Here is a 67,249-nt window from a genome sequence, read left to right as displayed (position 1 = left end):
CCGCGTCCTGGCCAGTTTGGCCCAGCAGTTAGAGCGTTGACCCATGGACCGAAGAGTCTCGGGTTTGAGCCCAGCCAAGGGCACATACCTCGGTTATGGTTTGTCCCCAGCCCTGGTCGGGTCTTTCAGGAGGCAACCAGTCGATGTTTCTCTCTCTCCCTCCCTCCCTCCCTCCTACTCTATCTGAAGATAAATGGAAAAATATCCTTGGATGAGGATTTAAAATAAAAACTGGCTGCCCGACCGGTGTGGCTCAGTGGTTGAGCTTTGACCCATATACCAAGAGGTTGCTGGTTCGATTCCTGGTCAGGGCACATGCCCAGGTTGTGGGCCCAATCCCTGGTGGGGGGTCATGCAGGAGGCAGCCAATTGATGTTCTTTCTCATCAATGTTTCTATCTCTCCCTCTCTCTCTAAAATCAATAAAGGAAAAAAAAAACCTGGCTGCTAGCCAAGAGGCGGAGACCAGTTTTACAATTTAAGCAGCACTGATGGTGGTTGGGGGATTTTATTTAAAATTTTAGTACTGTATTAGCTTTTTATTTATTTATTTATTTTAATCCTCATCCAAGGACATTTTTGTATTTATCTTCAGATACAGCGGGAGGGAGAGAGGGAGGAAGAGAGAGAGAGAAACATCAAGGCGAGAAAGACATCGACTGGTTGCCACCCATACAACCCCAACCGGGGCTGGGGACAAACTGCACCCAAGGTATGTGCCATTAGCGGGAACCGAACCCAGGACTCTCTGGTCCTCAGGCTGACGCTCTAACTGCTGAGCCAAACTAGCCAGGGTTGTACAGTGATACCTCGGTTCTCGAACATAATTCGTTCCAGGAGGACGGTCGAGAACCAAATTGTTCGAGAACCGAAGCAATGAAACCCAATAGGAAATAATGGAAACTGGATTAATTCGTTCCAAGCCCCAGAAAATGCCTATTTACTGGCCTAATTTGTATATAATATGTAGAAAAACATAAGTCTCAACAAGAAATAAAAGTGTACAGTATGTCTAAGGGTTAAATTCAGTGTAAAGCGTGACTCTCTCCACAAAGCGTGACTCTCTCCACAAAGTGTGACTCTCTCTGCACTTACACTGATGACGCAAGCAAGGCGCACTGGGCCGAATGAACGCCATTCGGCTCAACTCGGCTCATCTCGGAAGTTCGAGTTCCAAATATTTGTTCGGATTCCAAGACAAAAGTTTCTCGAATCTCCTGGTCGAATACCAATTTGGTCGAAATCCAAGGCGTTCGAGAACCGAGGTATCACTGTATTCGCTTTTTAAAAAATGACTTCTCAGGATTCCTTTGCCTGTTTTGGTTGAATTAACCTGAGTTGTTCCTTCTTAGTTCACCAGCTGCTTAAAGAAAGTCTTCTATTTTAAAAAAGATGAGTAACTAGAATGTATTTATAAACTTTTCCTCTTCTTTCCCCTATTTATCCTTTAACTGATTCTTCTACTCTGAGCACACAGCTCTGTCTCTGCTGATGCAGGACCCAGCTGTGAATCCCAGCTCCTCCACTTCTAGCTCTGTCACCTTGGACAGATTACTTAACCTTTTTGAGCCTCAGTTTCCTCATAGGTCAAATGGAACTAGTAATAGCACCTTCCTGGTATGATTTTGGCCACATGTCTTCTCCTCTGTGAGTATTCCTTTATGTAGGAAAAATAGATGACAGCAGAATAGAGTGTCTGGCTCCTGACAGATTTTATTACCATAACCAAACTAATACTTGCACGGCTTACACAAACCACTGCTAACAAAGACATCAATGTGCAATTTATATTCTGAAAATGTAGGACAGGTGACATTCTCCCTTTCTGCAGGAGACCTCACCTAGTCTGGATTACAGAGAAGGTCTTCCCTAAGGAAGAGTTTTAGAGCTGAGAAGTCAGGTGAATCTCACCATCCAGTACATTAGCAAATGCTGCCAACTGTACTTCTGATCACGTACCCTAAATCCCTTCACCTCCACTATTACTGCTATAGATCAGGTCACCACTGTCCCTTGCCTGGGCCACCACAGCAGCTTCCTTACTGGCTTCCTGTTTTCATTCTCACCCCCATAGCCTTTTCTCCAACAGCAGCCAGAGGGATCCTTTCATAATGGATCATTTCACTCTGGCTCAAATCCCTCCATGCTCAGCTATCACACAGAAAATGAAATCTTGATTCCTTACCAAACTCTGTATGACCCTTTCAGATCTTCCCCTGGCTACCTCTCTGCCCTCCCTCCTCAACTTGTTTCACTTGTTGCTTTGTCTGTCAGGAATGTTCATCCTCATTTACCTGCATGGCTTATTTGTTCACTTTAGTGCTGTGCCCAGGTATCAGCTCTCCAGAGGGGGCTTCTTTAGGCACTTCTCTTCTTTCACAATTCCTTTACCCTGCTTTGTTTATTTTCATAGCATTTTCAACTTCTGACATTATTGCTTTTAGTTATTTAATTGTTCAGTTATTTTTCTGTTCTCCCCATTAAAATGCAAGCTCCTTGAGAATAGGAACTTAATTTTATTTAGTGCCAGTGCCTGGCACATAGTAGGTGCTCAATAAGTATTTGTTGAATGAATTAAAACATGAATGAATGAACCAAATAAGAAAAGGGGTAGGGCACTGGCCGGTTTTCTCAGTGGTTAGAGCATCGGCCCGCGGACCAGAGTCCCAGGTTCAGTTCCTGCTAAGGGCACATACTTCAGTTGCAGTTTGTCCCCAGCCCCGGTTGGGGTTGTGCAGGTGGCAACTACTCGTGTCTCTCTCATGTCAATGTTTCTCTCTCTCTCTCTCTCTCTCTACCTCCTTCTCTTCCTCCTACTCTATCTGAAGATAAATGCAAAAATGTCCTCAGGTGAGGATTTAAAAAAAAAAAAAAAAGAAGACTAGGGGTAGAGAATGGATGTTCCAGATAGAGGGGACTGCCTGCGCAGAGGGCCTGTGACCACTGGGGGTTTTCAGAACTGAAAGAAGGCCCGTGGGGCTGGGGTACAGACAGGGAGAGGTAGTGTTAAAGAGAAAAACCACAGGCCCAAAATTGTGTCACTTGTCTAAGGCCAATGATACCAAACTTAGATTTAATACCTGATGTAACTGTAGTTTCAAACTCTCAAAAAAAATGTAATCTTAATCAACCAGTCTGGAACTTTCTGATCAATACCATTAAGGTAATATGTCACCTGTACCCCCTCCATTCTCCATTGAAAGAGACAACCTGCATGATAAAAACCCTTGCCACATCCTCCCTCCACCCCCCAACAAAGATTTCTTCGTCTTACAATAATATTTTATTTTGTTAATAGTTCCCTTACCTATCCTCCTTCCTGTGAAAGTCTTCCATTTTGTACAACTACCTGGAGTTGCTAGATGGGATGCTGCCCCATTCATGAATCACATAATAAAGCCAATTAGATCTTCAAATTTACTTAATTGAATTTTGTTTTTAACCATAGTAATGAAGAAATGAGGCAGAGAGTTAAGCATGAACCAGATTATAGAGGACCTTGTAAGCTATGTTACAAGATTTTGGCCTGTGTTCTAATGGCAATGAGATCCGCCATTAAAAGGTTTCAAGTGCATTGAGAACTGTGTTTTTATAAGATCCCTCTGACGACTGGGTGGTAAATTGATGATAATGGGGCAATAAGGGAGGTGTGGGACCAGTGAAGTGACTGTGGAAGTCATCTAGGCAGAAATGACAGTGGTTTACATTTGGATTCTGGTTGAAGAAGATGGACAAACATAATATGGATGTAAAATTAACAGGCACTATTTTTTACCCTTATGATCCAAGAAGGCTAGCTAACTAGATCTGAAAAGACACATACTCAAACTTAGGACTTCGTCATTGGCACAGAATTGGGCCGACCAAGGCATTCTTTTTTTTCTCCACATATATATATTCAACAAACTCTGATGGAGCTTTTTCCATACACTAGGCCTGAACAAAAAACTGCAGCAGATACAAAATGATTAAGGTGCAGCAGGCCACCCCACAGAAGTAACATTCTGATAAAAATAATACCATTTTGCCTTCCTGTGTTCCCTGCGTTGCCAGTACTTGCTCTCCGTCCTTTGTCCTAGTCTACTTCATATTATGTATATCTTTTTACCTCCGCTGTTTACCCCAAGGCCCAGCCAAAATTAGGTGCTCAATGCAACTTTGAATGAACATGAATTTTTCTCTTTTACTATTATGCTGGTAGTCATAAGGGAACCAGTTTTCCAAACTGAAGTTTCTGTCAAAGTTTACTGAGCTCATATCAAAATTATTTCAACTGCCCAAGCCAAATAGAGAATAACATGCCTATCTAACTCACAAGGTTATTATGAGAATTTTAAAAAATTTTGGGAGTGCACCAAGAGGTCACCAGTTCAATTCCCTGTCAGGGCACATGCAAAAGTTGTGGGCCAAATCCCCAGTGGGGGGCATGTAGGAGGCGGCCAGCCGATGTTCTCGCTCATTGATGTTTCTATCTTTCTCTCCCTCTCCCTTCCTCTCTCTCTAAAGTCAATAAAGAAAAAAATAATAAAAATAAAAAATTTTAAGGGGATTTGCAAATGTGAAAGGTGGTTTGGATGATAAGCTCTACATTTGCTCCGCCCTCTTTACAGTCATGCACCGCAACGCATATATGGAGGTGGTCCCATTAGATTATAATGGAATTGAAAATTTTTTATCTCCTAATGATGTCATAATGTCATAGCACGACACATTACATAAATACCATTGTGTTACAGTCACCTGCAGAATTCAGTACAATAACATGCTGTATAGGTTTGTAGCATGTACTGTAGGGGAACAGGATTTGTCACCCCAAATATGTCTATTTGTCATAAGAAACAGCAGACATGGCCCTGGCCGGTTTGGCTCAGCAGTTAGAGCATTGGCCTGCGGTCCAGAGAGACCCAGGTTCGGTTCCCACTAAGGGCATGTACCTTGGTTGCAGTTTGTCCCCGGCCCTGGTTGGGTCGTGCGGATGGCAACCACTCAATGTGTCCCTTTCACATCATTGTTTCTCTCTCTCTCTCTCTTCCTCTCTCTGCCTCCCACTCTATCTGAACAACAACAACAACAAAATGAAAAAATGTCCTTGGGTGAGGATAAAAAAAAAAAGAAATAGCAGACATGCGAGAAACTCCGAAAACCAAGTAGCAGTTACTCTTTGTAAAAGACATTTACATCAAAGGGAAATCTTACACTTAGAAGAGTATTTCCCTTGCTATACCAGGAGTTATCTGGAGAAACTCTTATCATGCTGAAGGCAAGACTTAAATCTGCATAACAACCTTACCCTTTTTTACTGTGCTTTTCCTGGTAACCTCCTGTAACTGACTTCTCCCATCCCCAACATCTTTTCAGCCAAAGATGATATTTGAGGTGGTGGCTTCAGCCATTTTGGTGAGTTACTCAACTTTCATGGGTCTCCCAACTATTCTGGAGTTATATATATTATTAAACTTTTGACTTTTTATGTTAATAATCTGTCTTTTATTACAGGGATGTCTCAGTCAAGAACCCAGAAAGGTAAAGGGAAAATTATTTTTTCTCTCTTACAGATCGATAGGCTATACCATATGGCGTAGGTATATAGTAGACTATACCGTCTAGGTTTGTGTAAGTGCACTCTATGGTGTTCACACAAGGAAATTCCCTAACAATGCATTTCTCAGAATGTAGCCTTGAAACTGGACAATGAATGAGTCCAGGCTGCCTGTCACTACTTGAGCCAACTAAGCAGAGACAAGATTGAATCATATATGAGTGTTTATTCCAGTATTGCCAGCAGTATGGGAGAGCAGTGGGTCATCCCATAAAATCTCTGCTCCTCCTCACTTGCCAGCTGTTTTTAGAGGGTAGAGAAACAATGGCTACATGAGAAAGGGCAGTTAGGCAAAAAGGAAAAAAAATAGGTAAAATCATTACAGGCAATCGGGTAGGAATGTAGGCTGGGGGTTGCAGTCATGGATCCAGTGTTCTGATAATTGGGATGTTAATCTTTCTGTGATGTCAGGTAGTCCCCCTTGTTCCCAGATTAGGAGAATGGACAGCATTCCTGAGGTAACCTCCTAGCCACGTCAGAATGGGCTTTTCTTTAATCAGAACAAAGCAATCATGATTAACATTGTAAAGGATGATTAATATTTCTTATAACTATGGCTAGTATCCCACTATGATTAGTTCTCTATTATTTTATTATTTTATTATTCTCTCCCACCCCTTTCATTCTCATCATTAAGCAGGATATGGTTGTACTAGTGTTGGCTTTATTTCATGTTTATTCAACAAATATTTATTGAGCATTGATCTTGTGCTAGTGTTAGCGGCAAAATGGCACCAAAATGTTACTGGCAATGGGACCTCAGTTCAGCAACCTCAGTACCTGAGTTCTGGCTAAGAAACAATTCAGAGCCAAGACTCAAATATAAGCAAAAGTTTATTTAGAAAGTCACAGAGGTAGAAAAAGTGAACCAGCTGGGCTTCATGGGCTCAAGGAACAAGTTACAGGGGCAAAAAAAGGGGCCCATAGAACTTAGGAAAAAGAAAAAAAAGGGGGAAGGGGAAAGAGAAAGGCTCTGGCATGCTCCAGAGAGAGCAAACACTGGGGGAGGAATGGTGTGGGGAGAGGTGGGCATGCTCAAGGGAGGGGGAAGTGGGGGAAGCTGAGGGAGAAATGAGGGAGAACGAGCTGAGTCCTTTATCTTAAGGGGTTTTATTGGTTTCCCAAAGGCAGGGATTTTAGGGGAGGTCTAGGGAGGATCTCAATAGAATATTCATCAACTTTCCAGGGGTGTCCTCTCTCGAAATGGTCTCCACTAATTAATCAATGCCATGGCAAGGGGTCATTAGTCATCACAGCTGGTCCTGATGTCAGTCTTAGCATCACCCTGCCTGGCTTTGCTGTTTTTCTGGGCCTGGAGCTGAAATACCTGAGGCCTAGATGTTATCTCTAGGACTTAATGCTCTAGGGAGACATATGAGACTATTCTCCATTCCCCTCGTTCCTCCTCTAAGGGGGATCTACCGAATGACTGTCGACATGCCAGCCGAGGAAAGGTCAGGGGAGGGTCTGAACTGCATGACCAGATATGATAGGGGAGGAAATATCACCCTTGATGGCCAGGTCCCACCCCAGTTTTGCCCATTGCTAGGCACCAGGGGTTTTCCACCCTGGTGACTTTCAGCACCTGGCCCATCATTCCTACTCTGGTCATGCCTGTCTAACTGCCTGTTACACTAGGAGCTGGAGATGCAAGGATCAACAAGATTGAGTCCCTGCCTTCGTAGAACTTACATTCTAATGTGTACTGAAGCACTGTGGGTCAAGGTTGTTAACACACACACACACACAAACAACATTCATCTGAGTAAATATGAAGATCTAATTGGCTTTATGAAATTATTCACTGGGCATCACCCCATGTAGCAACTAAAAGGGTGCTCCTAGGGAGTTGTATGAAATGCAGCTATTAACAAAAGAACTGAAAGGATTGTTTTTAGACCAGGACATCTTTTAGAGAGGAGGGAATGGAAGGGTTTTATCCTGCAGATTGCTTCTTCATTCTTGGGCGAGGGAAGGGATGGAGAGGGCCCACTTGAGAGATTTACCTTTTTGGTGCTTCACTAGACAATTCCAGACTTGATTAAGATTACATTTCGGGGGGGGGGGGGGGGGGTGTTGAAACCGCAGTTAAATTAGGTATTAAATCTAGGTTTGAGCCCAACCAGTGTGGCTCAGTGGCTGAGCATCAACCCATGCACCAAGAGGTCACTGGTTCGATTCCCCATCAGGGCACATGCCCAGGTTGTGGGCCCGATCCCATTGTGGGGCATGCAGGAGGTGGCCAATCAATGTTCTCTCATCAATGTTTCTATCTCTCCCTCTTTTTTCCTCTCTCTCTAAAATCAATAAAAAATATTTGTAAACAAAATTTAGGTTTGATGTCATGGCTTTTACACTGAGTGATGCCATTTTGGGCCTGTGGTTTTCTCTTTAAAAGGGTCAAAAGAGCCCTGGCCGATTTGGCGCAGTGGTTAGAGCATCGGCCTGCGGTCCAGAGAGACCCGGGTTCGCTTCCCACTAAGGGCATATACCTCGGTTGCAGTTTGTCCCCAGCCCTGGTTGGGTCGTGCGGGTGGCGACCACTCGATGTGTCCCTTTCACATCGATGTTTCTCCGTCTCTCTTCCTCCCACTCTCTCTGAACAGAAAATGGAAAAATGTCCTCAGGTGAGGATAAAAAAAAAAAAAAAGTCAAAAGAACCCTGGCCAGTTTGGCTCAGTGGTTACAGCATCAGCTCGTGGACCAATGAGTCACAGGTTCAATTAGGGTCAAGGGCACATACCTCAGTTGCGATTCGTCCCTGGCCCTGGTTGGGGTCATGTCAGAGGCAGCCACTCAATGTGTTCCTTTCATATCGATGTTTCTCTCCTCCTCTCTCTCCCTCCACTCTATCTGAATAAAAGTGGAAAAAATGTCCTCGGGTGAGGATTTAAAAAAAAAAAGTCCAAAGAATTGGAAAGTCACTACCTACCCAGTCCCATCACTGCATAGAGGAGCCAGAGGAGCCAGCAGCATTTCCCCTTCCCATGCTTTTTTGCTCCTCACTGCCAAGCTCCTTATTGCCCTTGACCCCCACACAGCAGACCTTTCCCCTCCAGGGGCATATTATCTAAGTAATGTTTAAAAGATTGGACCCTGCCTGCCAGTGTGGGTCAATTTGTTGAGCATCATCCCATGTACCAAGAGGTTGCTGGTTCCATTCTGTCAGGGCACATGCCTGGGTTGTGGGCTTGATCCCTCCAGTAGGGGCAGGGAGCAGGAGGCAGCCGGTCTCTCTCTCTCCCTCTCCCTCTCTCTAAAATCAATAAAAACAAAACAAAATTTAAATAGAAGATTGGACCCTCTCTGCAAGTAATGGCAGCAGCTTTTCTTTCAATTCCCAATGTCCCCTTATTGTCTAATATAGTCTCTGGGTGTATGGCTAATAGATCCAGTTTCTACCCTCTTGCATTGTAAGAGTAGCAGAGGCCCTGGAAACCCTGGTATTTTGTTAGTTTTGTTTTTTGTTAATCCTCACTGAGGATATTTTTCACTGATTTTTAGATTGAGTGGAAGGGAGGGAGGGAGATAAAGAAACGCATAGATCCATTGCCTCCCTCAGGACCCCAACCAGGGTGGAGGATTGAACCTGCAACCCCGGTACATGCTCTTGAGCAGGAATCGAACACAGACCCTTTGGTCCTCTGGCTGACGCTGTAACCGCTGAGCCAAACTGGCCAGGGCAACCCTGGTATTTCTGATTTTCTTGCAGACGCTAAAAAGTCCAGTGTCCCAGATCTCTAGGAGGGACTTATAGCTCATCTTAGGGTGGAGGGTGGGATGGGTAGGGTTAGACTGGTCCCTAAAATTACGTGACCCATGCCCAGTTCTCCACAGGAAGAGCACCTAGAAAGAGGAACATGAGGGCGGGAGTGACTACGCAGTCCCGGGACAGTGTGGTTAACAGTGGGACCCACCTGAGCGCAGGCTTTACCGACCCCACCCACCCGCTTACTGAGCGTGGACGGAGGGGCGGGACTCCACTCGGTCGGAGAGGGGCGGGCTTGGCGTCGGCAACGTGAGGTGATTGGTTCTGCGTAGGGGAGGGGGCCCGCTTCCGCTGAACACCGGAAGTGGCCCTCCAGCTCTGCCAGTGGGCCATGGAGTTGGTGGCACAGTAACGTCTGAGGTTTGAGGATTGCGGGGCCGGCGGCCATGGAGGCCGTGCTAAACGAGCTGGTGTCTGTGGACGACCTGCTGGTGAGGCCTGGCCCTGAGGGGGCAGAGAAGAAATTTGGGCGGTCGGGTCCTGAGGAGAATCGGATAGGGGCCAAAAACCCTTTTCTCATCAGTTTTGCTTAGAGACGCTGAACTACTGCTCCCGGCAGCCTTTGCAGCGTCCGGCTCCTGCTGAGAGGTTCCACTTTGCTCCAGAGGCTAATGGGAGTTGTAGTTAACTGCGCCACCACGCCTCAAACTCAAGGCCTGGAGTCTGGCGTGGAAACATTGACGGGTCCTGGGTGCGTGCAACAGTTAGGAGGCCAGCGTTCTAACCTGTTTTGAGTGCTCCCTCAATGGCGGGGGACTGTTGCGACCACCATAAAGTTTCATGTATTACTATTCGGCACATTGCTAAGTGCATTACAGGCGATAGATATCTCAATCTTTGAGCTATAAGAGGTAGTCACTATCTTATTCCCGTTTTACAAATAAGAAAAAGTTCAGACGAGGCAAGGTGGGGCGGGATGGTGGAAGCAGTCTCCGCCGAGGGACTGCGTGGGCTGTTGAGCAGTTCTGACTGGTGTTGAACCACAGCATGTTTACTGTTCAGCCACTTGGGGTCAGTTGCTCCGGGAGCGGTGCCTGGAACTGCCACCAGGTGGCATCTCCACTCAGTACCACAAGAGGGAGGGAGCCGGATTGGGGGGAGGGGGGGAGGAGGGGAAGACTGTCCAAGGAGACATCCCACCGACAAGAAACGGAAAGCCTGGGTCCCAGAGGTGGAAGTAGAACCTGTGGAGCCAGATATCAAGACCCGCGAGGGAAATGTGGCAGCGACTGGGGCAGATGGATTGTAAGTGGGAAATGGACACCTGGGTCCTGATAGAGAATGGTTTGTCCCCTTCGTTTCTAAATGACTCCTCTCCTCTCCTATGGCAGAAGTTTGAAAAGAAATTTCAGTCCGAGAAGGCAGCAGGTTCGGTGTCCAAGAGCACGCAGTTTGAGTATGCCTGGTGCTTGGTGCGAAGCAAATACAACGATGACATCCGTAAAGGCATTGCACTGCTGGAGGGTGAGGTGCCAGGCTACTCTACTCTCCCCTTCACAGCTGCAATCAGGGTCTGCCCTTCTCTACTGCCATTGGTCATTCCCTCCCTCCATCTCAAGTGCTGGGATCCTTTTTCAACATGGGACCCTATAGTACAGTCACCTCACAGTTATAGTAAACTCACTATTACAAAGGGCTATATACATTAGCCTTGCTTCTCCCGGTGTACTTTGCGCTAATTACTACCTCATCATTGTTTTGCCAAACAGTCAGGCCATGTCAGTTTCCACAGGACTTTGGTGATCTGGTAGTCTAACCATAAAGAAAGTGACTTGTCTGAAGTCCCACAGCTATTAATGGCTGGATTAGGACTAGAGGCTCCTGTCTGATGTGTAAGTCCTGTGCTCTTTGCCCCCCACCATGTTGCTTATTCAGCAGCTGTTGTTGAAAACCTTTTGTGAGGATGGCGTAGAAGACAGTCCCAAAAACCTGTGAGCAGATTCTTTATTGGAATTCTATTTCCCATTGTTTTGGGATGGGTCACCATTTGTTGGAGACCATAATATTTTACCTTTAAATTTCTCTGTCTTGGTCAAATAATTGTATATAAGCAAATAGTCAGTGTACTAGCAAAGGATGCTTATTGTAAATCTTTAAAAATAAGAATCTTTCTTAATGCTAATATTCTCACCCTACATTTGTCTCATTTGCCAATTCAGATTTTTTTCAGGTTTCCTCTACAGCAGGACACGGCTGTAGAAGAAGTGGTCTCTAATGGTTGCCAGTCTAGTTGAAGAGATAAGGACAGACACTTGGGAAGATTTATAAACACCCACACAAATACTTAGCAACAAATTCTAGTGCATAGAGTACAGTTGAGCACATAAACTTCTAGGAAGTCACTGAAGTAAGAGTCAGGTGGGGTTATTGAGGAAAGGCTAATTGAAGGTGGGTTTTCAGCTGATTTTTTTTAAAGGGGTGGAGTGGGGGGTACAGACTTATTTTTAACACTTATTTGGGCAACTAGAAACTGTAGTTGAAACATAGCAGATGTCAAAACTGAGTAGAGATGCCTCTTGGCTTTTCCAGTGCCTTGATTTCCTCTCTGTTCACTTGGATGAACCAGGGTTGACTGCAGTATTGGTACCAGTGTGTTGATCACCAGGGTGTTTGGGCAGCCTGGGTTCATGCTGCTCAGAGCTCTGAGTAGGAAGCCAAGTGTGACTTGAGCTGAAACAGAGGCTCAGGAGAGTGACTTTCTCCCAGGATTTTATAGGTATTCAGAAAATGGAAGGGGGGTCTCTGGGACACAAGTACTAGTAAAAGAAAGGAGCAATTTTCACCTTTTCCTCTCTCTGCCCCAGAGCTACTGCCCAAAGGGAGCAAAGAGGAGCAGCGGGATTATGTCTTCTACCTGGCTGTGGGGAACTACCGGCTCAAGGTAAGGCAGAGAGCTCCCTCTCCGCTCCATCCTACTTGGATGGGCCACAGCACCCTCTCCTTTCTCTCCTCCAGGGTAGAGCCTAAAGAGGGCAGTGGGCAGGGGATGGTATCGGGTACAGAGGTACAAGATGTTAGCAAGTCAGGATGCTGAGGGAAGGTGAGAGACAGGATCAGGGTGCCGAGGGTGTGGGGAAAAGGTGACGTCAGGATTGGGGTGCAGCCCCGGGCCTTGGGTTGTTATCTCCCCTAGCTTATCATCCCCACACAGTTGGGGTTGTTTGTGGACTCTACTCCATTGGGTGGAGCTGGAATGAGGGAGGGGGTGGTGGAGGTAGAGGGAGGAGCCCCCAGGGCAAGTGAAGGGAAGGCCCCTCTGATGGGCAGGAGAGCTGGAATACTGAAGGGGCTGTGTGTGTGTTTTCCGAGTGTAGGAATATGAAAAGGCCCTAAAGTATGTGCGAGGGCTGCTGCAGACAGAGCCCCAGAACAACCAGGCCAAGGAACTGGAACGGCTCATTGACAAGGCCATGAAGAAAGGTGAATGCCTTCCCCTCTGTCTTCCTCCACTCTCCATTCTCCTGTCTCCCAGGCCCCCATCATTCCTAGGTCCTTCTCAACTATTAGTTTAGTCCTCTTCCTCTTACCCTACCCCATACCTGCACCCTCTAGTCTCTCTTTAAATGATCCTTCTCCCAGCAGTTCCTCCTCAAATCCCTAGAAGCCTTTTTTGTCCAACCCTTGGACTCCCAAACCTTATGCATCGAGGTGGAGAAGTACATCTGTTGAGGAGCAGTGGGCAGGAAGAAGATAGTAGCCAGGGTCCTGGTGGGCTGGAACTCAAGTCCTAACAATCTCCCTTTTCTTCCCCCTAGATGGATTGGTGGGCATGGCCATTGTTGGAGGCATGGCCCTTGGTGTGGCAGGACTGGCTGGACTCATCGGATTTGCTGTATCCAAGTCCAAATCTTGAATAAGACTGCACCTCTGCCTCTGCCCAGGGATACGTGGGAGCCCATGGAGGACACCAGACAGGGGCCTGTCTATCTTCGCTGTCCCTTCTCCTGTACCCCGTCACTATCCTCTGTGACCTCAACCACCTCTCCCCTAAGATCTGTGCTCTAGCCCCAAATCATGTGCTTTAGGATGAGTGTAAATAAAATCAGGCTTTGACTTAGGGACCTCTGTGTCTGTGTTGAGGAAAGGGCAGGTTCCCTTGAGCCCAGAAGTGGGGGTAACACATGGTCCTTTCCTGCTCTGTGTTCTTCTGTTACCTCCATGCATGGGGTTCTCTGTTGTCTGCAGAGCTGCCCAGATCCCACGCCCTTCCTCTCCCCACCCCACCAAAAGCCATGTGGCCTTCACACAGCCCTAGGATCCTGGGATATAGCAACAGGCGGTGGGAAGGGCAGAGCTGAAGGGACAGTCTTGGATTTATGTCTCCTGTCTCCTCTGACCCACTAAGCTGCCTCTCAGCACGTGGAGTTTTCCACACTAGGGGGCCCCCCCACTCAGTTTCCTCCAAAACCTCCGCCCTTCCCCTCCCTTTGTCTTCCTGCTTCCTCCCCTTCCTCCTACCCTAGCCTTCTTAGGAGAGGGGGTGCTGCTGGGGTGGGGGGAGGAAACGCATTTGGCATGGAGTTGGCAGGTTAGGAACCCAGGACACCCTGGTTCTAGCCTGCGAGATGGAAGGTGGGGACCCAGTCCCCACCCAGGCTGCTTTGCCTCACACCCACCTTGTGCCAGGCTCAGCTTGGGCCTGTCTTGCTTCACTGCATACCTCTCATTCCACAGCCAAGCCAGCCCAACTCGGGGATTGGGGAGGAGGCCCCTGAGGGGAGCACAGAGGAGCCTGACACGGGCAGGAAGGGAATGGGGGTTTACATTGCTGTTCAGTGATGTACTGTGTGATTGCCTGGATGTATGATCAGCCCCTTGGAGACTAAGCCAAAGCCACACTTGCCGGAAGAAAACCAGGGCTGTCCTGCTATGACCTTGGAGCAGGAAATGAGACCTATGCCAAGACAGGTGCTCAGCTTTGGCTTGGGGTGGGAACCCAGAGGTTCCTAATCCATCATAATTAACAGAGTTGGTGACAGTTCTCATAACAATGAGCTTAGATTAGCCATGGGATCACCTGGGCCTGAGATTTATCCCCAGGGACCCTTGGCAGCAAGATCAAGTTTGTTGCTGAGGGTCAGAGATCAACCCACCAAAGGGGAAAAATCAAGTTCAGGAAGTTGAAGTTTGCAGGAAAGCAACCCCTGATGTCTCCACTCTGGGTCTGAGGCACCGACACCCAGGGTTGTCAAGGAGAGTCAACAACTATCGAGTAATTGATGTGTGTGGGGAGCTTTGATTTTTTTTTTCCTTTGGTTAATCCTCACCTGAGGATAGGATATTTTTTCATTGATTTTTAGATAGTGTGGGAGGGAGGGAGAGACACACATGATTGGTGCCTCCTGCACGACCCTGACTGGGGCTGGGGATGGAAACTGCAACCCAGGCATGTGTCCTTGACCATGAATCGAACCCAAGACCCTTCAATCCATGGTGACACTCTAGGCGCTGAGCCAAACCGGTCAGGGCAGAGGTCACATTTCTTATAACCTATGAGGTAAGTAGTAGTAAGACTAGTTCACAGAGGCAGAAATAAACTCATGGGGCTCAAATTTTATGCCTGCGTTGCTTTGGTAAATGATGGGGTCTTGTTTGAATCTAGGTTGGTTGGACTCCGGAGCTGTCCGTTTCCCCCACAGACCCTGTTCCCTTCTACAACCTTAATCTTCCTAGAGGACTCAATGCCTCAACCCCTAGGTTTTTGAGTTTCCTGAATTGTTCTCACGAACAGCAAGAGGTAGTGGCTTTGCTCCCTTGTTCCTTTGCCATTGAAGGCTGCAGTGGCCTGTCTGTGGTCATTCTGTCTCTGTCTCTTCTTTCCCTCTTATTCCACTCTCTGGCCCCTGATGAAAGCTGAGTCAGAGACACGCTTCCCCTTGGCTCCCAATGCCTCCCATGGGGGCCCCTCCTTGGCTGCATCCGTTAGTCACTCCCTGGTAAGTCCCCCCCCACACCCTAGTGGGGCGGGGAGCCCAGGGCAGCCCAGAGGCTGTGGACTTTTGGCCCGTTTCGTTTATTCCCTACATCTCATCAACATCTGCCGCACTTCTCTTGGCTCATTCCTCTGACTGCTGACCTGCAGGGAAGCAGAAACCCAGAAAGAGGGAGGGAAGGCAGAAACCTGGAGACAGACCTGAGGCCGAGGCTGCAGCTGTTCTTCCGCCCTTCCCCACCCTCCTCCTTCCCACCCTGCCTTAACACCTCTCTTTAGCCAAAGCCCCCCAAAGTTCCCTGGGGCTCAGCCCTTCTCCCTCTGGGGCCCCAGGTGCCCCTTAGGGCCTGCGTCCCACCATGTCAGTGGCTGTGGAGACCTTTGGCTTCTTCATGGCAGCCCTGGGGCTGCTGATGCTGGGTGTGACCCTGCCACACAGCTACTGGAGAGTGTCCACTGTGCACGGGAATGTCATCACCACCAACACCATCTTCGAGAACCTCTGGTACAGCTGCGCAACCGACTCCTTGGGAGTCTACAACTGCTGGGAGTTCCCGTCCATGCTGGCCCTCTCCGGTACAGGGTGAAGGTGAAGGGAGCAGAGGGAGGTGGGAGGTTGGAGAGAGCTCCGGGGAGTCCAGATGCTGCCTGTGATCTGGTCTTGGGTGCCAAACAGATACAGGAGGCCCGATGAAGTTCAGAGACCAACTCCTGCTGCAGGGAATGCTGGGGGTAGGCCCCTGTCTAGCACTGCAGTGGTGACCTGGTCACGCGTGGCCCCCTGCCCTCATGTGCCACTCTGTCTCAGTGGTTAAAGTGCAGGCACCAGGGTTAGACTGCCATGCCAGCGCCTGCTGTGTCCTAGCTCTGCGCCTTGGGCAGGTGGTAAAATGAGCTTAATTGACCCATCTGTAAAATCAGGATCATAATAGCACCAATTCATAGGGTAGTCGTGGGAAACTTATGAAATAAAATGTGTAAAATGTTAACATGATGTTAACATCTATATGCATGCAAACAATTTTAGCATTTTAGTGTTGGGTTGGGCATGCTGGAGTTTGTAGAGTGAAGAGGAGGCCTCATCTTGGATTCTCTGGAGTTGTGACAATTTCAGTAGCCTCATCAGATTTCCACTGGGACACGCTGCTGTGGCAAATTTTAAAGGGCTGCTTTAAAGAGTTTGAGTATCGCCCTGGCTGGTTTGGCTCAGCGGTTAGAGCCTCGACCTGCCGTCCGGAGAGACCCGGGTTTGGTTCCCGCTAAGGGCGCGTACCTCGGTTGCAGTTTGTCCCCGGCCCTGGTTGGTTGTGCAGGTGGCAGCCACTCGATGTGTCCCTTTCATGTCGATGTTTCTCTCTCTCTCTTCTTCCCACTCTACCTGAACAAAAAAGTGGAGAAATGTCCTCGGGTGAGGATAAAAAAAAAGAGTTTGAGTATCTAATGTAAGCAGGTGAGGATGTGGGCATGTGTGTTCAGAGTTCTTTGGGGGAGTGTATTTTTTTAGTTCTTGGCAAGCTGGAGCCTATAGCCCTTTGGGCCCAGAAAGATTCTCATCTTCCCACTTCCTGCTCACCCTATGAGTATAGCTCCCCCCCCCACTCTATTTCCTAGGGAAGGCTCCCTTCAGTTGGCCCCTTGCCAGCTGAAGGAGACCAGGAACCCTCTGTGGTGCCACTACCTTGGCCTCATGGTGTCTTCCTGGAGCATCTCACTCATGTAGGTCCCCTTCTGCAGGTGCCGGAGGTAGGGGAAGGAGCAGAGGCCAACACGGGGTTTAGAGCAGGGCTACACAAAATCTCCCAAAAATTTCAAAGATGCTCTGAGCAGTTAGGGGGTCCAGATGGGTCTCGTGTCCCCACTATTCCCAGAATCTCCGGAGGCAGCTGCAGAGGCTTCATGCTTTCATCCCTCTCTCTAGGACTTACAAGGCAAGTGCCCCCCCCCCAAAAAAAAAACCTTTAAAATAGTTGAGTACAAACTGGCCCAGAATGCTGGGTGGCCAGAAGGGACATGGGAGGCAGCCAGGGCACAGCCCTGGCCATCCTTACCTCTTACACTCAACCACATGGTGAGTAAGGGCCTTTGCTGTGAGCCTGTCCCACTTGGAACTGCTGCTCTTGACCTGAGAAAGGACCATAAGTGCACAGGAAAGATGAAGGACCAAGGGCAGGCTTGGGGCAAGGGCGCAGCTGCCCAGTGTTGAGGGGCATCTTGGTTCCGGGTGTGGTGCTGGGTACTTCGCATACACCATTTTAAGGCTGTTTACCATAGTTCTGCTGTTGGGGCATTAGTAACCTCATTTTAAAGAACCTGGAAAACTGCAGGGATAAGGGTTAACCTGCCCCCAGTCACACAGATGGTGGGGAGGTTGGAATCTCGACTGAGTGTTTCTGAGTCCAGAGCTGGCTGACTTCCAAAGCTGGTTCTGGTCCTGAGAGGGGCCCTGACAGTCATTTAGTCACCTCCCAACTGTGCACCCCTAGTCTCAGCTATTCGGCCCATGGTCTCACAGGCCCTTTGATAATCTACCCTTTGTCTACCAGAGCTGGTTGGCTCCAGGTGGAGATGGTAGATGGATGGGTGGGGATAGGATATGGGGTAGGTGAAGAGGGCGCAAACTCCAGAGGGAATGGCTAAATAAGAAAGTGCTCCCAGAGAACTTTGTTCCTCCTCCCTACCTCCCAGCTCCAAGCCACTAAACATCCTCTTGGCAGGGACCCAGCCTTTCCCCTTCAGCACTGATGGCACTGCCCCACCTGGGAAAGGAGTGCAAGGTCCTTGGGTGCTAGGCAACTATCCAAGTCAGAGAAGGGGGAAGGGGAGCCAGAAAGGAAGCCAGCCATTTCCTTCAGCTTTGAGAAAGGGGGAACTGAGGCTCTGAAAGCATGTGTGCAAGACTGACTTGGATTGGTCCTGGCCCAGGTATCCCACCTCCCAGATTAGAAACCGCCCTGGACCCAGTGACCCACAGGCCACTGCTGCCCCCTACTGGTGACTTCAGGAAGAAGTTCAAGTCAGGATTGTCTGGCACCGTGCTAAGCACTAAGTGGGACCTGGAGAAAGGCAGATGTGGGGAAGGAGCTGGGGGTGCCCAGCGGGCATAGTAGAGGTTGGTGGTGATCTAACAGAGCAGTGGTTCTTAACTAGGTGATTTTGCCCCCCAGGGGTCATTTGACAGTCTATGCATTTTAAGTGTCCCCTTTGGGGAGACTACTGACACCTAGTGGTGGAGGCCAAGGATGCTGCTGAACATCCTACAATGCACAGGATGGCCTCCCAGAACAAAGCATTATCCCGCCAAAGTGTCAGTAGCACCCGGGAGAAGCCCTATAGCAGAGGTATAGGCAAAGTGCACCGGCGCAGGTGGCAGGGCAGGAGAGTCTGAGACTCCCTGGGATTGAGGTGAGCTCCTGGGAAGGAGGGAGGGGAAGAAGAAGAGTTGAGGACTTCTAGGGACTAAGGCCAGAGCAGGGGCTGTAAGGGGCTGGTTATTATTGAGGGGAGAGGAGATAAAGGGGTAAAGGGTTGGCTCAGGGACCCATGGCTGCAACACACCTCCCCAGGGTACATCCAGGCCTGCCGGGCACTCATGATCACCGCCATCCTCCTGGGCTTCCTGGGCCTCTTGCTGGGCATGGTGGGACTGCGCTGCACAAACATTGGGAGCATGGTGCTCTCCAGAAAAGTCAAGCTGGCGGCCACTGCTGGGGCCCTATACATACTGGCTGGTAATTGAGGGAAGGTGATGGGTGGGCCCTATGCTGTGGTGGGAGGTTGGGGGTGGCCCTCAGGGTTTTCTGTCTTCTCCAGTTCCCACTCCTTCCCTTTTGCATTGACACCTGCCCTCCCAGGCTAAGCTCTTCCCTCTCTTCCTGCTCACTTCAATTTCACCCATACTCACCAAATCCCTTGGCTACAAATCAGTCCATTAGCAATGTTTCTAGAGCCCCCACAAGGGCAGGCATAAGAGAGGTGTGGGAGAGATGCTGAAGGTGAGAGTGAGTGTCTGCCCTCCTGAGCATACAGCCTGGGGGGGGGGGGGGAGATCACAGTCAGGGTATGCATGCACACACACACACACACACACACAGAACACAGAAACAACACTGTATGACTGGCCATCCCTTTTCAGTTTATAAAACATACCTATACAGCCCTGGCTGGTTTGGCTCAGCGGTTAGTGTTGGCCTGCAGTCCAGAGAGACCCAGGTTCGGTTCCCACTGAGTGCATGTACCTCGGTTGCAGTTTGTCTCCAGCCCTGGTTGAGTTGTGCAGGAGGCAGCCAATTGATGTGTCCTTTTCACTTCGATGTTTCTCTCTCTCTCTCTCTCTCTCTCTCTCTCTCTCTCTTCTCTCTCCCTCCCACTCTATCTGAACAAAAAAATGTAAATATGTCCTCAGGTGAGGATAAAAAAAAAATTCTAAACCATACCTACACATATCACCTCATAAGCTGGTGAGGTAGGGAGGGTCTCATCCTAGTCTTCAGATGTGGAAATAGACTCAGAAAGATCAGGTGACTAACTAGAGGACAAGGCCCCAGCGAGTGGCAAGGCTGGTCCTGTTGTCCAGGGATCTCACTGGCTTCAGGCCTTCACTTCACCTGAGTGGCAAAGGCATGTCACAGGCTCTGAGGGCTTTGGGAGGCCAAAGGACACAGGTGTCAGGACAGACAGGGCTAGTTGGAAAAGACTACTAGGGCAGCTGGGCTTTCTAGAATGGACGGGCAGTCCAAGCGAGGAAACTAAATGATCAAGGCACTAGAGGGCAGGGATGAACAAGGCAGGTCAGGGATAGAGGAGACAAGAGCTGGCTGAGGAGCAGAGTGTGGCTGGGTCCTGGGTTCTGGCTGGATGGAGAAGTTTTCAGTTGACTCTAGGAAACAAAAGGGTCATGAGCTAGGGAGGGGGAAGAAAGGAAGGGAATAAAATTTGCTCTTGGACTTGATGCCCCACATCCTGCTCTCTGGGCTGCTCCTGCCTGGCCCTCCCCCTAGCTTCCTAGGGGCCTAGGGCTCCAGTGCAGTTCTCTCCCTGCCCCAGGTTGCTGCGGGATGGTGGCCATCACCTGGTATGCCGCCAACATCACCCGGGACTTCTTTGACCCCTTGTATCCCGGAACCAAGTGAGTGTGGGAGCCCCACCCTTGGGGTAGAACTTGACCATGTCCCTGAGCTAGCACTGCCCCGCGTTGTATTTGTCCCCAGGTATGAGCTGGGCCCTGCGCTCTACCTGGGCTGGAGTGCCTCTCTGCTGACCATTCTGGGTGGTGTCTGCCTCTGCTCCAACTGCTGCTGTGCTCCCAACAAGGACCCTGCCACCAGGTAAGGAGGGTGAGCTGCGTGGGGTTGGGGGGCAGTGAGGGCGGCACCTGCTTCTGATCCAGGACCTCGCCCCTTCCCTCCTTCGCCAGCACCCGGCTCCCCTACAAGGCCTCCACAGTGCGGTCCGCTGGCCTCTCTGCCCACCTCCAGCCAGCAGCCTCGGATGAAAAGGGCGACATCAGCTTTGGCAAATACGGGAAAAACGCTTACGTGTAGGAGGCCTGACTTGTGGATCCTATTCCCTTCTCGCTGCCCCCAGTGAAAAGAGGTCCCTGGATGGAACCCCAGGCAGCAGCAGGCCCTCCTTGGGGTTACCACCTCAGGGACCAGCCTCGCCCCAGGGCCAGGCCACACCCTGGGCTCCACCTTGGGGCTGGAAGCCACACCCAGCTCAGGCCCCACCTCTTCAGAGTTCCACCCTGGCCACGTTTCCCCCGGCCAAGAACCCACCTCCTATGGACTCACTTCAGACTCCTGAGACTGAACCCAACCCCTCTTTATCCTCTGAGTGGGGTCTGAGCAGTCAGGTGGGTGGGGGCATCCCCAAGTACTTGCATTCTATATAAATACATGCATAAATAAATTTGTATAGTAAACTGTTTCAGGGCTGAGAGTGTCATGAAACAGCTGGCCAAGCACGAGATGCCTGGGGCAGCATCCAGTCATCTCAGTTCTTGGACACTAGACTGTCACCTGTCCCCCTCTCCATCACCTTTGAACTATCTTATCCAGCAAAATAGAGGGAAGGTTGCAAGTGATTTTAAGACTGTTACATTCATAATTATTGATAAGGGTCATCAAGGAGCAGATCTGGAGACTCAGCTCTAGGAAACTGCCCAGCATGAGATAACAAGCCACTCGTTTTACTCAAACTTTTGTCACAGCTGTACAAGGATACAGGTGGTCTAGGACAGTTTCTTCTTCTTCTTTTTTTTTTATCCTCACCCGAGGACATTTTTACATTTTTTATTCAGATAGAGTGGGAGGGAGAAAGAAACATCGATGTGAAAAGGACACATCGAGTGGCCGCCTCTCGCACAACCCGACCAGGGCCGGGGACAAACTGCAACCAAGGTACACGCCCTTAGTGGGAACCGAACCTGGGTCTCTCTGGACCACAGGCCAATGCTCTAACCGCTGAGCCAAACCGGCCAGGGCTAGGACAGTTTCTTTACCTGGACCTGAGAGTGGGTATCAGAAACTGACCAGCCCTTTGAAATTGTGTCAAATCAAGGGTCTGGTGCAGATACATTTTTCTGGGGAAGGTTCAATAACTTCCAGAAAAGACTCGGAAGGTCTGTTCACGGAGGCTTGCGTATCAGTGGCATGTGTACGACTCCCTGGTATCCAGCTCAGACACAGCACTGGGTCATGAGTAGACTTGGCACAAGGCACTGAGCAGCTCTGTACCCACTGAAGACTAGAAAATGAGGCCACAAAAAAGAAGCCTGGCATCTAGTGGAAGGAGGTGGTAGGGCCTTATCCTGGTACCTTCCCCTGACTATGGTGACCAGTCACTTGGGGGTAGCTTGGTTTCTGATATCAGCCCTTTCCCTTTTCATCCCATCTGCTCACCAGTACTCTCTCCTGGGATGTAGACCCATCTACCTTCTAACTGGGCCCTCTCTCCAGAGCTTCAGAAGTACATGCACCCCATGTTTTCACAGGCTGGGCAAATTCTTTATTTCCTGTCATTCCTATTACCATCATCGCCAACCTCTCAGTCACACAGATTGACAATCTCAGTCATCTCTGGCTTCTCCCTCTACTTCCCCTCCCCCCAGTTAACTGCCAAATCCTATCAGTTCTCTCCCTCCAGTGTTTTTACATCCACGGACTTCTCTCCCTCCACTGCCTGGTTCTGGGTCAGGCCCTTATCCTCTCTTGCACAGACTAGTCACAGGGTTTTCCTAATTGAGGTACTTGTCCATATTCCTCTACTGGAGCATCAATTATTGTCCTGCCCTGGAAGCTCCCTGGTGACTCAGAAAAATAAGAAAAGACAATTAAGACCTTGACACACTGCCTGACCCTACCCCATCTTTCTAACCCCGCTTCTTACTATTCCTCTATAGAACCATGCTCTCCCAGCAAGCTGGACTGCTCCACTGGCCCTGGACGCACATTTGCATCGGGGCCTCCCATTAGGCTCCACCCAGAAACACTGGTGCATTTTGAGTTGTTCCCCTATATAGAAGCTTCCATGTCCAAGGAGTCTGCAAAGATCTGTATATCCTACCCCCTTCATACTCTGCTTTTGGACAGTTTGTGGATATCCCATGGCCAAGCCAGTCCCCTAGCTAAGTCCAAAGCCCATATGGAAAGGACTGCGCAGAGTGCAGACACCAGGGAGTGTTTCATAGAGGCCCTTCGTGTAACAATCTACCATGACAAGTACCAGGCCACCTGACTTGATTGTTAGCAAACCAATAACAGGTTTCTCTCTCTGGATGAGACACATATCTTAAAATAGGTCTTACAGCCCTGGCCGGTTTTGCTTAGTGGTTAGAGAGTCAGCCCATGGATTAAAGAGTTGCGGGTTCAATTCCGGTCAAGGGCACGTACCTTGGTTGTGGTTCATCGTGTGGGAGGCAACCAGTCGATGTGTCACTCTCACATCAATGTTTCTCTTTCTGTCTCCCACCCTCCCTCTCTCCCACTCTGAGATAAATAGAGAAATATCCTTGGGTGAGGATTTAAAAAAAAAGTCTTACAATTCTAAAAGGCCACAAAAATGCCACAGGGATGCCTGTGTACCACACAGTGAATGACAGAAGCCAATTACAACTCCTGATGCTGCCACCAGGCACCTCCAACCTAAATTCTCCCTCTGCCCCACTCTACTGCTTCTACCTACTTACCCACACTCCATCCTGCCTCTTCTCATCTCCTCCCCCTTTCAGGAAAACTAGCCTTAGCCAGGTCTCACATTTGGGTATTTAAATAAGTGCCTAATATGATCATCAGGTAAGTTTTGATTTCTTTGTCCATCAGTCATGGTCACATGGCTCTAAAGGGCTATTGACACACCCTTAACATGGTCTTCTTTTCTAGAAGTTAGAGCACAAAGACATGACCCCTGCCCTGAAAAAACTCACAAGATAGGAGCAAAGAAATATAAACAACTGGTTTCCATATAATGGGCAAGATGCTAGGGCTACTCCAAAGAATCCTCCAGTTTTAAGGGAACTGGCTGTAAAAACCTCCACAACAAACTGCTTTAGGTCTTCCTAGTTGTGTCCTCCTGACCTACAGAATCTGTGGAAATAATAGAAGGTTTACGCATTGAGTCGTGGGATGGTTTGTTATGCAATAGCAACAGGGACTTCAGGAACCCAGTTTGCTGGCCTAGGTTTATTGTCTCTCTCAGGAAAGGAAACTTTCCTGGGTTCTAACTTTTATTTTTTCCTCTCCACCAAGAAGTACACTCAAGAAAGAAACTAGAAGAAAAGACAATTTCTTTGTGTAAACCTTTTATTATACACATGGATTCTGGAGGGCAGGAGTTTAGACATGGCAGAGCAGAGATGGCTTGTCTGTTCCATGATGTTGAGGACACAGCTAGGAAGACTCAAAAGGCTGAGGCTGACTTGGTACCTTAGGGCTGAAACCATCAGGAAGCATCTTCACTCCTGTGATGGAAGCCTGGGCTGGACCTGTAACCAGGAGTACCTGCTCATGGCTCTCCATGTAGCTTGGGCTTCCCCAGAGCACGGCAGCTCCAGGACAGTTAGAAGCCTTACATGGTGGCTGAAGGTTCCAAAATAAGTGCCTTAACCTACATGATCCTATTAAGCAATATCACCCTGATAAATTTAATTTTTTTTAAAGTAAAAAAAAAAGAAAAAAAGCAAGTATCCTAGGGACAAGGCAGAAGCTGCACTGCCTTCTACCTCCTAGCCTTGAATCCCATGTGGTTTCACTTCTGCCACTCTCTACTGGTTGAATCAGTCATAAGCCTACACAGATCCCAGAGGAAGGGGACAAAGACCCCACCTTCAACAGAAGAATAGTCAAAATTTTGCAGGCATCTTTTAAAATGACTACTATTAGGACTGTCTGTAAACCCTGTTCTCACCACCATTCAACACAACCCTGTCACCAACACCACTTGCCCAACTGCAAGTCTCCAGAGAAAGGGCAAGCAGTTCCTCAGGAAGACACCAGAAACATTTGGGCCAGCCCCAAGTAAGTCCCCCAAAATGGGAAGAAGAGCCTAAAACGGTACTGAAAATTGCCCAGATTTTGCTGGATATCATTAGTATCTTAATGATGTCTTATGTTCAACAAATACTTCCTAAGCAGCTGGTTGGCTATGTTTCAACTGGATATGGGGCAACTAGGACAGCAACTCCAAGGAGCTTAGGTGCTTATAAGAAGAAGCCACTTAGAAGAGGTGTGAGCATAAGAAGCTGCAGTTCCACACAAGAGTTACAGCATCCAGGGCCACACCAAGAATAGGAGCCATGAGTTTCTCCATGCTTCCCAGAAACTTCTGGATTTTCTTTGCTAATAATTTCACATACCACAGCCCCGATAACAAGAGCTTCCTCAGTATAACTGTTCCCTCAGACTGCCATTCCTGGGGCCTTGGTGTATTCAAAAGACACTCAGAACTAGAGAAACAGAAAGCAAAAACAAATGAACTTAGTCAATAACCAAAAAAGTGACATAAAGAAGCAGCCAAGAAATGCAGACATGGGAGTGGTAGGAGAACAAGACAAAATCTTTCATGGTCAGAGGTCTGTAGGGGCAGAGAGTGGGAGTGATGACTGACAGGTAGGAGAAAAAGACACAGAGTACTGAGTAGGAGAAACAGGTGACCCATCACCCTCATCTCCAAAACACCATGTGACCAAAAGGCAGGTGCCTCCTCACATTGAGACATCTCATTACAACAGTACCCTGAAGGCTGGCCCACTTCCCTGCCACATCCTGGGAGTAAGGCTGGTCTTCCCTGGAGGATAAGACATGAGGTTTGTTGGGTGAGTGAACAGTTTCTCCCTTGGTCCAGGGGAGCATCTTTCCTTTTGGTGATATCTTCTCCGAGGCCAGGGTGAGGCACAGAGGGCCTTCCTCTTCAGGTGTTCCCAGGCTCATACAGTCCACTTCAGGCACCTACAGGTAGAGGAAGCCCAGGATGAAGGGAGGGTCTGGAGGCTGTGGGGTGTAGGAGGAAGACTGTGTGGACCTGGGGCATATTCCAAGCTAACCTGGTCTCCTGGTGGGTGCCTAGACAGCGTACAGTGCAGTACCGGGCACCACAGCTGACACAGGTGTATGGGGAGGGGAAGCCGCATACAGCACAGAAGGGGCGCTGGGGCCGGGATGGGGGTCCTGCACAAGCCGTCAGGTAGTTGGGGCCCTCAGCCACACTCAGGTTCTGCAGATACAAGACGGTAGGCTCCACAACTCGTCCACCCACCCACATAGCAAACAGTCCACCCACCCACATAGCAAACACCCACCAAGGGCTCAGCCCTTCTCTGTGGGCTCAGCCCTTCTCTGTGGGTTCCTCCCTGCCAGCTCCTCTCTCACCTGCTCCTCCAGCAAGGCCTGAAAGTTTTTTCGAAAGCGAAGTTTAAAATGATCACCTCGAGTTTTCTTCTTTTTCTTTCCTAGAGTTCAAGAACAGTAAGTTACCTGGCACATTCCAAATAAGACACCATTTTTCTCCATCCCATCATTCCCAATGCCCTTATGTCCATTCTCTGCCCGCATACTCACCTGGGCTCTAAGTAGGCCTCTGTCTACCATCCTTTTCCCTTCTCCCAACTTCTCCAATCCCAGCCTCTTCATTTCTACACTCCCTAAATCTAAGACTTTAGAGCTGGAAATTCAGAACTCATCTACTCCATCTTCTTCTTTTTTTTTTTTTTGTTAATCCTCACCTGAGGATATTTTTTCCATTGATTTTTTTTTTTTTTTTTTTTTTAGAGAGAGTGGAAGGAGGAAGGGAGGGGAAGAGAGAGAGAAAGAGAGAATAACATTGATGTGAGAAAGACACATTAATTGGTTGCCTCCTGCATGCACCCCAACTGGGGCCAGGGATTCAACCTTCGGCCTTGTCTCCCCAACCCCACCCGCCTCACCAGTGTCTGCATCATCATCAAATTGAGGCAGCCTTTTGCCAAGCTGGGGGAGTCCTGCATGGGGGTCATCCTGGAAGTTGTCATTCTCCAAGGCCTCAAGCTGCCTGTTGATGCGGCGCTGCCGGGCAGCCCTGTCCAGCACCCGCCGCTGTCCAGGGTCCTGGGAGCGAACTAGATAAGACAGAGCCAGAAGGGTTATGGGAAGGGGGCGCAGAGAAGAGAGCAGCTGAGGTGACCCTGGCTCTGGGAAGTGTGTGGATGATGTCCATGGGGTGTGGAGCCACAGTTCTCTGATCTCATCCTAGTCACCGAGCTCTCAGCCCCTATATCTTCTACCAATACAGTAGTTCCACCTTATCCATGGTTTCACTTTCTGCAGTTTCAATTACCTGCAGTCAAACATGGTCAGGAAATATTAAATGAAAACGGAAATAAGCAATTCACAAGTTTTAAATTGTGCACTGTTTTGAGCAGGTGTGGTTGTAAGAAGCTCTAGTACCACCCAAGAGTTACACCATCCACAGCCACAAGAATAGGAGCCTGTGATGAAATCTCATGCCAACCCACTCCGTCCTGCCTGGGATGTGAATCATCCCTTAGTCCAAGTATCCAGGCAGTATACAGTACCTGCCCGTTAACCACTAGATAGCCATCTCAGTTATCAGATCAACTGTCGTGGTATTACAGTGCTTGTATTCAAGTAACCATTATTTTACTTAATAATGGCCCCAGCCCTGGCCGGTTTGGCTCAGCGGTTAGAGCGTCAGCCTGCGGTCCAGAGAGACCTGGGTTCAGTTCCCACTAAGGGCATGTACCTCAGTTGCAGTTTGTCCCCAGCCCTGATTGGTCTTGAGGGTGGCAGCCACTCGATGTGTCCCTTTCACGTCGATGTTTCTCTCTCTCTCTCTCCCTCCCACTCTATCTGAACAAAAAATGAAAAAATGTACTCAGGTGAGGATAAAAAAATAATAATAATGGCCCCAAAACACAAGACTAGTGATGCCAAAGATATGCCAAAGAGCAGCTGTACAATATATGTACGTATGGGAAAAAAATATATGTATAGAGTTCAGTACTATCTGTGATTTCAGGCTCCAGTGGAGATCCTGAAACTTTTTCCCCATGCATAAGGGGGGACTGTATATCAGCCACTCTGGTTTGCTTCCTTCCTAGCTAACTAAGACAGCCATTTCAGTCACTCATGCATGTTTTCTGTCCCTTTGGCCCCAGCCTCTCCTCCCAGTGCCAGATGATCCAACCAATGAAATGCTGACAGAAATCACACAACCATGCTGACGAGACAACTGCACACTCAGAGCTTCCAGGCTCCACTGGGACCTAATGCACTTGGCCTTCATGCTCAGCAATTTCATTTCCTACCTCAGAGGAAATGACACATAGAGACATTCATCTTTTAGCCCACCCTCAATCATAATTGCTTGGGTGCCCTCCTCATCAAGTCTCACTGCTAAAACCAGTCCTTCCACCTCCAGCTGAGACCTTCTCTCCTTCTTGCATCTTCAAATCTCCTCTTCAGCTGGTATTTTTCCTTCAATGAAAAACCCTACTAAACTCTCTCATGTCCACCAAACCTCACAGCTGCTCTTCTCTAACAGAGTGGCTCTCTCATCCACAAGCAAATGACTCCAAAAGGGATTCTCTCAATCCAGAACCTTCTCTTGAGCTCCAAAACTGACTATTCAACTGGCTGCAAAAAAATTACCTGCTGACCCCATTGACACTGCAACTCAAAATAAAAAATATTCCCACCCAAGTCTGCTTCTCCTGTAGATGCTCTTTAAGTGAATGGAACCATCTACATAGACATCCAAACCAAAAACCTAAGAGTTATTTTAAACCTCTCTTTATTACCATATCAGCCGTTCACCAGGTTCTGATAATTCTACACAAAATCCCTTTATTCATTAAACAAATATTTATTGACTGCCTGTAACCATTATAGCATCAATGCCAGTGGCTAACACTTACTGGGATTACTTTGAGTCAGGTACCAAATTAAGCTCTGCATAAATGGAATCCTTTAACCCTTACAACAACCCTATGGGACAGGTATTATTATCATCCCCAGCTTACTTAACTTTGCATAGTAAGTGGCTGGGTCAGAATTCAAACGCCAAACTGCCCAGCATAAAAAAAACCACATGTTCTTTTTTTTTTTTTTTATCCTCACCCGAGGACATTTTTCCATTTTTCGTTCAGGTAGAGTGGGAGGGAGAGAGAGGAAGAGAGACAGAGAGAAACATCGATGTGAAAGGGACACATCGAGTGGCTGCCACCCGCACAACCGACCAGGGCCGGGGACAAACTGCAACCGAGGTACATGCCCTTAGCGGGAACCGAACCCGGGTCTCTCCGGACCACAGGCCGACGCTCTAACCGCTGAGCCAAACCGGCCAGGGCTGTTCTTGATCACTGCACTATACTGCCTTCCTTCCAAGTGCCAGGTTGTACCTTAGGCTCTTGGAATACAACCAGAGCCCACAGTCTAGCAGGGAATACAAATCATAAAACAAGAATGATAAAGCATAGTATGTGCTAGTATTAGGGAAGTACAAGTACAAAGTGCTACAGAGCACATGACAGAAACACCTGGCCTGGCCTTGGGGTAGTCAGAAGATTTTCAGGAGGAAAAGTAAGTTCAGTTTGAGGCCTGACTGATGAATAGAAGTTAACCTGGTTGGGGAGAGGGAAGGGTGTCTCAGGCTTTGATACCAACATGAGAGAAGGTGTGGATGAAGACTGTGGTGCCTTCAATAAATTAAAAGTTCTATATGGCTGGTATATAAAATGTGTTTAAGAATCTTTAAGTATCTACAGGAATTTGGATTTGGGGATTTTATGTTGAGGGTGACAGAAATCCAGTGAGGGGTTTTAAGAAAGGAGTGCAATGACTGGATTTACTACTAATCAACTGGAGGTGTTCTGCTGCTCATGTCTTTTTATCTGGAGTACTTAATTGCTTTCTAACTGGCCTTCAAGCCTCTAGAACCTGTGCTATACAACAAAGCAGCCAATAACATGTGGTCATTTACAGTTAGATGTAGGTTAAAATGAAGTAAAATTTAAAATTCAGTTCCTCGATTGCACTAGCCACATTTCAAGTGCTCAACAGCCACATGGAGCTAATGGCTGCCATGATGAACAGCCATTAAGAACATTCCCATCAGCCCAGAAAATTCTACTCGACAGCACTGCTCTAGTCTCTCCAATCCATCCTCTGCAATAAAGCTAGGGCTGCCTTTCTAAAAGATGAATTTGTTTCAGTCACTCCCCTGACTGAAAAGCCCTTGATGGCGGCTCTCCACTGCCCTCAGAGTTCAAATTCTTCGGCAGTGTATATAATGCTTTTCCCTAGCCCTCTAGTTTCTTTTACTACTTCTCTGCAAGCCCCAAACAGTGAACTCGGTTTCCTAAGCGATTTGCTTTTTTCTTGCTTTCTTGCCTTTACAAATGCGGCTTCTTCTGCCGGGAATAAGTCCCCGCGCACCTGCACACAGCGAAACCTAGACTTGCAAACATCCTCCTCCCTTCCAAGCCTTCATGGTTCCTTCCTTTCCAGAAGCTGGATTGGGTGCCACTCCTCCATGCGCCAGGCGCTGTGCATCCCTCTGCCATAGCACGTATGAAACACGACGATAGGCCTGCATGTCTGTCCCTCTCCCAAAAAGCCAGTTCTAGGAAGATAAAGATCTTTTTTCCTTTCTCCATCCCCAGCGCCCGTCTTGGAGCAGGCGTCAATAAAACGTGAATGGATGGTTTGGGCGCTGCCCCGATACCAGGATCCAAGGGCCCGAGAAGGGATTTGAGACTAATAACTGAGTGAGAAAACCTTAATCCAGGTTCTGATTGGAGACAAGGAAGGGAGCCAACCCCCGGGGTCTCACATACCCGAAGTTTTCTTCTCCACCATTTCCACAACACAGCTGACGAAAGAGGCTATTGCGCACGCGTGCTAAACCAACTGCTTTTGTAAGTGCACCGTCACTTCCGGCGACGAGTGCTTCTGCGCGTGCGCAAAACTACGCTTTGCCGCTTTGTTCCCTTGGAAACGAGCAAGCTTTCTGCCATCTTTCTTAGGGGCAAAAGTACTTCTGGCCTCAGTGCAGTTTTGTATTTTATGGAAGCCCTGAAATGGATCATTTTGAAGATGTGGTGCCAGTGGTCTTTCGAGAAACGTCATTTTCCTTTGGTCCTTCTTTAGATGCCATTATCACAAAGACAGCCCCTGCAGCTTCTTCAAGGGCAGTAGAGATGACAAGCGGGAATCCCAAAGACTGTGAGCAGGTTTCAGTGGGCAACACGAGAGGTCCCGTATGACCCTCCGCCGACACTTCAACCCCTAGCTCCCCCAGGGTTTCAGACTCCGCGGTCTTCTCCCTCCCTTCCGCCCGCTCCTCCACTCGTCCGGGCTCCATGCTCCCCCACAACCTCGCTCTCCATTCTTCCGTCCCGCCACTGGGGCAGGGCTGTAGCAAAGCTCCGCCTCCCCGTTTCGTCGGACCCGTGAGGGGTCACTTCCCCTCTCCGGGTTTCAGTTTTCTCCGGTGTCCGGTGAGCAGTGGGCTGGGCTGTCTCTGACCCAAGTCCTCAGCTCGCGATCGGCGGCTCTAGCCCCCGCCCCTCTTCCGCCTCGCGGCCCAGCGGCCCCTCCGCTCGCTCCGCGCAGCCCACGCGCCTGCCCCCCGGGACAATCCTCGCCTTGTCTGGGACTCCGACATCTAGAGTTTTCTGTAGCCTCCGGCTACGCCTTTTTTCCAGGGCGGAGCCCCAGCCCAGCTCCTCCTCGCGGTGGGCCGCACAGAAGCCCGGTCGCCTTCCAGAGCCCCCGGCTCGGTAGTTGGGATCCTGGCGCGTAGTCGGCGCCCGGTGCGAGCCTGTGTGCGGTCTTGGCCAGCTCCCCTCGATGGCCTCCTGGGGCCCGGGACTTCAGCTTCTGCTGCTACTGCTGCCGCTGCCGCCGCTGCCTCCTTTGGCCTCGGCCTCCGACCGTCCCCGGGGCGGTAACCCTGTCAACCCAGGTGAAACCCCCAAGGAGAGCCGAGTGAGCTCCAGGCTGACAAGACTGCCCGCCGGGGCTTGGGGGAAAGGGTGGGGCCTCTCATTCGCCCAGCGTGCTCCTTGGGACAGAACCGCTCACTCCCGACTCTGAACTAAAGTTTCCAGCCTCCCGTGCTAACTGACCCGGAATTCCAGGGTGTCACTCCCATACCGTTCTCACTGGGGTCGGAAGTTTCTTTGGGCGAAGATTTTAAGAGGGAATTGGGGGTGGGGGGAGGAGTAAGGGACAATAGCAGAGTTTGAAGGAAGGGAAGGGGGCCTGAGGTGAGTGGAGCACGTTGGGCAGTAAGCTGGGTGAGTGGGTCTCGAATCCTAATTCCCGACTGGTGACAGAGAAGTTGCTGGTGATCACCGTGGCCACAGCCGAGACAGAGGGATACTGGCGTTTCCTGCGATCCGCGGAGTTCTTTAACTACACAGTGCGGGTAGGAGAGGAATGCCCTTGTGGACGGTAGGAGTGGGGGGCAGTGATTTCCAACTGGAGGAGTGGGCTGAGGGCTGGATGCCTGGGGCCCCACGGTGAGCCTGGCCAGCTGAATCCCTCCCTCGCATGACGGCTCTACCCCCATAGACCCTGGGCCTAGGAGAGGAGTGGCGAGGGGGTGATGTGGCCCGAACAGTTGGTGGAGGACAGAAGGTCAGGTGGCTGAAGAAGGAAATGGAGAAATATGCAGACCAGAAGGATATGGTCATCATGTTTGTGGACAGGTAAAGGGGCTGGAGATGGGGAGGAAAGGGTGGGGCAAACAAAAGGAAGAAGGTGTGGATACTAAGGTTCCTAGTGGCTGTCCTGTTCATCCTCCCCTTCCTTGCCAGCTATGATGTGATTTTGGCTGGCAGCCCCTCAGAACTGCTGAAGAAGTTCGTCCAGAGTGGCAGCCGCCTGCTGTTCTCTGCGGAGAGCTTCTGCTGGCCTGAGTGGGGGCTGGCAGAACAGTACCCTGAGGTGGGCACGGGGAAGCGCTTCCTCAACTCTGGTGGTGAGTGGCAGAGTGCCAGAGGCAGAGGGACCAAGAGTGGTGGGATATGGAGTGTTACAGGTGCCTGGGGGCCAGAGGGAGTGAAGACAGGTTCATGGGCCCAGGGAGTCTTGAACTCAGCACCTCTCCTACCCCCACAGGATTCATTGGCTTTGCTCCCACCATCCACCAAATTGTCCGCCAGTGGAAGTACAAGGATGATGATGATGATCAGCTGTTCTACACTCGACTCTACCTGGACCCAGGACTGAGGGTAGGGAGGGACAGAGGAGGTATGACCTCCTGCAGCTCTATGGGGGTGGCAGGCCTTAGGCTGACTGGAGGGAAGGGGTAAAGAGGCTTTAGGGAAGATGTAAAGAGAAAAGAGTGAGAAATGATGTCCTACTCCTTCTTGCATTAACTGCACCATCTTATCCCATCCAGGAGAAACTCAGCCTTAATCTGGATCATAAATCCCGGATCTTTCAGAACCTCAATGGGGCTTTAGGTGAGGAAAAAGGCAGTCAGAAGGGGAGATGAGAGAGGCTACTGGGGGTCCTGAATTAGGGAGGGGCTCCTGGTGGAACTGGGATTGTCTTCAACTTACCTTATGTTAACTTCATCAAACGCCTGAATGGCTGATAAAGTTGCATGGTGCTAACAGTAGTAAAAGCGGTGGCGGTCATACCTAACTTCTATGGAACGTACTATGTACCAAGGCCCTGGGCCAGGGGCTTTACTTCTGTAATTTCATTAACACAACAATCCTACAAAGGAGGGCTAGGGTCCGTGGTTATCTACCTGTTACAGATGAGGAAACTGCTTCTCTGGGGGGCTGGTGACTTGCCCAGGTCACACTGGTAGTAAGTGGAGGAGATCCCCAAAGTGGCATCAGAGTAGCTGGATTCCCCCATATTTAGAAGCACCTGCTGTTTGGCAGCTTCAAGAGAAAGGGAGTCTAAATCCTGGCCTTTCTTCCCCAGATGAGGTGGTTTTAAAGTTTGATCAGAATCGTGTGCGTATACGGAATGTGGCCTATGACACGCTTCCTGTTGTGGTGCATGGGAACGGTCCCACTAAGGTGCCCCAATGGCTCATACCCTTAGCCCCAGACTCTGCCCCAGTCCTTCCTGAACTCAAGCCTGGTCCAAGCTCCTGCCCCATACCTGGCCCCTTCCCCAGCCCCTTACCCCTGTCCCAGGCGTGGCCCCACAACCTCTGTCCCTGCCCCAGACCTAGTCCCAGTCCCTGGTCGCCTCCAACCCTTCTGAGTACTTGGTCCTTCCCAGCCCCAGCAACAGAGGTGCTAGGTGAGGTTCTAAGTGTCCACTACTCCCTTCCTTGTTCCTGTCTGTCTACCTGACCTCCCTCATCTCTGATCCTGGGCTCCTCTGCCTCAGCCTCTCTCCCTGTCTCTCCCAAAAGCTCCAGCTGAATTACCTGGGAAACTATGTCCCCAATGGCTGGACTCCTGGAGGAGGCTGTGGGTTCTGTGACCGGGACCGGAGGACACTCCCGGGGGGGCAGGTGAGGAGGGTAGGGCAGAGCACACTGAAACAGGGTGTGCAGGGAGAACATGCTGGGCAGCACTGAGGGGGCAGAGTTCCTGGGAACCCCCAAACCTTGTCAGGTTATAGAGGACAGACCAGGTGGGAGTACCAAGCTGTCCTCTGAGCCCTGTCATGTATCTTCCAGCCACCCCCCCGGGTGCTTCTGGCTGTGTTTGTGGAACAACCAACCCCGTTCCTGCCCCGCTTCCTGCAGCGGCTGATGCTCTTGGACTATCCCCCCGACAGGATCACCCTCTTCCTGCATAACAACGTGAGACATCCTGGCAGCCTCTCTATGTGGGCCCTTCCAAGGGACCTGCCCAGATCAGAACTCCCGATCCCCACTCCCAGATTGCTTCCTATACCCTGCTCATTCACCCACTTTCCCATCCCATCCCCCAGGTACTATCTTTCTGCCCTCTCAGCACCTCCCCCACTTCCTTCCCTCTCCAGGAGGTATACCATGAGCCCCACATTGCAGACTCCTGGCCCCAGCTCCAGGACCACTTCTCAGCTGTGAAGCTTGTGGGGCCAGAGGAGGCCCTGACCCCAGGCGAGGCCAGGGACATGGCCATGTGAGTGAGACCTGGGCAGGGAGGACTGGGGAGGTACAGGGGGTGGAGGTAGGGAGACTGCCATCCACTGCACCACCCTTCCTTCTCCATCCACCGTCCAGCTTCTCTGTGCCCTTCACAGTGCTGCCCGGTCACCATATGTCCTGTCCCTCCCTTGCCCTTATCTCATAGACTGAACAACGCGGTGGTCGAGAGTGAGGGGGAGTTTCACCCACTCGGCAGTCCTCTCCTCCCCCCACCTGCTTCCGTTTCAGCTCCTCTGTCCTCTGTCACCTCCAGGGACAGGTGTCGGCAGGACCCTGAGTGTGAATTCTACTTCAGTCTGGACGCTGATGCCGTCATCACAAACCAGCAGGCCCTGCGCATCCTCATTGAAGAGAACAGGTTGCTTGCCTGGCTCAGCCAGAAGACCCCCAAGTAGTCCCCTGGGAACCCCTAGCTCCTTCCCTGGGCATGGAGCTTGTCTCTGCCCAGTCCTCACATCCACCTGTTCATAGGAAGGTCATAGCACCCATGCTGTCCCGCCACGGGAAGCTGTGGTCCAACTTCTGGGGAGCACTGAGCCCTGACGAATACTATGCACGCTCCGAGGACTACGTGGAGTTGGTGCAGCGGAAGCGAGTGTGAGTCCTGCCAGGGCTGCAGCCCCTCTCCTCCCACCTGGGCCTGAACAGATGCCTGCACCCTCTCCCAAGGCCTCGGTCTCAGGGATCTGGCAGAACTGTGGGGCAAAAACTGACTGGAGCGGGACACTAGTGGGTTGTGACCAGCAGTACTTGACAGGAAGTGAGAGGCCTCCAGGCTCTGAGAGTGGGGTGCCCTGAGGGAAGGGGCTTTTAGGCTGAACTGGGCAGAATTTTAGGGGCCATCCACCTAACTGACCCTAGTGTGTGTACTTCCAGGGGCGTGTGGAATGTGCCCTACATTTCTCAGGCATATGTGATCCGGGGGGAGACCCTAAGGGCAGAGCTGCCCCAGAGAGAGGTGTTCTCCGGCAGCGACACTGACCCAGACATGGCCTTCTGTAAGAGCCTGCGGGAGAAGGTGAGCAGGGCAATAGGATCAGTGCTGGGGTCCTGGGAGGCAGCCAGCTACCTTGTGTCTCTCCTTCTCACACCCTTTCCCCACTCCAGGGTATCTTCCTCCATCTCAGCAATCAATATGAATTTGGCCGCCTCCTGGCTACTTCCCGGTATGACACAGACCACCTGCACCCTGACCTCTGGCAGATCTTTGACAACCCCTTGGTGAGTGAGGGGCCCCTCACCAGAGTGTAATGCCCTTCACTATAGGAAGATGCACGTGGGCGGGCATGCACACCCTTGCAGGACCTGCCACTGCCCAGGGAGGGGCCGTCCAGGTGCTGGGTCTTCCTGGGAGGGACCTGATGAAGAGGATACACATAAAGGTGTGCTTCCCTGCTTCCTCCCCAGGACTGGAAGGAGCAGTATATTCACGAGAACTACAGCCGGGCCCTGGAAGGGGAGGGACTCGTAGAACAGGTGAGCCCCACTCAGCATCCCTGACTGCCCTGATAGCCATCACCCCTTGGGTCCACCGTCTGGATTAGTGGTTTCCAAACTGACTTCCCCCAGGCGCCCTAGGGTTTTCTGCCCAGGCAAGATGAAGGCAAAGGCCGATCAGATAGGCTTTCAGCTCCCCACCCCTGCATTAGTCAGTGAGCCTCTCTTGTCTGTTGGTCATATTGGTGTTATAGGCAAAATTACATTTTTGTAGAGAAGTTTGAAAAGCACTGTTCTGGATTCTGGGGCTCCAGGACTCTCCTGCCACTGCGCTGTGCTCTCAGTGCTGCTCCCATTGCCTCTGGCCCAGCCTCTGTGGCCCAAGCCCTTCATGTGGCCCATCTGCATGCTCAGATCCCCACTCTCCTCGCTTCTCTCATGTCCTGCCTTCCCTTTCTTCTCCCTGCCTTTTCCCTCCTTCGTTGGCTGCCTGTCACCTCTCCCCACCCCATCCCTGAGTGTCATCCAGCCCTGCTCTTACCCTGCCCTGTTCTCAGCCATGCCCAGATGTGTACTGGTTCCCTCTGCTGTCAGACCAAATGTGTGATGAGCTGGTGGAGGAAATGGAGCACTATGGTCAGTGGTCAGGAGGCCGGCATGAGGTGAGAGGGGCTCGGGCAGGGGAGGAGGGAGGACCCTTCCAGGAGGAGGAAGTTGCTGGGTCTAATGAAGGGAAATAGTATCAGAAGAGTGGGAACAGAGAGGGGTCCCCAAGGGGACAGGGTCCACAAGGGTCACAAGTGCATTTATTTGTATATTCACTTATGTATTAAAGTTCTTAGTGGGCAGGTCCTCGATGCAGCCACTGACCGGTGGGCAGGCACACTGAGGAGCTGTGCAGACTCTGTCCTCACCTGCGGCTGTCAGCAGCAGCAGTCCGGGTTCTGTAGGAGCCACAGGAGGGACCCTTGGCCCAGACTTGAAGGGACCAAGGGACCTCACAGAAGAGGTGCCATCTTAGCTAAGACTTAAAGGGACAATAAGAGTGAGTCAAGCTAGCCCTGGCCTGTTTGGCTCAGCTGTAGAGCATCGGCCTGAGGACCAGTGAGTCACAGGTTCAATTCTGGCCTCGGTTGCGGTTTGTCCCTGGCCCTGGTCAGGGTCATGTGGGAAGCAACCAGTTGATGTGTCCCTTTCACATTGATGTTTCTCTCTCTCACCCTTTCTCTCCCTCTCTCTCGCTCCCACTCTATCTGAAGATAAATAGAAAAATGTCCTCTAGTGAGGATTAAAAAAAAAAAAAAAAAGAGTGAGTCAAGCTAAGAAGTGGTTGAGGCTGTTCTGGATGAGGAGACACAGGCTTTAGGGCCTGGGAGCAAGAGGAGACGGGAGGCTGGCACTGCTCTGTCAGCGGCTCAGTGCCCACTGTCCACAGGACTCAAGACTGGCTGGGGGCTACGAGAACGTGCCCACCGTGGACATCCACATGAAGCAGGTGGGCTATGAGGACCAGTGGTTGCAGCTGCTGAGGACATACGTGGGGCCCATGACCGAGAGCCTGTTCCCAGGCTACCATACCAAGGTGGGCCACTGCTCCTGCCACCCCTGCTCCCTCAACCTTCCCACACCCCTGACCCAATTGGAAGTTTTGACACAGCACCTTTTTAGCCCCTGAAGCATTTGGGGCTCCATGAAAAGAGCTATAGGAGGGCAGCCCTGGGGGGAGGCTGTTTGACCCCTGCGGCCACTCTTATGACAGGAGCTGTTGCTTCCTTAGAAGAGCCCCTGGACCTGAGGGTCACCCCTTGGGCCTTTTTCTCACGTCCCCACAGACCCGGGCAGTGATGAACTTTGTAGTCCGCTACCGCCCAGATGAACAGCCCTCTCTGCGGCCACATCACGATTCATCCACCTTCACTCTCAATGTTGCTCTTAACCATAAGGACCTAGATTATGAGGTGAGTCCCTAGTGTCTTCCCACTTCAGGGCACCGCCAGGGTCCCTGTGTGTGTGCGCGCATGCGTACACACACACACACACACACTCTCTCTCTCTCTCTCTCCCACCGGAACCCTGTGTCCACTCCCTCATAACCCTGAATGCAGCCCTGTCGCCCTCCCTGCCTACCGCCTGCCCTCTGCACATTTCAGTTACTTTGCTGGTATCCGCTCCTGGATTACTTCCAGGCTAGCTACCTCTGCCTGTGTCTCCTTGTCTGCTGGCACCCCAAACCCTGCATTCCCCCTCCCTTATCCCTTTGGTCTGCCTCTCATGTCCTTGTATCCATCTGTCCCCAGCCTGTGTCTGCTCACTCTCCCCTTCTGTCCCCTTCCCAGGGAGGTGGCTGCCGCTTCTTGCGCTATGACTGTGTGATCTCAGCCCCACGGAAGGGCTGGGGGCTCCTACACCCTGGCCGTCTCACCCACTACCATGAAGGGCTGCCTACCACGAGGGGCACTCGCTACATCATGGTGTCCTTTGTCGACCCCTGACACTCAACCACTCCGCCAAACCTCTCCTGCCATCGTGCCTTCTTGTGCCCCAATCCTTGGAGGAAGGGGTCTGTCTAGCTCCTCGCTTACTGAGTGTATGTTTGGTGTGTCTGGGACTGGATGTCTCACCTCCGCCCCACCCAACACAGAGCCCTCTCAAGAAGCTCCTGGAGCCCCCTCGTTCCTCCCCTCAGCCCCCAAGGTTCATGGGGAGAGAGCTTCTGGGGGTTCCCCATGTGATAAATTATTTTTTCTTAGCCTCACTCCCAATAAAGGAGAATTTGTAATTCTCGAGTCCATTTATTGTCTTTTATCTACCTATTGACCTCGTACTCCTCCTGCCACCCAGAGCAGAGAGAGACCAGACTTACTCCAAAGAAAAAGAACAAAGAGGCCCGGCCGGTATGGCACAGTGGATTGAGCGTCATCCCATGGACTGAGAGGTCCCAGTTCGATTCCCGGTCAGGGCACATGCCTAGGTTGCAGGCTCAGTCCCCAGTGAGGCGTGTGCAGGAGGCAGCCAACTGATATTTCTCTCCCACATTGATGTTTCTCTCTTTCTCTCCCTTCCTCTCTCAAAAATAAATAAAATAAAAAAGAACAGAGAAAAGGAAAAGGCAGAAGCAGAATGTGTGGGAACCTGGAAGCGTCCCTGGATCCCTGCCCTTTATTGCCTGAGCTGGAGAAGTGCCTTAGACGGGCCAAACCAAAAGCACTTCACTGTCACGTTCAGTTGAAAGCCACCCACCACCCAGCCTCTGCACTCTTCTCCCTAAAGGCATCTTTCATCACTTGATGGCATCTCCTTTGCATGAAGGGTGGATGGCATATCCCTGCGCTGGGCTCCAGGGAGAGTGCTCAGAGAAGGCGGGCTCCACGGAGGCGTGTGTCCTATGAGGGAAGGCAGGCAGGGGCCCCACTGCCACTGCCGGGACCTAAGCTTTTACTTGGGGGTTATCAGGAAAGGGAAAGCCCCGTTGGGTCATTCCAGGGAAAGCTTCCTGGAAGAGGAATATGAAGCAGCCTTGAAAAAGAGACCTCCTGAGAGCAAGTCTTGCTTCCAGCCTCTAGGGGGCCAACTAGACCTCTTCACCCAGGAACCCTTGAGGACAGCCAGCCACGCCCCTTCAATGTGGTCTTTCCCAGCACCAGCCTACCTTCCTGAATTTATCTCCCAACTGTTCCCTTGCAGAAGAAGCCTTTTTAAAACTAAACAGGGCCCTGGCCAGTTTGGCTCAGAGGTTAGAGCATTGGCCTGTGGTCCCGAGAGACCCGGGTTCAGTTCCCCTGCAGGGCGCGTACCTGGTTGGGTTGTGTGGGTGGCAGCCACTCGATGTGTCCCTTTCACGTTGATGTTTATTTCTCTCTTCCTCTTTCTCCCTCCCACTCTATCTGAACAAAAAATGGAAAAATGTCCTCAGGTGAGAATAAAAACCAAACAGACCCTGGCCAGTGTGCTAGGTAGTTAGAACGTTGGCCCACACACTGAAGGTTGATGGATCAATTCCAGCTCAAGGGCATGTGCGTGGGTTGCAGGTTCCATCCTTGGCCCCCCTGGGGCGGGTGTGAGGCAACCAATTGATGTGTCTCTCTCACATGGATGTTTTTCTCTTCCTCCTCCCTCCTTCCACTTTTTCTAATAAATCAATGGAAAAAATATCTTTACGTGAGGATTAACAAAAACAAAAACAGGCCTGTTTACCTGTCCCAGGAAATTTCCTGCCTCCTACACCTCACTTGCTGTCCACACTTTATTCTTGCCTCCTGCTCAGATTCCTAGGAAAACTTCCCTATGAAGCCTTCCTGCCTGGAGGTTGGGGCAAGTCACCTGAATGGATGGGTCACCTTACCATGTGGACTGAGCATTTCTCTGACCAGACTTTTTTTTAATCTTCATCTGAGGATATTTTTATATTTTTATCTTCAGACAGAGTGGGAGAAAGAGAGAGAGAGAGAAGTGATAGAGACACATCGACTGGTTGCCACCCTCACAACCCCAACTGGGGCCAGGGACAAACCACACCAAGGTACGTGCCCTTGGCTGGAATCAAACCCGGGACTCTTTGGTCTATAGGCCGATGCTCTAACCACTGGGCTGGGGCTCTGACCAGACTTTTAAGTTCATCTCACCCTGGTCCCCACTTCCTTCATCACATGCCCTGTGGATGGAAGTGGGCTGAGTAGGGACAGAAGAAAATACCTCCTGATAAGGTCCCTGGACAAGAAAGCCTGCACAAGAGTGGGGCAGAAAGGGTGTGCCAGCCTGAGCTGTTGGTCCTGGGCAACGGAAGCTGTCTCCTATAGTGGGTCTATGCATTTATAAAGCATCTCCCATCTGCCAGGCACCCATCAAAAGGGTTGCAGTGATGAGTAAATTACCTGCCTCTTGTTGCTTTAGCAGGGACCTTAATAAAAAAATGACTGTAATGGAGGGAAAATAGTTTATGCTAGGAGAGCATGTGACAGAGGCACTTGATAGGATGTGTGCCAGACTTTCCTAAGGAAGTGACATTCCCTATGCCAATGCATTCTGAACTTAACAAGGCCTGACCTCAAGAGAAACTATTTCACCAGAGTCTAACATATTGGAGTTTTATGAGAGCTTGACAAACCTGAAGAAAGGGAAATGTACAACTCGGCCCCCCCAGCCATCCTGTCTCGCCTGGAAGAGACTGAGAAGCATGGATGAGTTCACAGTCCAGGGATACATGTTCACTAAAAGACAGAGACTTTAGTCATAGGACTAGAGAATGCTTCCCTTTCCCCACACCTTATCGCCACATGGCTGAAGGCCTATTAACCATAGTTCCTTTTACCCAGTACATCATGCCTGGCTTTCAAACAAAAAACAAACAAACAAACAAAAAATGACAAGGCATACTAAAAGACAAAAAGCACAGTTTGAAGAGACAGAGCAAACATCATAACCAGACTCAGATATAGTAGTGATGTTGGCATTAGCACACCTGGAATAGAAAAATAAATAAAATAAGTGACCTTCCCTGACTTGGATAATGTACCAGCTCCCACAGGCCTCTGGTCACTGTTGGGTAAGGCCACAGTGACAGTGAGGACTGGCCCCAGCCCACTTGGAGGATGTGCCCACTGCTCAGTGGGCCCTCTCTTGAGGGGCTCCCTGTCCTTAGCTTTTCCCACAAGGCCTTTACCTCTGGAGTGGCTCCGAAGAGAGTCCTAGGCTGACTAAGGGGGTTCAAGTTGTTCTCACTCACGTAGGGAGTCCTGCTATTTGTGGCACACACAACTCTGGCAACCCCCCACTTTTCCAGACCTCTGCCAGCAGGCTCTTCACAGAGGTGGGAGGTTCTGACAAGCACAAAGTCCAAACACCTTCTTCACCCCACCCCCCATCCCTGCTCATTTCCAAGAGCTCAGGTAGTGGTTAACCCTTCCTTGCCTGGGCTCATCAGAGCCTAGTGTGTGAGCCAGCAAAGGAATCGAAAAAGGGGTGGAACCAGGGCCAGGGGTCAGGGCCAATGGATTGAGCTAAAAAGGAATGTGCTTAAGTGTCCATGGTGACCCCTGTGCAACTCCCCTGTACAGAATGCCGGCCTCTTCCAGCCGCTTCCGCAGGTGTCTCCAAGTGTTTGCTGTCCTACAATGGGTCTTCTCCTTCTTGGGACTAGGTGAGTCCCTGAAGCTCTGTACCTAACTTCTTCGCACACACATGGGGCTCTGCTTCCCCATTACCACAAGAGAGGGAGATGGGGCAAGGATCTCTGGGGTCCTTGAAGGAGAAAAGGAATTAGGTGGGGCAGGGAAGGGGGGAAAGGGGGAGACCTGGAACTTAAATGCCTGGATCCTGAGACCACCTTCCCCATCCTCCAGCCCAGGTGTGCCTGGCCTTGCTGATCTTTACACTCCTAGGCCAGGCCTGGATACTAGCTGTCCTCTACTTGGTCTGGCTCTATGGAGATAGGGACACTCCGCAGACAGGAGGTCGCCGATCTGCCTGGGTCCGAAACTGGGCCATCTGGAGACATTTCCGGAACTACTTCCCCATCTCGGTGAGGGTCCCCAGGAACCACCTGCTGGGTTGGGGACAGGGATACAGAAAATACCTTTCCTATGCCACTCCCAAAAGTCCAAACTCACTGCCAGGGTGGGGTGTGCACCCTCTGCCCCGCAGCTGGTTAAAACCGCACAGTTGGATCCCTCCCAGAACTATCTCTTCGGCTTCCACCCTCATGGCATCCTGGTCATCGGGGCTTTCAGCAACTTTTGCACAGAGGCCACCGGCTTCTCCCGCATCTTCCCTGGCCTCTGCCCACACCTGCTCATGCTGCCATGTTGGTTTCACCTTCCTCTCTTCCGGGACTACATCATGTGTAGTGGTGAGGAGTGGGGAGCCGGACCTCAGGAGCCCTCTCCCTGCTGTCACCTCTTACCTACGTCCCTCCCCTTTGGGGGGTCCTGGTCCCAGCTCTGCCTTCCCTGCGCCCTCTTCCTTCCCCTCTCCGCTAGAAGACCCAGGCAGCAGCCCGCCACCCCCCCTCCCCCCAGCCTTTACTGTTCCCCCAGGTTTGGTGTCTTCTACCAAGGCCAGCGCCGCCCACCTGTTGTCCCGGCCTGGGGGTGGCCAGGTGGCGGTCCTAGCCGTGGGAGGGCCCCTGGAAGCGCTGGAGGCAAAGCCCGGAGCGCTGAGCCTGCGGATCCGGAATCAGAAAGGATTTGTCAAGTTGGCACTGGAACACGGGTGAGGAAACCGCGCCCGGGCAGCCCTGTGCAGGCGGAGCTCAGCGCGCCCCCAGGCCTGGGGTCAGGCGAGTCTCTGCTTCCCCTAGGGCCTCTCTGGTGCCTGTCTTCTCTTTTGGGGAGAACGAGGTCTTCCAGCAATACCCGAACCCACCCGGCTCATGGGTTCGGAGGGCTCAAGAAGCGCTGCAGGGGCTGCTGAGTGTGTCCCTGCCGCTGTTCCACGGCCGCCTAGGCCTCCCCCTGCCCTTCCGCACGCCCATCTACACCGTAGGTGAGCCAGGGCCCGCCCACTCCTCGGGAGCTCGGACCCCTGCATTCTCCCCAGGCGGCGGTGACTGTCTGTGGTCGGGGCCTGAAATCCTGACTGCCTGCTGTGTGTCGGCCATGCTGGCCTCACCCCTTAGGCTGGCCTTTGACAACCGCCTGGGCCACGACCTCTGTTCTGGACGATCACAGCGGGCGGGAGGGAAGGAGACAGGGAGTCCCAGCCACCACTCTCTCGCTTCCGGTTCTGCCCACAGTAGGGGCCCCGATCCCGGTGCAGCGGAGCCCGCGGCCCAGCCGGGCGCAGGTGGACACGCTGCACGCGCTCTACTTGGAGCGGCTCACGATGCTGTTCGAAGAGCACAAGGAGCGCTACGGGGTCCCGGCGGATCGGCACCTGGTCCTCACTTAGGCCCACTGGGTGACTGTGGATGGGGGGTTGAAATTAAAGGTGGGAACAAACCCGCGGTGTTTGTGTGTTTGTACATCGAGGGGAGGTGTGTGCGCGGCTACTCAGCAAAGATCCACCCCCTAGTCCCTCCCTCAGGGCCTGGCAGAGGTAGTGGCCTAGACGCTCCTGGAGACCTACAAATAGATCCCGGGCACGGTTCAGGGGCCTGCTCCGCAGCAGTCGAGATTAGACAGTCCCAGTCGGGTTTCGGGGCTCCGCCAGCTGCTAGGGACCGGTCCTCCGGCTCTCCAGGGTCTTCTCAGTCACCTAGCACATTAGTTGCCTCACCTCCCTCGCACCTCCTCCCAGACCCACTCTGCAGCCAACTCAGACCAGAGGACTCAGGAAACTCAAAGCTCAGTCTGGGAACAGCCTGTAGAGGTCAGAATCCAAGGATCTCTTCGTCTACAACACCCCTGCACCATGAAAACCCTGAAGAAGCAGTGGCTGGAAGCAGTGAGTGCCTACCAATACGTGCTCCTGTTATTTCTCATCGGTGAGAGAAGTGGGAGAGGCATGGGTTCCTGGGTCTGCAAGGGGAGAAGGGACTGGGGGAAAGGGGGGAGGCTGGAGCACAACTTACCTGGATGCTCAAGGGCAAAAAGAGGGGGAGAGGACTGATGTGGGGCTGGGAGATATCTGGAGGATATGATCCGGGTGGAGGAGAGCAACCACTGGATGAAGTGACTGAATTTCAAAAGCGAATTCATTTTTCTTTCTCATTTTTCATACAGGCCCTTTTGTTCCCCTTCCTGTCCTCTTCCTCCTCTTCACACCCTTCTGCCTATTCTCTGTTCTCTACTTGGCATGGCTCTTCCTAGATAGGAACACACCCAACCAAGGTAAGTGCTGGAAGAGGGCCCATGCAGGGAGAGATGGCAGCTGGGTGCCTCCAGGGCTTCTTCCACTCACATGTTTCTACCCCTAGGTGGAAGGCGGTCTGAGTGGATGAGGAACTGGACCATTTGGAAACACTTCAGGGATTATTTTCCTATCAAGGTGACAAGTTATTCTCCAGAGAGACTCTCTGCCTCCTTCCTCTCCTCCACCTCCCCCATCTATTCACTTCTCCCCATGCTGGAGGCTGAGCCCCAGCTGCCTAAGCTAAGGCAATGGGGCAGGGGGTGGAGTGGTGTTCAAGAGTGGGCCCCCTGTATCATTGATCCCATACTAAGACCTTGAACTCTGAAGTCTGTTGGAGTGGAGGGCAACCCTTTTCAGTTGGTGTCCTGACTTCTGTTCTTTCTTCCCCTCATCCTGTCCAATACCCCAAAGCTAGTGAAAACAGTAGACCTGCCCCCTGACCGGAACTATGTGTTCGGCGTTCATCCACATGGGATCCTGAGCTTCGGAGCCTTCTGTAATTTCACCACAGAGAGCAACAACTTCTCCCAGCAGTTCCCTGGGCTTCGGCCCACAACAGCCACACTGGCTGGACTCTTCCGCCTCCCAGTCTATCGAGACTACCTCATGGGCTTTGGTGAGCCTCCAGCTGAGTGGGAGGAGGTGTTCTCTGGCCAAGGTGACCTCCTCCCACCTAGCTCAGGGACCTGGCCAGGCTCACAGTGGGCATCAGTGAATAGCTTTGGAGCAAGTGTCCTGTGGTGTCCTTGCTGGAACAGATATTGTAGGGCACAGAGATATAGGCATGGTGGGTAGGGGGATTTGGAAGGAATGGGATATGGGGACCACCCTTTAGATACTAAAGAGTAGAACGAGGGGCTGGGGAACCAAGGAGGGGGTGGTGACTGCTTTCCACCTTCTCATGCCTGCAGGATTATGTTCTGTGGACCGCCAGAGCCTGGACTTTATTCTGTCACAGCCCCAGCGTGGGCAGGCCATGGTCATCGTAATTGGGGGTGCACACGAAGCCCTGTTTTCGATTCCAGGAGAGCATCACCTCATTCTCCAGAATCGCAAAGGCTTTGTGCGCTTGGCGCTGAGGCATGGGTGAGTGGGGTGCTGGTACCCTGTCCAAGGCTGCTCTTAATTTTTTTTAATCCTCACCTGAGAATATTTTTCTATTTATTATCAGATAGAGTGGGAGGAAGGGGAGAGAGAGGAGAGAGAGAAACATCAATGTGAGAGAAATACATCGACTGGTTGCCTCCCACACAACCCAACCAGGGCTGAGGATAAACTACAACCAAGGTTCATGCCCTTGACCAGAATCTAACCCACAACTCATTGGTCCATGGGCTGACGCTCTAACTGCTGAGCCAAACTGGCCAGGGCCAAGACTGCTCTTAATGGTCAGAATTTTACAGTGCACCTGCAGGTCCACACTCTCCATCTCTACACACCCAGGTCCCCAATTGGTGGTTCTGTGTGTTCCTAGAATCCACTGGGCCCCAAACCTAGAAGGTGCTCATGTCAGTGCTTGAGTGTTTACTCTGCGCCAAGCACTATGTCTACTTTCCAGGCTTTCTCCCACTCCAAGAGAGTCAGAGTCATAACGCAAATAGCAGGTTTCAAAGCCTTCTCTGACACTATCTCAAAGGCAAGACCATAGGCATGTTTCTTTACCTGTGGAAAAGTTAATACCTGCCCTACAATGATGTAGTTGTAAAGACTAGATGAGGGCCCTGGCCAGTTTGGCTCAGCGGTTGAGCGTTGGCCTGAGGACCAGAGAGTCCTGGGTTCGGTTCCTGCTAGGGTCATGTACCACAAAAAAAAAAAACAAGACTAGATGAGGAAATGTATATATGAAGGTTCAGTACACAATCGTTTCTCAAGAAATATAAACCCCTTCTTCCAGATTTTTCTTTATAGCCATTGTCTTTTGCTTTAAAGGCCTTAGGAAGTGGAATTAGGAGGTGTAGGGAGGGTTATGCTGTTCTCTGGGGCTCCCATCTTGGGGTATTCCAAGAGCCACTGACCTGACCACCCCTCTTCTCTATTGTCTCCTTCCAAGGGCCTCCCTGGTGCCTGTGTACTCCTTTGGGGAGAATGATGTCTACAAATGTAAGACTTTTGCCACAGTCTCCTGGCAGCATCGGTGCCAGATCATCTTCAAGAATGTCATGGGCTTTTCTCCTTGCATCTTCTGGGGCCGCAGTCTCTTATGGGCCAACTCCTGGGGCCTGCTGCCCTTCCCTGTGCCCATCACCACTGTGGGTGAGTCCTCATCTCCAGGGAAGAGAGCTTCCATCAGCTGTGTGGGCAGCAAAGGCCTCTTGCCTCACCTGTTTCTTCTCTACCTGCAGTGGGCCGCCCCATCGAGGTGCCCCAGTGCCTCCATCCCACTGAGGAGGAAGTTGACCATTACCATAGGCTCTACATAAAGGCTCTGGAGCAACTGTTTGAGGAGCACAAGGAAAGCTATGGTGTCCCTGCTTCTACTCACCTCATCATCAAATAGCCCTGGCCTTGCCCTGCCCCCAGCCCCTGAGCTCCTAATTCAGTGCTCTGAGACACACACACTCCCACCTACAGCCATGTCCAGTCCTCCAATAAAAGCTAGTTCTCTCCCACCACTACTTTGTAGAATTGGATGTCTGCAGAGCTGACTCTCTGGCTCTGGGAATTAGCATGCCCAGGCATAATCAGCCCCCATTCTAACGTGTTACAGAGCTGCTGCCTTAGATTGGATATCAGGACTCTAAATTCTCCTTCCAGTGAGAGTTAATTCTGTTGCATGACCTTGCATAAGTCTCTTACCTTTTCTGGGTCCCTTCTCTGTAAATGAAGGTATCTGCTTAGCTAAGAGCTGTAGGACATTTGGACTGAGTTGTGGGGGGCACAGGAAGTTTAGGCTTTGAAGGGTAGGCAGGATTCAGGTGAGTGGAGAAGGTAGTATGGCTAGTGGGATACTTTGAGCAAAAGCTGAGCTTGGTCAAGGGTACCTGACAGTATGGAGAGTGGAAGGATCCCCCAGTGGTAGAAAAGACAGTTAAGTACATAGCTTGCTTCTCTGTATCTCCTCCTCATTCTTGAAGTTTCCTTGGGGCTGGGAGATCAGGTGAAGCAGGGATTTGTTCTACCAACATTCAGCCCTACTGCAAAGTCCAGCATAGGTCACCATTTACTCATTTGCTTAAAAGGATAGGACTATTGTGAAGATTAAAGAATTTAGATTTAGCCCTGGCTGGTTTGGCTCAGTGGTTAGAGCATTGGCCTGCGGTCCCGAGAGACCCAGGTTCAGTTCCCGCTAAGGGCATGTACCTTGGTTGCAGTTTGTCCCCCGCCCTGGTTGGGTCATGCAGGTGGCAGCCACTCGATGTATCCTTTTCACATCGATGTTTCTCTCTCTCTCTCTCTCTCTCTCTCTCTCTCTCTCTCTCTCTCTCTCTTCCTTTTTCTCCCTCCCACTCTATCTGGAAAAAAAAAAAAAAGGAAAAATGTCCTTGGGTAAGGATTAAAAAAAAAAAAAGAATTTAGATTTAGGGGCTTAAAACAGAGATTGGCAAAACATGAGCCAATGAGAGTTTGCTATCATCATCATCATCATTATCATTATTATGGGCATGGCATCAGTCAAATGAGAGGGTCAGGTTAAAAAGCTTAAGGGTCCTTATGTAGTCATAGCATCCTCTGACTTTTGTCAGTCCTAATTGTTGACTGGCTTTGTGTCTGTATCTAGGATTTAAACAAGAATAACTTGCTGGAATGTAATTGGAATGCAACTATATTTGTCTCCTACTTCCCCATAAAATGTATTCAGTGGAGAGATTTTCTCTTGTCCCTGGATGAAAATCTGAGCACTCCCAATACTTACCTGGGTCATTCTCAGGTGATAAGTTCTATATTCACTTTAAGTTGGTTCATAGAAATATTAAGTTCATAATCAACACTTGTATCTTCATCTAGGGGTAGGAATTTACTCCTCTCCAGCAATGGCTGGTTGCAAGTGGGCTGCCTGCTTACCCAGAAGTGATAGTTGGGGAAGGTGGAGTAGAGAGGAATAGGGGTGACCTCTTTCTTTCCCCTCCCTTTCAAGCTACTGTTCCTGATCTTCATGGGGTTGAAGTATGGGGCAGAAGAGGGAAAAGGGGGCCCAAAAGTTCTTGACTGCACTATTGTAAGATAACAATGTGTTCCCTGGGCCTCAGATCTCCAAAGTCTTTCCCTCCTGGGTATTCTCATGGATTCTTCAGAGTTTTCCTTTTAAGACCCTTCTGGCAGCTTCTGTACTTTCTCTACCTTATCATCTATCTCTGATTTTCTGCCCATGCACTCAACATAGTGTTCTCTGTAGGAGTTCCTTCACTCTTCTAGTTTGGGGGGGGGGGGGTATGAAAAAAAACATCTCGAGTCTTGAGCATATTTGGCCCCTATACCCTTGGAGTGCAATACAGCCTCAATGCAGGCACTTGTTTGTCCTTCTATCCTGAATGGAAGGTTCAGTCAGTGACAATCTGGCCACTGGGTTTCTCCAGTGGGCACATTCCCCAAACGCTGGGACATCCCAAGCAATTTGTGTGTTGAAACCTTTTGTCACTGATTTTGAAGTAATCCTCACCATCTAGGGGCAGGGCTCAAAGCAATCTAAAAATCCTCCCCCAGAGGGGAGAGGAGAGGTAGGACTGGGTGAAAGAAGGTAAAGGGATTATCCAAAGAATAAATATGCATAACACATAGACAAAGACAACAGTGTGGAATGAGGGGGGTGGGGGCTGGGTGAAGAGGGGCAAAAGGGAGAAAATGAGGACATCTGTAACAGCATCAACAAAATAAAAAAAGAAAAACAATCAAAACAAATAAAGAAAAACATAAAAGACCTCCCCAACTCCACCCTCTTCATCTCCAAATTGATTCTTGTCATGGGTAAGGGGCTCAAGAGTCACTTCTCAATCATTTGTTTGAAAAAATGTGGCATGTGGTCTGGTCTGGCCCCTTTTGGAATGGAAGGCCTATTGTATCTTCATGCCTCAGCCCAAACTTCAGTGGTAGCATCCTGTGTGTTTTTCTCTGGGTTCTTCCCCTGAGGGGCAAACACACCAATTGGCCACTGAGAGCTGGGGGTGTGGAGATTAGATCACTCTGGGCCTTCTACCAAGAAACCCCCTCCTCTTCTGCTTCCCTGTGAGTAGTGGGTGCCTCTCTCCAGGGTGGTGGGCTTGGGCTGAGTGGTAGGTAAGGAATGGGACCTTTGTGTGGGACTTGGGAGCAGGGAAGAGGGGACTTCATTCCCCATAAGGCCAATGTCTGAAATTCAAGACCAATGAAATCATGGTGGGGTGAACAAATTGGCCTGAGGCTGGAAAGGAATTGGAGCAGCCACGAAGCCCAATTAAGAAATGAGGTTGAGCCCTGGCCAGTTTGGCTCAGCGGTTAGAGCGTCGGCCTGTGGTCCGGAGAGACCCGGGTTCGGTTCCCGCTAAGGGCACGTGCTTCGGTTGCAGTTTGTCCCCGGCCCTGGTTGGTCGTGCGGGTGGCAGCCACTCGATGTGTCCCTTCACGTCGATGTTTCTCTCTCTCTCTTCCTCTCTCTCCCTCCCACTCTATCTGTACAAAAAATGGAAAAATATCCTCAGGTGAGGATAAAAAAAAAGAAAAAGAAATGAGGTTGAGCCCTGGCCAGTTTGGCTCAGCGGTTGAGCATCAGCCTGTGGACCAGAGAGTCCCAGGTTCAGTTCCCACTAGAGGCATGTACCACAAAAAAAAAAAAAAAAATGAGGTTGAGTCCAGCTGGTGTGGCTCAGTGGTTGAGCATCAACCCATGTACCAAGAGGTCGCCGGTTCAATTCCCAGTCAGAACGCATGCCCAGGTTGTGGGCTCGATCCCCAGTGGGGGGCATGCAGGAGGTGGCCAATCGATGTTCTCTCTCATCAATGTTTCTATCTCTCTCTCCCTCTCCCTTCCTTTCTCTCTCAAATCAATAAAAAGAAAAGAAAAGAAAAGAAAAGAAAAGAAAAGAAAAGAAAAGAAAAGAAAAGAAAAGAAAAGAAAAGAAAAGAAGTGAGGTTGATGCCCAGTTGGTGTGGCTTAGTGAGTCCTTTGCCTCAGATATATATATATATGAAATGAAGTTGGTCCAAGAGCCAGAGATATGATCTAAAGGACAAAATGCTCTCAGTACCTGTGAAACTAGTAGGGCAAAGTTCTCAGGAAAGGTGCCAGGTCTGATCTTAGAGGAAGAATTGGGAAGGGACATTATCCCCCATGTGGAAACATGGGTTGGGGAAGAGACCACAACATGAACCAGAAAGATACAGGAAAATCAAGATCAGTTTTTTGTCTCTGGGAAATGACTTGGCATCCATATGTGATTGTTGGGGACAGAAAGCAACAAATAGAATGTGTTGTTACTGCTCAGGGTTATGGAAAGATTTGCAGACCCTGGACAATGACAGGTGTGCCCTTCCATTAATATCCCTCCAGGGTCTATTGGGTGAAATGAGTGCTACTTCCCTGTTCATCATGCCAGCTTGGCATCCTTCCTGTCCACTGCAACAGGCCACAGGCAGCCTTTCCCTATCACCATCCACCTCCTGAGTGTGCTGTCCTCTCCAGGAAGCCAGCCCAGACTGGAAGAAAGTTCTAGGGTTCAGAAGTCCCTGCCATCACTCCCACTCTTTCCTGAGCCTCCCCAGGTCACCTCTGCTGTCATGCTCAGATCCTAGCCTCACTGAGGCAAAGGTCCTCTGGTCCCCATTTTCCTCCTGTCACCTGGCTTTCCAGCCTTCTCTTATCAAGTATTGTCTTGGGTGGGACTTGGTCTAAGAGGCTGGAGCCTCATATGGAGAAAAGTAGAGAGTCCAGGTGCCTGGTCCATGTCACACAACTCCCACCAATCTGTGCAGACCCCAGACCACAATATCCAGGCAATGGGTACAGCCTGCTAGACTGAGATACCAGGTGAGACACACAGAAGGGCCTTTTGCACATCAATCAATTATTTCCCAGCAGCTTCTGCCATATGGATTCTAACTAAATCTCATATTGGAACTAAATCCCCCAAACTCAACTGTCAATTTGGCCTTTGGGCTGAGCTTGGCTGATGGTGGCAGACCAAGATCCTGAGCAATGCTGGAGCCCCTAGTAGGAATCAGGACTCAAAACAGGATGAGCTCGATCTCAGGCCCCAGAAGCTGGAGGCCTGTCCCTTCCAGTTCCTGTCTCCAAGTCCTAGGTCCTGACTGAGAAATGTGCCCCAGAGCTGCCCTGGTGCTGTGACGATGGAATTTACTGGGAACAGAAATAGGACAGAGTTAGAAGGCACATATTTCAAGGGGAGGCCTGACACAAAACCTATGTTTGAAGACCCAAAGTGGTCCATGGCCATCTTAGCACCTAAGGGGAGCAGCAGGGAGAAGGGTCCACTGAATGGTCAGAGGGGAAAGGGCACCCATCTCTGAGTCCTGCAGACCTAGCTTTGAATTTCAGCTACGAACCTTGACCTTTGCCCACTCATTTAACCTTTTCAAGCTTCAGTTTCCCCTAGTATCATGAGTCTACCTACTTCAGAGATGTGGGTGTTGTTTTTTTGTGTGTGTTTTTTTTTTAACTTTTTTATTGAAATACAACACAGACAAGTGCACAAACCATAAGACACAGCTTGAATTTTCACCAAGTGAATACACACAGTGTTACTTTGGGAAGTGAATAAGATGCACACAAGCTCATGGGACAGCTGCACTTTGTGTTAAAGTTGAGGAAAACTGTTATCCACTGGCTTCTCACCACCCTCTACCCTGAATTTCTCTGCTGGGTGGGTGCACACTCATCCACAATGCAGCTGAGAGGAAAGATTTGGAAGCCTTGTTGGAGAAAGAGGAGAAAGGCCAGCACTGCAGAGGGTTGGGGTAGGGAAGAGCCCTCAGACTGGTAGAGGAGTTGACCCAGCAGGCCAAAGGAGGGTGAGGCAGGTTAGGCATCATTGCAACTGTTTTGGAAGCTCCAGTGAAATTCCTGCTAGGGCCAGACTTGGGCCCTGTGTCATCTCTAGTCACCTGCCACTTCTGCAGACCCTAATGTGCTTTGGGTCTCTGGCCATAACCTCTCAGAGGTGGGTTCCTCTCCAGTCCTTCTGCTGGTGGTTCCTCCCCCTGTGGGTCCTCCCTTCTCATTCCTCTGGCTCTGAAAAGTCTTCCTATCTCATCTGTGTATCCAATGAACTCTGTATCCTGAAATGCCTGCTGCCACCAGAGGTAATTATTGCCCAGTTACATGCTGGAGATACTAGAATCACCTTTGCCTCCTTCCTCTCTCCTCACCTTTCTGAACCCCACTCAGACTTCCTGACCTCTTCTACTTTTCTTCTAAGCTATTTTTAGCTTCTTCCCTCCCATAGCTCCATGGACTTCCTCTGGGACTACTCTTCAGAGATCAGAGGTCTTGCCTCTCATCTTCTATCTAACGCCTTCTCATGCTGTCAAGATGCTCTTCCTTAAAACAGTTTTCATCATGTCCTTCTTCCTATTCAATGTCACTGGATCCTCATTAGAAGGTGTAAACTCAACACAGCATTTGAGGTATCCCACAACCAGAGCCTAGCCAGTTTCCCATCCTTCCTTAACTTGATTCTCCTTCCTAACTGGAGTTCTCCCACCATCCTTGAAACTCCTATTATCAAGTCACAGTTCCATGCCAGTATTTAGCACTTAATAAATGTAGACCTTGTTAGACTTACTTGACTTCTCTAAGCTTTAGTCACCTACACCATGAGCTTTATTTTATTTATTTTTTACTTTTGGTACGTGCTCCTGGCGGAAGCCAAACCTGGGACTCTCTGGTCTGCAGGCTGATGCTCCAACTGCTGAGCCAAACTGGCCAGGGCTACACCATGAGCTTTATATGAGATGTGTATGTAAAATATTTAGCACAGTGCCTGGCAGTGTGCTCAATAAATGCTAGCTACTTTCACTACTTTCACTATGTCATCCACCTCTTTCACAAAATCTTTTTCTAACCATGACCACATCACAAGAATTGTACTATGTGATCACATTATGTGAACTATCACATTATGCAAATCATTGTTTTGCTACATCAACAAATAGCTTGCTCATTATCTGCTATCTCATATTATTAAATGCCAATGTTAAGGGCAAAAAGTGTATCTTGTTCATTGTTGCATTTTGACTGTGTCTTGGTGATCATAATGCCTGGTGCGTGGTGAGTGCTGAACAAATGAAGTGAATCCAATATATCTAGTGTAAAGGGAATCAGCCACATAGTTTGCAGGTTGTGCCCTGTATCAGATACCCAGCTGTGGGTGTTTTACACCAACGACACAGACCAGACTCAGACTCCGAACTGGGTTCAAATTAAGAGAGCTTTATTAGCCGCGCGGCGACTGTCCCAACCTATGCAGAGGAGAGAGCAGCCCCGAGCTCAGGGGGAGGGTTGCTTATATAGTTGTCTTAGCCCCTGTTAAGGAATTTGGGCTAAGGGTATGCAAGCAAGCACATACAGAAGCAGATATTTGCAGTTAGCTGTTATGCCTGAGGGATCAATCAGTTTTGGTGTACACAAGGCAATGGTTATCTATACAATGCAGTGATTATCTATTAGCAGCTAGTTCTTGCCATTCCCTTAAAATCCAGGGGGTAAGATCATGTGTTTGTCCTTTACATGGGTGGGAATGAATGGGGTTTTTTTTTTCACAGAGCTGGAAGTGGGGCTGCAGCCATCATGGGAAGAAAGAGTGCTAAATAAGCCCTGGCCGGTTTGGCTCAGCGGTTGGAGCGCGGGCCTGTGGACTACAGAGTCCGGGGTTCAATTCCCGCTAAGGACACGTACCTTGGTTGCAGTTTGTCCCCAGCCCCAGTTGGGGTCGAGTGGTAACCACTCGATGTGTCTCTCTCACATGGATGTTTTTTTCTCTCTCTCTTCCTTCCTCTCTCCCTCCCACTCTATCTGAAGATAAATGCAAAAATGTCCTCGAGTGAGGATTAAAAAAAAAAGTACCACTGACTTGGAGACTTTATCTTCTTTATCTAATCATGTATTGATAAGATTTGGCTTGTTTCCTTATCTTGGCTATTGTAAATAATGTTGTGGTAAACACAGGGGTGCATATATCTTTTGGAATTAGTGTTTTGGATTTTTTTTATATATGTACCCAGGAATCAAATTGCTAGGTCATCAGGTAGTTCAATTTTAATTTTTTGAGGAACCTCCAAACTGTTTTCTATAGTGGCTGCACAAATTGGCAGTCTCACCAACAATGCAAAAGAACTCCCTTTTCTTCACATCCTTGCCAGCACTTGTTTGTTGATTGTTTGGTGATAGCCATTTACATAGGTATAAAGTAATATCTCACTGTGGTTTTAATTTACATTTCTCAGATGATTAGTGGTACTGAGCATCTTTACATACGTATATTGGCAATCTGTATGTCTTCTTTGGAGAAATGTCTATTCAGGTCCTCTGCCCATTTTATAATCAAATTGTTTGTTTTGTTTTGTTTCAATGTTGAGTTGTATTGAGTTCTTTATAAATTTTGGATATTAACCCCTTATTGGATGTATCATTGATGAATATCTCTCTCTATTCAGTAGGTTGTCTTTTAATTTTGTGGATGGTTTCCTGTGCTGTATAAAAACTTTTTAATGTAGTCCCATTTGTTTATTTTTACTTTTTTTTATCCTCACCCGAGGATATTTTTCCATTTTTTGTTCAGGTAGAGTGGGAGAGGGGTGGGGGGGTGGAAAGAGAAACATCGAGTGGGTGCCACCTGCACAACCCAACCAGGGCCAGGGACAAACTGCAACGGAGGTACACGCCCTTAGCGGGAACCGAACCTGGGTCTCTCTGGACCGCAGGCCGACGCTCTAACCTCTGAGTCAAACCGTCCAGGGCCGATTATTTTTATTTTTGTTTCCCTTGCTCAAGAAGATATATCAGAAAAGATATTACTAGAAGCAATGTCAGAGATTTTACTATGTTTTCTTCTAGGAATTTTATGGTTTGGGGTCTTATATTTAAGTCTTCAATACATTTGGGTTTATTCCTGTATATAGTGTAAGAAGGTGGTCTAATTTTTATTTTTGCGTGTACTGTTCAATTTTCCCAACAGCATTTATTAAGATGACTGTCTTTATCCCAATGTGTATTCTTGCCACCTTTGTCATAAATTAATTGACCATATTGGTGTGGATTTATTTCTAGGCTCTCTGTTCTGTTCCATTGATCTATGTCTCTATTTTTATGCCAGTACCATGCCATTTTCATTACTATAGCCTTCTAGTATAGCTTGATATTAGGTAGCATAATCCCCTCAAGTGTGTTCTTTTTTTTTTTTTTTTTATCCTCACCCGAGAACATTTTTGCATTCATCTTCAGATAGAGTGGGAGGGAGAAAGGAAGGAAGAAAAAGAGAGAAACATCGACATGAGAGAGACACATTGAGTGGTTGCCACCCACTTGACCCCAGCCGGGGCCGGGGACAAACTGCAACCAAGGTATGTCCTTAGCAGGAACCGAACCCAGGACTCTCTGGTCTATGGGCCAACGCTCTAACCACTGAGCCAAACCAGCCAGGGCAACTTTGTTCTTTTTTTATCAAGATTGCTGTGGCTATTCAAGATCTTTTGTGATTTCATATAAATTTTAGGATTATTTGTTCTAGTTCTGTGAAAAATGCCATTGGTATTTTGATAAGGATCACGTTGAATCTACAGATTACTTTGAGTCGTATGGACATTTTAACAATGCTAAATCTTCCTATTCATGCCCTGGCCGGTTTGGCTCAGCGGTTAGAGCGTCGGCCTGCGGTCCGGAGAGACCCGGGTTCGGTTCCCGCTGAGGGTGCGTACTTCGGTTGCAGTTTGTCCCCGGCCCTGGTTGGTCGTGCAGGTGGCAGCCACTCGATGCGTCCCTTCACGTCGATGTTTCTCTCTCTCTCCTTCCTCTCTCTCCCTCCCACTCTATCTGTACAAAAAGTGGAAAATATCCTCGGGTGAGGATAAAAAAAAAAAAAATCTTCCTATTCATGAGTACAATATATGCTTCCATTTATTTTTATCTTCTTCAAGTTCTTTCTTCAATGTCTTATAATTTTTAGAGTACAGATCTTTTACCTACTTGGTTAAATTTATTCCTAGGTATTTTATTCTTTTTTTTTTTTTTGAGGGGCTTGGTGAAATACAGTTTTTTTGTTTTTTAATTAATTAATTTATTTTTGTTACAGATGTTTCTCTTTTTTTCCCCCATTGACACCCTTCTCCCTGTTCCCATCTCCCCTATCCCCTTCATAGTATTGTTTTCTGTGTCCACTGGTCTCTCTCACATCGATATTTCTTTCTCTTGTTCTCTCTCTCTCTCTCTCTCTCCTTTCCCACTCTATCTCAAGATAAATTGAAAAATATCCTCATATTAGGATTTAATAAAAAAAGAAAGAAAGAAAAGAATGTATATTCTGCTGCTAAGAATGAAAGGTTCTAGAAATATAAATTAAATTCATCTGGTCTAATGTGTCATTAAGGTCACTGTTTCCTTGTTGATATTCTGTCTGGAAGATCTATCCATTGATGTCAATGGGGTGTTAAAGTCCCCCACTATGACTGAATTACTGTCAATCTCTACCTTTATATCCATCAATATTTGCTTTATATATTTAGGTGCTTCTATGTCAGGTGCATAGATGTTTACAAGGGTTATATCCTCTTCTTGGATTGATCCTTTTATCATTATGTAACATTTTTCTTTGCCTTTTATTATAGCCTTTGTTTCAAACTCTATTTTGCCTGATATAAGTATTGCTACCTCAGCCATTTTTTGGTTTCCATTTGCATTAAATAATCTTTTCCATCCCTTTACTTCCAGTCTGTGTGTGTCTTTTGATCTGAAGTTGGTCTCTTGTGAATAGCATTTGCATGGTCTTCTTTTCTTATCCATTCAGCTACTCTATATCGTTCAATTGTAGTGTTTAATCCATTTATATTTAAAGTGAATTGATAGATACATAGTTATTGGCATATTATTATTCATATTTATGTTCTTTCCCCACCTCTTCTTCTTAAAGAAGTCTCTTTAACATTTCTTCTAATGTTGGTTTAGTGGTGATCAATTCCTTTAGCTTTTTCTTGTCTGGGAAACTCCTTCTGTCTCCTTTAATTTTATTATTATTTTTTTTTTTTAATTTTCATCCAAGGATATGTTTTTATTAATTTTATTTTATTTCTTTTTTTTGTTTTTATTGATTTTAGAGAGAGATAAATATTGATGTGAGAGAGAAATACCCATTGCTTGCCTTCTATATGCACCCCAGCCGGGGGTAGAACCCGCAATCTAGGTATGTGTCTGCAACCTTTCAGTTTATGAGATGATGCTCTAACCAACTGAGCCACCAGGCCAGGGCTCTCTTAATTTTAAAAAAATTGTTTTTCTTCTTCTTTTTTTTTTTTGGTACGTGCCCCTAGCCAGAACCAAACCCAGTACCCTCTGGTCGGCAGGCCTAGGCTCCAAGCGCTGAGCCAAACTAGCCAGGGCAAAAAAAAATATTTTCTTTCTAAAAATAATAATAAAAAAATAATTGTTTTCTTTATTGCTATTAGAGAGAGAGAGGAAGGGAGAGGAAGAGATGGGAACATTGATGAGAGAGAACATTGATTGGTTGCCTCCTGAATGCCCCCCACTGGGGATTAGGCCCACCACCTGGGCATGTACCCTGACCTGGAATCAAACCAGCAACCTCTTGGTGCATGGGTTGATGCTCAACCACTGAGCCACACCAGCCAGGCAGGGCTCTCTTAATTTTAAATGATAGCCTTGCTCAGTAAACCAATCTTGGTTGTAGGTCCTTGCTTTTTTTTTAGAGACAGGGGAAGGGAGAGAGCAACATAAACATCAATGTAAGAAAGAAACATTGATTGGCTGTCTCCTGCATGCCCCCTACTGGGGATCAAGCCAGCAACCAGGGCATGTGCCCTGATCAGGAGTAGAACCGGGACCTCTCAGTCCATGGAATGATGCTCGATCCACTGAGCCACACCAGCTCTGTGGGTCCTTGCTTTTCATCACTTTGACTATTTCAGGCCATTCCCTTCTAGCCTGCAAAGTTTCTCTTGAGGAATCAGCTGATAACCCCTTATAGGTAACTATCTTTCTCTATGGCTTTTAAGATTCCGTCTTTGTCTTTAACCTTTGACATTTTAATTATGATGTGTCTTTGGGTGGGCCTCCTTGGATTTACCTTGTTTGAACTCTTTGTGCTTCTTGGGCTTGTATGTCTATTTCCTTCATGAGGTTAGGAAAGTTTTCAGTCATTATTTTATCAAATAGGTTTTCAATCCCTTGTTCTTTCTTCTCTCTTTCTGGGACCCCTATGATGCATACCAAAATTGTTATGTCTGGTATTGTCTTAGAGGTTCTTAAACTATCCTCATTAATTTTGTTTATTTGTTTATTTATTTTTATTCCTAACCTGAGGATATTTTTTCATTGATTTTTAAGTAGAGTGGAAGGGAGGGAGGGAGAGAAACATTGATGTGAGAGAGACACATTGATTGGTTGCCTCTCGCACAACCCTGAACGGGGCCAGGGATCAAACCTGCAAGCCAGGCACATGCCCCTGACTAGGAATCAACACCATGATCTTTCAGTCCTTTAATGCTGAGCCAAACCAGCCAGGGCTATCCTCATTTAAAAAAAAATTTTTTTTTCTTCTGTGATTGAATATTTTCTGCTACTTATCTGCCAAATCACTGATTTAGTCCTCTGCTTCCTCTAATCTGCTGTTGATTCCTTCTAGTGTATTCTTTTTTTTTTTTTATCCTCACCCGAGGACATTTTTCCATTTTTTGTACAGATAGAGTGGGAGGGAGAGAGAGGAAGAGAGAGAGAGAAGGAAACATCGACGTGAAAGGGACACATCGAGAGGCTGCCACCCGCACGACCAACCAGGGGCCGGGGACAAACTGCAACCGAGGTACATGCCCCTAGCGGGAACCGAACCCAGGTCTCTCCGGACCGCAGGCGGACGCTCCAACCACTGAGCCAAACCGGCCAGGGCCTTCTAGTGTATTCTTTATTTTCAATTATTGGGGTCTTCATTTCTGACTGGTTCTTTCCCATGGTTTCTATGCCTTTTTCATGCTTAGTATCTCTCTCTCTCTCTTTTTTATTTTTTCATGCTTAGTATCTCTTTACTTACATTTTCACTAAATTTATTGAGCATCCTTCTCTTTTTTCTTTTTTGTTTTTGGTATGTGCCTTTAGTGGGAACCAAACCCAGGACTCTCTGGTCCACAGGCTGACGCTCCAACCACTGAGCCAAACCAGCCAGGGCTGAGCATCCTTATAACCAATGTTTTTAACTCTGCATCTGGTAAATTGCTTGCCTCCATTTCATTTAGTTCTTTTTCTGGAGATTCCTCCTCTTCTTTCTTTGGGACATATTTCTTTATCTCCCTATTTTAGCTGCCTCTTTGTGTGTGTTTCTATATATTAGGTAGATTTACTTCGTCTCCCAGTCTTGGTAGGGTGGCTTTATGTAGTAAGTGTCCTATGGGGCCCAGTGACAGTCCCTTTGGTCACCTGATCAGGGTCCTCCAGGTGTGTCCCTTGTATAGGTTGTGTGTGCTTCCTGTTGTATTTGAGACTTGTTTGCTGTTGGCATGTCAGCAGGTGGGATTGACCCTCAGGTTGATTGGCTGTGAGAATTGACCATGGCCACAGCCTGTGAGCTACAGTGTGGGAGCTGACCTAACAGAGCAGGATTCACCCCAACAGGATCTGGTGCCTGCCAAGACTATTCTTTGGGTATGCCACTTCTGGAGCTAATCTAGAGGTGGGTGCTCTGTTGTGATCTGAAGTTGGCTACTGGGTGTGTTCATTCTCAAGCCTTTTGGGAGGGCTCTGGTGCATGCCAATGTCAAACCCTCCCTGTGACTGGTTCTGGGACTATCTGTGAGGAGTTACAAAGCTATCCAAGGTTGATGGCTGTTTGTGCTGGGCCTGGATGCTTTTGAGAGTGGGCATGATATGAACCAAGGTTGGTTGCCACCAGTACCAGGTCAAGGGCAGGTTAACAAAAGATAAAAGGCACACCAAGACCTGCCATCACCTGCCAGCTACCTGTAAAGCTTAGCACTGAAAGAGCCTCAGACAGTATGTGAGTTTGGTGAGGCAAGGTCTCAGAGAGTCACCACAGTGGGAGATTGCACCAAGTTAATGCAGATTCAGATATGGCCTTGAAGTAGGAAGGCTCAACACAGGGACAATGGTGGCTGTCCCTCCAGCTCTCCCCCTGAAGCCACACAACTTGGTTTTATCCTGTATGTCTCTGGCAGCCTGCCTTCACCTCTGCCTCACAATCTTGATGGAATTCCTTGAGATTTTTTTTTTCACAAAAGACTGCAACAGGCCCAGGCTGCTGCCATTGAAAGAGCCTCTGATGATGGGTCATTTGGGTGGGGCGAGGTCTTGGAGTCATCAGGGTGAAGGAAGTGGAATTCTCTAGGTTAATGCAGATTTAAATTTGGACATGTTGGTGGGAGGGCTCAACACAGGAAAGATGGCATCTGTCAGCTATGCTGGAGGAGGGCTTCACACAGGGACAATGGCAGCTATCCCTCCAAGCCTTGCCCTAATGCTACACAACTCAGTATATCCTGGTAGGTCCCTTTCTCCCTCATACTGTCTCCGGAGCCCAGGGTGAGTGCCTACAAATGAGAGTTTGTGTGCGGGCTCTTTAAGAGGACCTGAGTTTCCAGCAGGCTCTGTCTCACCTGGATGAACAAAATTCCCACTGATTTTTGCAGCCAGATGTTGTGTGGGCTCCTCTTCTTGGCACTGGTATTCCTGGCTGGGGAGTTTGGTGTGGGGCTGAGACCCCTCGTTCATCAGGGGGATCCTCTACAGTTGAGATATTCCTCTGGATTCTCAGCCACCATATGTGTCAAGACTTGAACTAAAACCAGATGTATAAAGATAACTGTGATGTCAACCCTGTTCTAAAAGAGTTTATGGTCAAGCTCAATGGTTTTCCATCTTTCTATTTTCTGATTCATGAAGTTCTTAGAGTTTGACAGTCTTGGGAGAATAATAAACAAGACAGTCTTCAGTTTTGTCTGAATTCCAGTGTACAGGCTATTGTACACCTCATTTGAGAATTGTTTCTCCAGTTGGCTAGATCACAATATCTACCATTAATTGAATTTCTATGTTATGCCAGGCATTTTTACAGACATTATCTTATTTAATCCTTACTGGAAGTTAGGTACTATGCCCTCTTTACAGATGAGGAAACCATGAGTCACCAGTGAGTGTGTGGCATTTGTAATATCAGATGATTCTTACAGTGCTATAATTCTGACTACAGTTTTTAGGCACTTGCTGGCTTTGTGACTGTGGGCCAATTACTTAATCCTTTGATCTTTGGTCTCCTTCCTAAGAACAAACTTGACATGAAGGTTTATGACACAAAGTATATGAGATATCCAGCTCTGTTCCTGAAAAGACTTTTATGTCTTTTCTTTCACTGCTTTCATCCAAGTACCGATGTTCCATAGATAGCCACAGATGCCCTGAAAAGTTAAAACTTGACTTGTAGATTGGAGACTTGCCCAAATAGATGGGCGTGGTCACTGTATCAGGAGGAAGGGCAGAGGACTAAGCCCTGGGAGGAGACGAGTCAGAAAGAATAGTCAAAAGCCACAAGTCTGGAGGAGGAAGTCCTAGTCTCCAGAATACCAAGAGACAGCAGTGTTCAGAAGACCTGGGAAGAAGATAGAAGGTGGTTTATTGTGGGGAAAGGGTGAGAGAGAAAAGGGGGGATAGGAAGGACCCTGCAGTAGAAAATGGGCCTAGTTGAAATGACACAGATCAAAGGTAGCACCATGCTGACAATAAGACATACCTGGCCCAGAGGGAAGACAAACTGTAACCTCTCACAAATAAAAGGTCTAAATAAGCAAGCCCAGCATGAGGGTCAAAGCCAATACTCAGGACCCCAAAGTACAAGACAGTGTTTACAAAATTCAGAGTGACTAATGGAAATCTCCAGCATTAATAGTATTGACATTTGTTTTGTGTTTTATAGTTTGCAAAGTGGCTTCATGCTTTCACAAGGTACACTTGACCTCTGAAGGGTGAATGGTCAATAGGGTCTGAGTTTGCAGTCAGAGGACCTGATAGTGTCCCTTGCCAGCTATGGGACTTAGCCCAAGTCATGGAAACTCTCAGGACCTACTTAATTCATTTGTAAAGCAAGTAAACAATTTCACCCATCCTACACTGGAGATTAAGCCACAGTGCTTTGTAAATATCTTAAGTGGTTCTGTGACTCACGTGTATTAGAACCAATAGTGGGTACAGGATGGTCTTGCAACCCAGTCCTGAGAAACCTTTCAACTAGCAGATCACTCTTTCATCTCCCACTGTCCTTAACCTGGGCTGATTTCAAAACATGTAGCACAGGTTGATGGCCCTCTTCCCTGCATCCTCAGGGCACTTAAGAATGTTGAATGCCTCTGGTTCTCTTTTGGGGGAAGAGCAGCCAGGAGATTAATAAGTCATATTTCAACTTCTTACCACTACTGCCCCTATCTTCCAGGTTAGTCAGGATGGAGAATTCTGAATGTGGTGATTTTAAAACCAGATGGCTTTTGACAGAGCAGTGAGCAGTGACATCTTACCCTGAATAACTTGGATATGAGGGAATTGGAGCACTGGGAAACTTTCAAGTCTGATTGAGGGATCTGGAAGTGTGTGAATGTTAGACCAATCCAAGAGTTTCTGATAGCAGAAGGTGAAACTTTTGGTGAAAGGGATTAGAATGTGATTGCATCTCACCCTGGCCAGTTTGGCTCAGCAGTTAGAGCATTGGCTTGCAGTCCAGAGAGACCCAGGTTTGGTTCCCGCTAAGGGCACATACCTAGGTTGCAGTTTGTCCCTGGCCCTGGTTGGGTCCTGTGGAAGGCAGCCACTTGATGTGTCTCTGTCACATCGATGCCCCCCCCCACTCTATCTGAACAAAAAATGAAAAAATGTCCTCAGGTGAGGATAAAAGAAAAAAAAAGAATGTGATTGTATCTCCCTTATGCCACTAGTGATGATTTCCTTCAAAATCTTTACCTTTTTGAAGTGCTTTCCCACAATTGAACATATCCCACCTTGACCACAGCTTTGTGAGTTGTGCACTGTGTTAGCAGTTTCAAAAATCAGAAATGGGGGATAAGTTCTATTTTTTTTTAAAAGGGGGGGGGTTGGATGATTTGTCAATTACTTTATTGGCTTGCCTGGAGGTAGAATTCAAGAGATATTGTTCATCCCTTTAACCACCTGGTGGTGGTGGGGGGAGTCAAGGAACCTGACCCTCTATCTTATCACACTCAGCCAATGGGATCAGTTTACCAGGCTATGACGCCATCACCTTGGAAAATATAAAAATGGAATGAGACAGGCGAGGGATCAATTTTGGTGGGAAGTGGGGAGCATGGAAGTTTGGCAGGCTCTGGAAGGAGGACAAGGGAGAGGATCCTAACCTCAGCTGACATTAATACTCCCTACAGCACTTTACAGTTACTAAAGGGCTTTCATATCCATCACTGTCCTTGTTCTTTACAGGGTAGAACTGCAGGTGTATTTATCTCCCTCTATGGGGGTACGGGGAGCCCTCAGGAGTTAAGAGACTGGGCCACAGGCTTATTAGAGTCAGGGACAGTGCTGCCTTTCGGATTCCAGGTCCACACTTTGCTTTTCCTCCCATCCTTCCTCTACTCACCCTTGCTGGCCAGGGATGCCGAGCTCCGTGTGCTCAGATCCTCAGTGCGTGCGTGTGCGCAGAACTGTGTGCATGCGTTTCATGTACACGGGTGCACCTGAAAGTCTTTCCTTCTGCGTGCAGCCCCGCGGGAACCTTGCGGCCTGACGGCCCCTGAGAAATGAGCAGCTGAGTGTGAGCTGAGCAAACTTGTGCACCTGGGGGCAAGGCTGATCTGCGACCCGTTGAAATGGTGGCCAATCTGACCGGTCTCGTCCTCGCTCTGTTCCTTTCAGCATCTCTGTTTCTTTGGTCTCTTGGTGTCTCTTCGCTTCCTGATCTTCACGGGTTTCGAATTTTCTCTATCAGTTTCTCAGATCCTGTCCCCAGGGCCATCATCTCCGTGTCCTTTTCTAGCCGCTTTTAATTATCTGCTGGAGGTCGAAGGAAGGGGATTACGTTCAGAGAGAGGTTGGCCCTGGAGGAGCGTGTCTGCGGGGCGGTAGGGACTACGGAACCGAGCATAGAGGTGTTGTGGGCAGGGGGCGATAACTAAACCAGCATCACCCCCTCCACCAAAATCCAAGACAGCTCCCCACCCTCAGGGCCTCTGCCGGCCTGAACAGGGGGCGGAGTCTCCTCAGCAGGACTGGACCACCAAACTGCGCCTGCCCCCAAGACCGCGCCTCCCGGGGCAACTGCTCTTCTCCATCCCACCCCGCTCGACTCCTGCCAGCCCCCGGCCAGATCCGAGTCCGCTCCGAATCCGTGCCGGGTTTCTTTCTCGTCGCTGGGGTCTCCACCCCTCCGAGTCGCAAGCCGAGGCCAAACCGAGCCACAAGCAAAGCCCGAACCCCAAACCACTAGGTGCCGGAGCCTGCCGGCTGCACCGAGCTGCGGCGCAGACCCCACTTTTGCATTCGAACTCTCGAGTCTGGACAGGTGTGGTCCCCGGGCGTCACCCGAATTTGACCCTCGGGCTCCGAAGTGACCCCTTCTCGGCACCATTCGCTGTCTGGCAGGCCACCCCGATTCGCTTCTCAGCATCCCGGCCCCGGTTCCCATTCTGGCGAGGTAAGAGGGCCGTGGGACCCGAGGGGGAGGCGTGCTCCTCCACGGCGGAATGGGAACAGCAGAGGCCGCCGTCCCCCGGGGTGGGGGGGAACCTCTGAGCCCCCAGGGCCAAACTCCTCCCAGTCCCGTGACCTAGATAATTGAGACTTAAGGTGTTCAGATAATTGAGACATCATCCCTCCCCCACCCCGTCGCCATTTCGCTCCCACCTGTCCCCAGAATCTGGTGCCTAGGGGAACCCCCGCCAAGTTAGACAGCTTCCTTGTAATCTCTCTTCCGCCTGCTTTCCCCACCCCCACTTCGGGAAAAGGTCTGAGGGAAGAAGGAAAGACCCTCCAGTACAACCCCGTTTTCCATGGTTGTGGCCCTCTGAGGCACCCTCTTTCCCCGACTCCTTGGTCCGTCTTCCTCATTCCCTGCCTCTGCCCCACTTCACCTTGTCTCCCCTGATTTTTTTCTCCAGGTGTCTGTTCTCTTCCAGCCTCTTTTCTGGTTTTCTCCTGTCCTAGACCCCCTCCCCCACCACACACCGGGGAGAAGGGGGTGTGTCACGATGCTTTCTATTTATAGGCTACCTGGGGAGGGGGTGCAGTGCCGGGACTTTTTTTGGCATCAGCTGAGCCCTGAGTCATGAGGTGTCATGTCTGTGATTCGGTATTCGTGCCTTCTCCCGTTCTCCTCTCCCATCCTCTCTCCAAGGAATCTCCCTGTTCGCCTTTGTCTCCCTTTCTGCCTCTGTTCTTGTGCTTTTGCTGTCTTTGCGCACTTTGTGTAGCTGCCTCTCTGTCTCCGCCTCTCCGCTCTTGCCCCCTTTCCTCTCTCATCCAGCTCCCCAAAGCTGGGACCTCAAGGGCATCAGTATTTCAGGTGTGTGGGGTGCGGTGGAGGTGGGATGGGGAGAGCTCCCAGCATGCCCAGCGATTACTTCAATCATCCCCCTCTCCCCAGAGTGACCGTTCATATTTATGAGATAGAAAGAACAGATACAAGGATGTGAGGATATGGATGGTGAGGGAAATGCTGCCCCTCTTCCTGTAGCTTGGTCCAAGAGATGCCTGAACTACATTTCCCACAGTGCCTCGGAAGCACAGGGCTGCCTCTGCCTAGACACTTGATGGGTGTTATAGTTCAAGGAACCAGGTTGGAGGGTATCATACCGGATGGTGGGAAGTGATCAGAGTATGGAGCAAGGGTTGTGGAGCTGGCCTCAGCTTTGGGTTGGCCTGGAACCCCTGGCCTACTTTTTTCCCAGCACTCGCCTCCTCCAGAGTTTAAAGACCTTGGAATCTTTGTGTTCCCCCAAAAGGGAATAAAAGT

At 49.4% G+C, this 67,249-nt stretch overlaps 6 protein-coding genes and 1 long non-coding RNA gene across 8 annotated transcripts; 5 read left to right on the top strand and 2 right to left on the bottom strand.

The window, feature by feature from the left end:
* The first annotated feature begins 9,663 nt into the window (after positions 1-9,663).
* FIS1 (fission, mitochondrial 1) lies at positions 9,664-13,426 on the top strand. Of its 2 annotated transcripts, none has more exons than XM_036280528.1 (5): positions 9,664-9,798; positions 10,699-10,831; positions 12,172-12,248; positions 12,682-12,787; positions 13,123-13,426. In XM_036280528.1, exons 1-5 carry the CDS (start codon positions 9,754-9,756, stop codon positions 13,218-13,220), a joined length of 459 nt encoding a protein of 152 aa, XP_036136421.1. In that variant the 5' UTR covers positions 9,664-9,753; the 3' UTR covers positions 13,221-13,426. The 2 variants fall into 2 exon arrangements, with proteins under 2 accessions (XP_036136421.1, XP_036136420.1); XM_036280527.1 differs by lacking the exon at positions 9,664-9,798 and adding an exon at positions 10,340-10,612.
* A 2,018-nt stretch (positions 13,427-15,444) lies between these two features.
* On the top strand, positions 15,445-20,858 carry CLDN15 (claudin 15). Its single transcript, XM_036279916.1, has 5 exons — positions 15,445-15,875; positions 18,863-19,027; positions 20,343-20,424; positions 20,507-20,623; positions 20,713-20,858. The coding sequence occupies exons 1-5, from the start codon at positions 15,659-15,661 to the stop codon at positions 20,837-20,839; spliced, it is 708 nt and encodes a 235-aa protein (XP_036135809.1). The 5' UTR covers positions 15,445-15,658; the 3' UTR covers positions 20,840-20,858.
* Positions 19,784-20,940, bottom strand: LOC118642253. The gene is made up of 3 exons (XR_004961681.1): positions 20,834-20,940; positions 20,532-20,613; positions 19,784-20,175 (listed from the first exon to the last, which is right to left on the bottom strand). It is a non-coding gene; the product is annotated as an uncharacterized LOC118642253 (long non-coding RNA).
* Positions 20,941-23,764: 2,824 nt separating this feature from the next.
* Positions 23,765-30,677, bottom strand: ZNHIT1 (zinc finger HIT-type containing 1). Its single transcript, XM_036280623.1, has 5 exons — positions 30,625-30,677; positions 26,716-26,886; positions 26,162-26,241; positions 25,837-26,006; positions 23,765-25,741 (listed from the first exon to the last, which is right to left on the bottom strand). Exons 1-5 carry the CDS (start codon positions 30,644-30,646, stop codon positions 25,720-25,722), a joined length of 465 nt encoding a protein of 154 aa, XP_036136516.1. The 5' UTR covers positions 30,647-30,677; the 3' UTR covers positions 23,765-25,719.
* Positions 30,678-31,352: 675 nt separating this feature from the next.
* PLOD3 (procollagen-lysine,2-oxoglutarate 5-dioxygenase 3) lies at positions 31,353-39,124 on the top strand. The gene is made up of 19 exons (XM_036279039.1): positions 31,353-31,754; positions 32,128-32,219; positions 32,366-32,502; positions 32,611-32,774; positions 32,915-33,027; positions 33,198-33,261; positions 33,737-33,834; positions 34,179-34,280; positions 34,449-34,574; positions 34,757-34,878; positions 35,158-35,262; positions 35,376-35,501; positions 35,781-35,922; positions 36,012-36,125; positions 36,312-36,380; positions 36,899-37,003; positions 37,777-37,923; positions 38,174-38,299; positions 38,678-39,124. The coding sequence occupies exons 1-19, from the start codon at positions 31,640-31,642 to the stop codon at positions 38,831-38,833; spliced, it is 2,223 nt and encodes a 740-aa protein (XP_036134932.1). The 5' UTR covers positions 31,353-31,639; the 3' UTR covers positions 38,834-39,124.
* A 3,271-nt stretch (positions 39,125-42,395) lies between these two features.
* On the top strand, positions 42,396-44,225 carry LOC118642106 (2-acylglycerol O-acyltransferase 2-like). The gene is made up of 6 exons (XM_036279721.1): positions 42,396-42,477; positions 42,680-42,858; positions 42,981-43,185; positions 43,373-43,547; positions 43,636-43,820; positions 44,071-44,225. The coding sequence occupies exons 1-6, from the start codon at positions 42,396-42,398 to the stop codon at positions 44,223-44,225; spliced, it is 981 nt and encodes a 326-aa protein (XP_036135614.1).
* A 450-nt stretch (positions 44,226-44,675) lies between these two features.
* On the top strand, positions 44,676-47,625 carry MOGAT3 (monoacylglycerol O-acyltransferase 3). Its single transcript, XM_036279720.1, has 7 exons — positions 44,676-44,760; positions 44,999-45,106; positions 45,193-45,263; positions 45,540-45,744; positions 46,040-46,214; positions 47,179-47,381; positions 47,471-47,625. The coding sequence occupies exons 1-7, from the start codon at positions 44,688-44,690 to the stop codon at positions 47,623-47,625; spliced, it is 990 nt and encodes a 329-aa protein (XP_036135613.1). The 5' UTR covers positions 44,676-44,687.
* The last annotated feature ends 19,624 nt before the right edge of the window (positions 47,626-67,249 follow it).

Source organism: Molossus molossus, unplaced genomic scaffold (assembly GCF_014108415.1).
Source record: "Molossus molossus isolate mMolMol1 unplaced genomic scaffold, mMolMol1.p scaffold_m16_p_3, whole genome shotgun sequence".
Classification (NCBI taxonomy): domain Eukaryota; kingdom Metazoa; phylum Chordata; class Mammalia; order Chiroptera; family Molossidae; genus Molossus; species Molossus molossus.
The sequence above is the reverse complement of the archived record's forward strand: the minus strand, read 5'-3'. Positions and strand labels throughout refer to the sequence as shown.

What these genes read in the sequence shown, in the direction of transcription:
- FIS1 (XM_036280527.1), top strand. Translation starts at nt 10,355, where the DNA reads ATGTTTACTGTTCAGCCACTTGGGGTCAGTTGCTCCGGGAGCGGTGCC. An exon ending in AGGCATTGCACTGCTGGAGG is followed by an intron (nt 10,832 to 12,171) that starts GTGAGGTGCCAG and finishes TCTCTGCCCCAG; the next exon opens with AGCTACTGCCCAAAGGGAGC. An exon ending in TGGGGAACTACCGGCTCAAG is followed by an intron (nt 12,249 to 12,681) that starts GTAAGGCAGAGA and finishes TTCCGAGTGTAG; the next exon opens with GAATATGAAAAGGCCCTAAA.
- CLDN15 (XM_036279916.1), top strand. Translation starts at nt 15,659, where the DNA reads ATGTCAGTGGCTGTGGAGACCTTTGGCTTCTTCATGGCAGCCCTGGGG. An exon ending in CCCTTGTATCCCGGAACCAA is followed by an intron (nt 20,425 to 20,506) that starts GTGAGTGTGGGA and finishes ATTTGTCCCCAG; the next exon opens with GTATGAGCTGGGCCCTGCGC. An exon ending in AACAAGGACCCTGCCACCAG is followed by an intron (nt 20,624 to 20,712) that starts GTAAGGAGGGTG and finishes CTCCTTCGCCAG; the next exon opens with CACCCGGCTCCCCTACAAGG.
- ZNHIT1 (XM_036280623.1), bottom strand. Translation starts at nt 30,646, where the DNA reads ATGGTGGAGAAGAAAACTTCGG. An exon ending in AGGCCTTGCTGGAGGAGCAG is followed by an intron (nt 26,007 to 26,161) that starts GTGAGAGAGGAG and finishes TTGTATCTGCAG; the next exon opens with AACCTGAGTGTGGCTGAGGG. An exon ending in GGCACCCACCAGGAGACCAG is followed by an intron (nt 25,742 to 25,836) that starts GTTAGCTTGGAA and finishes CTCTACCTGTAG; the next exon opens with GTGCCTGAAGTGGACTGTAT.
- PLOD3 (XM_036279039.1), top strand. Translation starts at nt 31,640, where the DNA reads ATGGCCTCCTGGGGCCCGGGACTTCAGCTTCTGCTGCTACTGCTGCCG. An exon ending in GGGAGGGACTCGTAGAACAG is followed by an intron (nt 36,381 to 36,898) that starts GTGAGCCCCACT and finishes CCCTGTTCTCAG; the next exon opens with CCATGCCCAGATGTGTACTG. An exon ending in ATAAGGACCTAGATTATGAG is followed by an intron (nt 38,300 to 38,677) that starts GTGAGTCCCTAG and finishes TCCCCTTCCCAG; the next exon opens with GGAGGTGGCTGCCGCTTCTT.
- LOC118642106 (XM_036279721.1), top strand. Translation starts at nt 42,396, where the DNA reads ATGCCGGCCTCTTCCAGCCGCTTCCGCAGGTGTCTCCAAGTGTTTGCT. An exon ending in CTTCTCCTTCTTGGGACTAG is followed by an intron (nt 42,478 to 42,679) that starts GTGAGTCCCTGA and finishes CCCATCCTCCAG; the next exon opens with CCCAGGTGTGCCTGGCCTTG. An exon ending in GGACTACATCATGTGTAGTG is followed by an intron (nt 43,186 to 43,372) that starts GTGAGGAGTGGG and finishes CTGTTCCCCCAG; the next exon opens with GTTTGGTGTCTTCTACCAAG.
- MOGAT3 (XM_036279720.1), top strand. Translation starts at nt 44,688, where the DNA reads ATGAAAACCCTGAAGAAGCAGTGGCTGGAAGCAGTGAGTGCCTACCAA. An exon ending in GCTCCTGTTATTTCTCATCG is followed by an intron (nt 44,761 to 44,998) that starts GTGAGAGAAGTG and finishes TTTTTCATACAG; the next exon opens with GCCCTTTTGTTCCCCTTCCT. An exon ending in GGGATTATTTTCCTATCAAG is followed by an intron (nt 45,264 to 45,539) that starts GTGACAAGTTAT and finishes AATACCCCAAAG; the next exon opens with CTAGTGAAAACAGTAGACCT.